A 72089-nucleotide genomic window follows, 5' to 3' on the forward strand; every position below is an offset into this window, starting at 1 on the left:
ATCTCTAAGCAGAGGGGTGTCTGGGGGTTCCTTTCTGATAGAGTATGTAGGGTAATTTATAGAGCCAGCCTCCAGGTTGAGAATCTTTACTAAAGGGAATGTCTTCACCCCCTCTCACTATTCCCTCATCTATGGTTTTCTTAGCAGGCTAGATTCTAGCAACACAATAACAAAACCCAACTTTTAAATGCATGAAGCAGTGTTCTAGAAAGTTATGTGGAGCTATTTCAAGAAGTGTGGTAGAAATGACATTTATGTGACTGGTTCCCTACATAATCTCACAAAACGCCCACTCCTCTTCTCACATCTAACTGGAATGTTCCCTGTTTGGCAAAGGCTGCCCTCCAGTCCCTGGGCCTGTTGTGTGCTTCAATCCTAAGATGACCAGTGATGACAGATGTCCAAACACGGAGTCAGTCACTTGCTGCCTGGCTTAGCCACCCACCACCCACCTCTCACCTCCAACCGCTATCCCCAAATACCCACTCGGCATCTGTATTCCTGCCTGGGAAGTGTATTTGGAGTCATGTCATTTTTGGTGAGTGTGATGAGGGCGATCTGGACACCTGTTCCCTTCACACCTGTGGTCTGTTGCATCTGAGGAATGAGCCCCTGGGGACCTAGAGGAGTACAACTCCCTCCTTTCCACAGGAGGTCCATCATGCCTCAGTCACTAGGCCTGGGGTCCCTTGAGCTCCTCTCTGATATAATACTAATAGCCACGGTCATTTATGTTTGCAGTCTCTTTTCTAGGGACTCGGAATTTATTAATTTACATAACCCTCCTAAACGCTCTGCATAGGCACCATTATCCTTCACAATGTGCAGATGGTAGAGCTGAGCCTGGCAGACATGTTCAGGGTCACACGGGTTGGGAAGTGACTGGGCTAGTTTGTAAACCTAGGTCCGTCTGTCATTCCTACCTCTGCCACATACACTCAACGCTCTTAAGAGAGATGACTGTTGGTTCTGATGTGTGTGACTTGGAAGTTTCTGGTCTGAGGCGCTGGTCAGCACCCCAGTTAGTGTCCTGGCGAGTCCCTTGCCCCTGCCCTCCTGTATCAGTCACTCCCAGTCCTCAGCCCTGAAGGGGTGCATGGGATGGAACCCGCCTGGCAGCCAAGCCCACAGTGAGCTGTGGCGTCTGGTACGGTCTCATGCTTCCTCTTCCACAGCCTTTGTGCTCCTCTGTGAACATCCATAAGGCAGACCCTGAATGGCATTTGTCTTCTTTTCCTCAGATGCTAATTCAAAGGAACGGATTGAAGTGCGAACAGGTCTGCAGCATCAGTGGGAAACCTCTTCTGAGGGACAGGCACGAATGGAGCCAGTTGGGAAAGTTGGGGTGGGGGTTGGGGGCTGCTTATAGAGACCTGGCTGAGCCCATAGCTGCTGCCTGAGAAAAGATTGAAGAACATTCTGGGTTTTCCTTGAGAGATGGGGACGGAAGCTAAGGAAGCCATGCCAGGGCCATAGTCCTCCCAGAGTCCTGAGAGCTGTGCAGCAATGCTGACAGGGCCACCATGTGCTTCTTCTGGCCCAGGGTCACAGGCCCTGATGCCACTGTTATTCACACTTATTGAAATTCACTTCTGGAATCCGGTGCCTGTGGTGTGACACCTTGCACAGCCTTGGTGCAGTGGGAAGGGGCTTGGACCTGCCTAGGCTCAGTGTGCTGAGGTCTGCTGACTCCCCATGGGAGACTTCGATTTGGGGGATGTGGGGATGTGGGGTGGCTTGGGAAAGAGGGCTGGGGGGTGGGAGGAGGAAGGAGTGAGGGTCGGTGGAAAGCATGTGGAGTGAGTAGAACATTTCTTAACAAAGAAAAAAAAGAAATTCACTTGTCTTTGCAGGGAAACAACGACTGAGATACAAAGAGTAACACCTTTAAAGCTCTGAGGGAGAAAATGGGGGAGGAACAAAAGACAGCTAGGGAGAGAGAGAGAAAAGAGCTAAGAGGAGAAAGGGGCGGGGTGGGGATGAGACGAAATCAGATGAGATGAAATGAGCGGGAGCAATGACATGGAGAGAGAGGAGGGATCATGTCTGGAAAAGAAACCTCAAGAGGCTCCATGGCCAGGACGTTCTAACCAAAGAGCACGGGCTGCTGGTTGGGACTGCATCTCCATAGAGTCTTCAGGCTCTCTTCTTTGCTTCCTGTAAAATGGGCCAGAGCAAGCATATCTCTAAACTGAGCCCCAGGGGGATCTAGGGATGATCTCAACGGAATGTTCCTTCCCCCAGAATGTCATAAATCTTGTCAGAGTTGTTTTGCCAAATGTAAGAGAGCCTTTGGACTGAGCTAGAGAAAGAGTGGTTTGCAGGAGGCTGTGGAAGGCAGGGTAGCTGCACACAGCTTGCAGCTAAGGGTTGACTGGAGGAGGGCTAACTGGCTCTGTCAGTGGGCTGTGTGAGATGGGGCGTCTCCTCAGCAGGGGCGGCACTTTGAAAGAAAGTGCAGTGTGAACAGCTGTGAGCAAATGCCTGGGCCTCTCAAAATTCCCGAGGACCCCAACGAACTTCTGTTTACATTGAAAAATCCATTACTATTGATCACACCGGAAAATCAAACCGAGAATGTTTTAAGACACAAGAACACAGCGCATGAGCCCCAAGGAAGCGACATCACGGGAGAGGAACAGCGAAAGCAATAGAGCTTAAGGACGACGCTGGAAGAGTTTAAGTTTAGGTCTCTCACATACCCACACGCTCCTGGACCACAGTTTGAGCACATGTGTCCCGGAGGCAGAGTGTTGCATAGGATGGAAATCCTGCTCTAACTCCTCAAGACCTCAGATGAGATGGGGGCCCCACGCAATCACAGCCACAGCTGGCCGCTGTCTTGAGCTATTGGCTTTGGCAGCTCAAACCACCCAGAGTGGTTCACCTGGCCAGAGGAACCAAGAACAGAGGGCCCCGGGGAAGATATAATGGTTAGGAATATTTAGAAACCTCAAGGAGGGTCCATGCGAACTGGGAAATTAGACTCATCTAATTGTTTCCAGATGAGAAATAGAACAGTCTCCAAAGCCCTGGAACCACGGCAGTATCACCTATATTCTCCCTATGACGTCAGTGCCAAACCCAGCCCCACCAGCCCCGCCCTTTTCCCCAGTATGGGGAAAAAAATAAGCAGCCCAGCAATCAACACAAAATGTCAATTTTTTTTTAAAACCTAAGAAATAGCTGTAATTTGCAAGGAGCCAGAATGCAATTAGCATACACTTGTCAGAAGGGTCAGGCTCTGAGAGAGACACCCCCCCCACCCCGCCTCCCCCCATTGCATCGTCTTAGGAGTGGGCTCATTCCCCTCGTCTGGTGCGCTTTCTGCCCTGCTGATGGCCGAAGTGAACGGAGAAGGACGTCTGAGGAGTGTGGGAGCAGCACAGCGGGGCCTTGAGGGTCCTCATGGAGGAGAGAGGGGAGCCGAGCGCTTGCCTGGGACCTTTTTACTCGGAACAAGGTGGAATGAGGGTCCCAGCCTAGGGTTCTCCAGTCCCTGGACACGGCCGCGGTTCTGTAACCTTGTTTCCTGGGTCACAAGTGCTTCAGGGCAGCAGGCAAGAAAACTGGGGCAGATGGGAAATAATAACTGCGCTGACTTGGTATAGAGAGGAGGCCCTCGGGGGACATTATGGCTTCCCAGGCAGGCCGACGAGAGTGGCCTTTAAATGGTGTCTGCGAGCACACGGTGCTCAGCGGCGTGACATTGGTCCACAATTGCCACTGCTTGCTGTGTCCTTACCCTGCCCTTCTCTGACCTTGAGGTTGCCCCTGGATTTTGCCCCCTGAACCTGTTCCTTTTGTGATGGCTGTTGTGAGAGGCTCAACCACCCCTGGGGGAACCCCTGGCTCCCTGTGTGGGAGGGAGTTCCTCCCAGACCCCTCATGGGAGCACACAGCCCAGCTGGATCCCCTTCTCTGAGTTTCATTAGAGGACACAAAACTGCTCCTTGAATGAATATCACCCGAAGCACAGTTTTCATTTGGCTCTCTCTCTCTCCGTTTAAAATTTATACAGTGCAGAGTATTTTCCCCTTGCCGGAGGATGAAATCTCTGTCTTGGGCAGGTCCCATAATTTTCTCCTGGCTTTTAGGTAATAAAAAAGAGCTCTGGTCACTTTAAACCACAAATACAGTCTCCATTCAGTAATTAAAATGTTCCCGTCCTAGATAATAACAATTCTGAACCTGTTTTACTCCCCGCTAAAGTGATCCTTTGCTGGGGGAGACAGGCTGGGTCTTTATTTGGCTTCTGACTCCAGCATCTCTCCCTTTGAAGCGGAACGGAGGACATGTGGGGTCTGTGACATTTTCAGAACTTGGGGAAGGAGATGTCTGGTTACTTTGGTCCAACCAGCCTCACTCAGGTCCCTGGGGCCTCCAGGGTCGCCTCAGCCTCAGCCACACAGCGGTAACTCACTGGGGTTCTTCTGCCCAGGCCTAGATGGTCCTTTGCAAAATGTGAATGACCACAGGAATGCACATGCTCCTGGCAGGAGAGAGCTGCCCTTCTGTTCTGTGACGGATTCAGGCAGCGGTGGGTGTCCCATCTCAGCTACACTTTGTCTTCTCAGGCTGACAGTCAAGCTTCTCTCTTGGGATTTCAATGAGGGGTGTGTGTGTGTGTGTGTGTGTGTGTGTGTGTTCAGTGTAAGGGTTCCTACAAATAAAAGGGTCCTATCATAGCTCTCTGAGAGTCCCATTAAGGGCTTTTGTACTTAGAGTGAAAGAAAGCATGCTGTCCACCAAACAGGCTTGCCTTCTAACCCAATTCTTGGTTAACTCCCTCTTGGCATGTTCTTCCCTTCCCTCCCCTCCTCTCCCATACCCCTTCTTCTTTCTGTGGGGTCTCACTCTGTAACCCAGCATAGCCTCTAGCTTAGGATCCTCCTGTGTCTTGAGTGTTGGAGTTACAGGCATATGCTCTCAGTCCAGATTCTCTTGTGTATTTTATTCTTGATTCGAGATGAGAGTCCTAAGAATTATGAGCTGGGCCCTTCACAGTGGTCTGCAAAACTACTTCTGCCTTAACGTCCCCCTCCCGACTCATCACATTCGCTGAGCCTGCTCCCTCTCCTGCATCTGTCTGTGCAGGAAGTTGCCCTGCTTCCATTAGTGGGGCTGGACCAATGCAGCTCTAACAGTGGGCTCTAGCTACTCAGCATGGTCTATTTCTCTAGGTCAGGGGACCAATTCTGCCTCAGGCCCCCAGTCAACTGAACAGGGAAGAGTGGAGAAACATGCCAGGCACTGACCTAGGGAGACACAGCCTATGTTCTGTGGGAATGACCAGAACGACCCTCTTGCATTTCCTTTATCCTGGGGTTGGAGGCTGGGCTGGGAACAGCTATCTCACTTGATAAAAACGGTGTGGAGCTGCTGGGAACCACCATGTCAGGCACTGGGGAGAAGCTGGGGCTATAGAAGGATCATCTTAGTCACTAGTCACTAGAAACCAGGTCCCTGCCATACCTTTCAAGTCACAGGACCACCTTTCCTGTGTTTGGGGTGGGGTGTTTGGGCCCTGTCTCCCCATAGATACTAGGTAACACTTGCTGGCTTATTATTGGTTTTTTTTTGGGGGGGGGGTTGTCATAACCAGGGTTAGGGATGGGGATAGCACTAACATCTGGCAAGTGGAAGCTGGAAGATGTTTTTTGAAATGGATGGAGCAGGTACACACTTAAAAATCACCAGGTCCTGATGCCAGTGGTGCTGAATTAGAAAGGCTTGTCTGGAATGTCAGAACTACTATCTGGACCTTTTCACGATGTGAGTCAGGGTTTTTCCCTCCCTCCCTCCCTCCCTCCCTCCCTCCCTCCCTCCCTCCCTCCCTCCCTCCCTCCTTCCCTTCCTCCCTTCCTCCCTCCTCTCTCTCTTCCTTATCTCTCCTTCTGTGATCAGTTTAGACATACTGTTTTGTGACTTATAATTGAAAGACTATTAGCTGATAGTTCTTGAACTGAGGGCACCTTCCCAACCTGGAACCCCTGTGTCTGGGATCACACTTCTTGACAAGCAGACTCCTCCTGCCCCCATCCAGGCACATTTTAGGAATAATGTTCTTTCCTCCTTGAATCTTCACATAGAATCTGATCTCCTTAAGTCTTCAAGATAATAATATATAACTTTCCTTTACAATTTTTATTGTGAACCATTGTAGATCCACAATGTGAGTGACAGGTCAGGCCCCTCCACACCCTCCATCTGGCTTAAAAATATGTCCCTTCCCCATGGTGCTTCCCTCTCCTTTCCCACGAGAAACTCGTATGCTAAATGTGTTTGTACCTTCTTATGCATACTTTATGTTCATCTCCTCTTGATATTCCTAAACAATATGTGATGTTGCATTGAATCCTTTATACACACACACAGATGATACAATATTGTCTGTATTCTCTTGTGACTTATTTTCTTTGTTATGATTCTCAAATCCTCCAGACTACTTTAGGTAGCTCTGGGTTAACTCAGATTTATGTGTTTTTTTGATGCATGGATTTCTATACTCATTCCCATGGTGACACACAGTCTAAGATGTCAATCAAAAAGGATGCTACTCAGAAGATGAAGGGGCCTGTGTCCTAGAGCACACAAAACAAGAGCTTCCAGTACATTCTCCTGGAGTGCAATGGCTAAATTGTAGAGTGTGGGTACCATCTACTCTACTACCCATTGACCAAAAGGTCACTAGTATTTTACTCATGCTATCTGTGTCATGTAGACATGTTGGGGAGCACAAACATTGCTCTCGGTTTTCATCTCTCTTAATTACCCCCAAGGTTTAGAATCTACACAAAGATTATGTGAATAGTGTGATGGAACACACCATCGACCTCCCCAAATGTCTGCCTGCAAGCCCTGCAACCTGTGACGATGTTAACTTCATGGAAGGGATTAAATGGAGAGTCCTGAGATGCAGATTAGTCTGCATTATCCAGGCACATCAATGTCAGTGCAAGTGCTGTTATACTTGGGAGGCAGGGAGGTAAGAGTCAGGAAAGGCTCTGTGACAGCCGACGCCGAGGCTGGAATGAGGTAAGAGGTAATGCAACAAATTACAAAGCCACTGGATTCTCAGGAGCCTCTGGAAGAACACAGCCCTGCCAGCTCATTTTAGCTTTCTCATCACCAGAAGAGCAAGACAATAAGTTCGTGCTGTTTTGAGCCACTGACTTTGCCAGAACCAATTTTAACAAGATTTGGAAATGGTTATAGTAAGCAAGGCCACCTTGGGACAAAATGGAGAGGGCGGGTCTTCCCTCTGGTGGCCCCACACACCCACACTCAGGATGGACTGTCTTTGTTCATTTAGAATGCTAAGAAACACCATGAACTGGACAGCCGATCAACGGAAATTTGCTCCCTGGGGTTCTGGAGGCTAGAAGTCCATGATCAGGGTCGGCAGACTTGGTGGCTTGGAGAGGGTTTCTCATAGTTGGCACCACATTTCCACAGGGCACAGACAGCTTCCTGAGCTTCCATTGAGAAGGACACTAATTCCACCAGCATCTTCTTCATAGGACCCCTCTTCTGCCTGTCCAAGCCATCATCTCCCAAAGACACATCCTATCACCAGTTTGACGGGGAGGATCGTTACAAATGAAAACCTTCTCACTCCCAGGCTTCCTTCCCTGTCGACCTTCAGTTTGCTCTGGGGTTCCTATCAAAGGGAAACCCCCCTGGTACAGGTTTTAATTTGAGAAAGTCTAGAAGATTCTTTGGGGACTCTAAAAAAGAAAATCACTGTTTTCGTATTTCAGGCCCTGCCCAGGGTCCTCTTCCAAAGCATCTCATTTAGGTTTCATAAGAATTATATCAACAATCACCACTTGTTATTAGGAACTCATGATGGGTTCTAGGCTCTTTTAAAAAGAATCCACTTAACTAAACTGTGAGGTGTGGTTGTGTCCTTTGTCTTCATGAGAAGACTGAAGGAAGTTGAACACCTTACCCAAGTCCCCAAAGCTGGTGTCATGGATAGAGGATTTGTAACCCAGACCCAGGCCACCCCATCGATGCCACATTCTCACTGTGAATCCTGCCTGCCTGATCCTAGGGGCGCCCGAATCCACGTTTGTCGGCCAGATTTGCAGGAAAGGGAATGTGCGCCTGCAGTTACTAAAGCATGTTCCTAGGCCACTAGCAGACCTACACAGCAGGACTACATACCACGAGGAACTGTTCCCTAGTCCCAGGGCCCCCGTAAATATTCCTCTTCCATTTGCTGAGGTGATCTTCTGGCTTACAACATCTCCCTACTGGAGCAACTATCAAGGGGTTGTCTGTAGAGAAATTGAAATGGGTTGCAAGCAGGGTGGGGGGAGGAAAGGGGGAGAGGGAGGAGGACAAGGAGGGGTGAAGGAGGAAGAGAGGTGGGGGAAGTGCATATGTGTGGAGTTTGGCTATCGAATGCCCTTACGGTTTGATGGCTGGTTCACCAAAGACGTCAGACTCGTAATCTTTGATCCACTGATGAGCTCAGAGTTAGGAGAGAGGGTATGAACCAGTGAGGGAGCTTCAGCGGCCATTACCCTGGTCAGAAAAACACTTAATTTCTCCTTAAAACATGATTAAACAGCAGTCTGTTTGCCTAGTTGCAGGTAGGTGTGATCATAGGACGAATTCCCGTGTGGTGGAATGTGACAGAAGTAAGGTATACAAAAGCCAGTGTCAGGTCTAGCAAAAAGGCAGGTCACCTTTCCTGGATGTGACTCTGTTTTTCCCTGTATGGAATCTGGAACTGACTCCATGGAGCGGAGCTGCCCACCAGCCTAGACCGTTTGGATGATTACCCAAGTGGAAAGTGGCTTTGCTTAAGCCACTGCATCTTTGGGTGTTTTATTTTGTGTGGTGTGTGTGTGTGTGTGTGTGTGTGTGTGTGTGTGTGTGCGCGCGCGCGCGCGCGCGCGCGCGTGCGTGCGTGCGTGTGTGCGTGCGTGGGAGCTGGAGTTACAGATGTTGTGAACCACCCACTGTGGGTGCTGGTTCAGCCCCTGTGCAAGGTCAGTACCTGCTAAATCACCTCTTCAGCCCCTGTTCACCTTGTTTTGATTTGTTTGCTTGTTTTAGACTTCTGAGGCTTGCCACTGGCTTTAGATTTCTGAGCTCACTGTTCAGGTTAGGCTGTTCGGCCAGCAAACTCCAAGGATCCCTGATGCTGGGATTCTAAGCACTTGGCATTACCCTTGTATTTTTTTTTTAAATGTGGATTCTTGGGGTTGGACTTGGATTCTCATGTGCGCGTGGCAAGCACTTAACTAACTGATCTTTCTCCGTAGCCTGGAATCGCAGTTTTAATTAGGGTTCACTTCTGTAGCTATTTTAGAGGCTGAGAATAATTGACATTTAAAGCGCACGTCAACAGTGTGGATAAACTGTGTGGCGGGAATCTTCTTCCAGCTTGGAAAGGTTGCTGGTGCCCTGTCCCACTCCCAGGAAGAACCAGAACTTTTTATATGAAAAAAAAAAAAAAGCCTTAACATACACTCATCTCTCCCCATCACACTTTTTCTTCCTATCTCTTGGATATAATCAGTTTGACTCAAAATTTGGTGTATATAAAGCAAGTCAGCGTAAACACCAGTAGCCAGCAGTTCAGTTGCCAGGGAGGGAGTGGACTCTGAGTGCTGGAAGCTCCTGGGCTCCCAACCCATCTGGCTTGCTTCAGGTGCAGGCCTGCCTGGGATAGTGAGCCGGATTCCGTGATTTAATGAGATTGCTGTGGGCAAGGGCAGGCAGACCCTAGAGTGGCAGAGGAATCAGTTGCTTCCATGGGTAATTATTCTGTTTCCCACTCTTGCCAACAACTACCCCAACTATATATTGATTTATACCCCAAAAAGCTCCTTACTCTGACAGAATGCTCTAATACATGTTTTATTACAAGTCCTTGCGGTGTGCATATTTTCCACTATCCATCATGTAAATAGCAGTTTTGCAAACTCAGATTATTTATTAAATATTCATTGTGGATATTTGGCAAAGGGAAAAAAAAGTCACCCATTTTCCCATCACCCTATCTCCACCATTACTTTTATCTAGGTATAATCCCCATTGCTTTAATTGAATGACTGGTCTTCCTTATTTGAAACTATGTCAAATATACTGGTTGATGTCTGGCCTTTCATTTCAATTTTTATTACTGAACTCTTTCTATGTAGCTACCTATATATAATTATAATTTTAAGACATTCATAAAAAGTCTATTGAATCCACACATTACAGTTTACTCCATAGCCGCTGCAGCCTATAATGTGCAGGATAATACCCACTTCTCAGAGTTATTTGCTATGACTATGCTGATAGATGGAACCCAGCCTAGTGTCTGACATAGTGCGGGCTTGGCGGATGGGAGGTGGCTTGGATCCAGACTTACTGGCTCAGAATTCCAGCTTCCTCTCTACCACGCTGTACTTGGGAGAACTTACCTCCTCTTTGCCAATTCCCTCAGGTATAAAGTGGGGGTAGCAGCCATTCCTAATGCATAGACTTGCTGTGAGAACCAAGTAAATGCTACGTGAGTCACTGTTACTGGTCTTATTTTTTATTCCTGTCCAATACATTTGGTCTTTGTCAAAGTCTGACGATCGATTCTTTCAAGTAACTGAATTTTGTGTGTTATTGCTTTATCTAAAACTCCCGCAATAACAGCAAACAACTAAAAAATTGTCTGGTGATGATTTAAAAGGTGCTGTAGTTTACAATTACCCAAAAGCAGGCAGTTGGGGTTTTCTGCACAAGAGGCATTCATTTCTATATGAAAGTGGACGCTTCTGTTCCTTTCTTTAATACCCTTAACGTCATGGCTTTAGATGGCATCAAATGCTTTGTGTCATCCACTAAATGGTTGTGCTGCTTTGTGCTTAACAATTCATGTGATATGCATTTGCTCCTAATTAGATTTACTAGGTTCGATTTTCATATCTTATCATTGCATTATGCTCTTCTTTTGTTTGTTATCATGTTCTCTGTAGTCTCTGTACATATGTTCAATGGTGGGTACCATGATCAGGGTTTTTCAGAGACACAGAACTAATGGAATATAGATGATAGATGATGACAGATGATACATGGATGGATAGGTAGGTAGATAGATAAATAGATCGACGGAGGGATAGATGGGTACAGTAGAATATTTGGTGTGAGAATTTACTCACATGCTTATAAACATCAAGAAGTCCAATAGGCTAGAAATCTGGAAACTGGAAGTCCAGGAAAGCCAGGTGTTCAATCCCATATATGAATCCAAAGGTCTATGAATCAGCAGTGTTTATATCTAAAGGAGGAGATGATGGATGTCCCAGGGAAATTTCTCTTTCTGAAACTGTTATTTTTTTATTTTTATTTTTTTTAAATCAGAGTCTTACTATATTGCACAGGCTGGTATTTAACTCCCAACGCCCCAGCCTCATCCTCTCAAATAAGACAGATTACAACTGTGTGTCTCTTTGCCTGGTCTTCCTCCATTTAGTCTCTATTTGGGCACTGGATTTATAATACCCAACACATTAGTGAGATCGGATATTCCTTAATACACTGAAAAAATGCCAGAAAACCCTTACAGACATCCTATCAACAATGCCTCACTAGCTACCAGAGCATCCCTGAGTCCAGGTAAGTTGCCATACAAAATGAGTTAGCCATCTCTATGGGAGACGTCAGATGAGAGTCATCTGGCACAGAGGCTATACTGGTTAGTTTTTTTGTCAACTTGACCCAAACTATAGGCACCTGAGGAGAGAGAACCTCAACTGAGGCATTGCCTCCATCAGATTGGCCTGTGGGGCATTTTCAAAAATTGTTAATTGATGAAGGATTCAGCCCACTGTGGGTAGTGCCATTCCTAGGCAAGTGGGCCTGGGCTATATCAGAAAGCCAGCTGAGCAAGCCAGAGAGAGAAGAGCTGGTATAAATCCTCCACTGTTCCTGCCTCTGTTCTTACTTGAACTCCTGTCCTGACTTCCTCGGTGACAGACTTTGATTAGGGCATGTATGACAAATCAATCCTTTCTTCCTTGTGTGGGTTTTCCATCATTGTGTTTATCACAGCAACAGAAAGAAAATCCACCTAGTCAGCAAACAGACAAGTGCCAAGTAGTAAAGCAATGCTACTCCTACTCATTTCTATACAAAGTTAGTTAAGATGGGGCTGGGGAGATGGCTCAGTGGTTAAGATCCCTGGATTCTCCTCCAGAGGACCTGGGTTCAATTCCCAGCACCCACATTCCAATATCCTCTTCTGATTTCCATGTGCACTAGTCATGCACATGGCGCACAGATATACATGCAGGCCAAACACCCCCCACACACACACATAAAATAAATAGTTCAATGCATTTAGTGTGCTTTGGATGCCTTTTCCTTAATATTTGAAAATTAACCTTAGCATTTCTATATAGGGTAATGTTAAATATTTCACCTGAGTTGAACGTAAAAGAATTTCTTGCTTGTGAGTGTTACCAGGCACATTTAGGCAGATCTTATTACCTCAGATATCTATGTTTTGTTCCTGGCCATACTGCACGGCTTTGCCAAGAATCTTTTCTGGGATTCATTTGCTGTTCTATCTGTCAGGAAATTGGCTGTTATTTGTGTTTACATTCAATGTGTGTATAAATACGTAAAAAAGGCAACATTAATACCCGTTAAGACCTTTTTGAACAGCATGTGTTATGCCAAGTGTGACTGGTCGGGATGTTTCCTCATACCACACTACCTTTATGTGGCAGAAAGCAGTTATACCGACTCCTGGTGTAAGGCTGATGTCACTCACTGCCATTGTGTTTTAATACTTTCTGCTTGCATTCAAGTCCGGTGTTGGCGTAGGCTTTGCTTTGTAGGGGTGTCTCTATCAGATGGCAGGCTTTGCAACACATGTATTTCATAGACTACTGTGGACACACCGGGATTCTTTGCTCTGGAAGAGTTTGCGGACCACAAGGTAATTTACATGAGGAATAGTTAGCAACATTGCAAACATTGGAAATAAACTCCAAGTCTACACGTCTCTCCATTTTTAAAATTACATCAAATGTAATGCCAGGGTTAATTTTTTTTTTTCGAGACAGGGTTTCTCTGTGTAGTTTTGGTGCCTTTTCTGGATCTCACTCTGTAGACCAGGCTTGCCTTGAACTCATAGAGATCTGCCTGGCTCTGCCTCCTGAGTGCTAGCATTAATGGTGTGCGACACCACCACCCGGCTAATTTTTTTTTTTTTTTAATTTTGAAAGAGAGCAAGGAGGGGTATATGAGATAGTTCTGAAGGAGGAAAGGGAAGGGAGAAATGATGTAATTATATTATAATCTCAAAATAAAAAAAGTGGTAAAAATGGTTATTTGACAGTTTCACACCTGTGTGAATGAAGTGAAGTCATTCTAAACCCCTGTTGTCCTCTCCCATGCCCCCTCAGCCTTCTCCAGCTGGAACCGTCTTCCCATCAGTTCCCTTTCCTACTTTCATGTTTTTGTGTATGTGAGACCCACTGACCTTAATCAGGGCCCCTTTGCATGAGCATGGGGTGAGGGGGCTGTTTATGGGCCACTACCCAGAGGGGCACACCACTGAAGAGAGTGACATCCCTTCCCCTAACCACCGTGACTGTTGATGGCCACTGACAGTTCTTCAGGGAGGGCTGGGCCTCGGGAGCCGTTCTCTGTCTCGCGATGAAGTGTTGACCCAGGACTCGGTGCGGGACAGTCTTGTTCAGGTACGCACAGCTGGAGTGAGTTCATAGGTGCAGCAGCTCTGTCAGATCCAGGAGGCACCTTTGTGCAGCACCCCTCCCTAGCCTCCAGTTCTTACATTCTTTTCACCCCCTTCATGGTCCCTGAGCCTGGGAGGGGGTCACCTAGATGACCCACTTAGGGCTGAACATTTCACCATCCCTTCAAAAAAAAATAGGGAAACCCTGACTTTAAATCCAACCACAGCATCCATGTTCCCCACTTTTATTGAGCCTTCAAATGATCTCACAATTTAGCATAATATATCTCTACCACTTGAAAATTGCTTAATGCTGGTCATTATATTTGAGTTTGAGGGTCTTAATTTTGCCAGTTTGATCCTAGTGTTGATTAGTTTAATTGATTTAGGTTTCTTTTATAGTTCAGATCTTGAATCTTTCCGAAAGTCTCATATATCAAAGGCTTGGTTCCAGGTGGTGCTGCTGGGCAGTGATGGAAACTTTGAGGTAAGAGACTTGTATATGGGCCATCAGACCATTTGAGGCATGCTCCTGACTCAGCCCCTTCTTCCTCTCCTTTGCTTCCCGGCTGTTAGGTGAATAATTTCTCTCTGTCCTGTGTTTCCACCATGAGGTGTTATCTTAACACAGGCACAAAGTAACAAAGCCAATCAGAGGCCAAACAAACCATTTCTCTGTAGAAGTTGATCACTTCCAGCAATTTCCTATGGTGATGGGAAGGGAACAAAAATCACTTACTTACTGTGTCCTTTACTTACCTCCTCCCGTTCCCTTTGGGTTTCTCTTGTCATTATCCCTGCCAATCTCCTTTTGCCCATGTGAGCTGACTCTCCTCTGCTTCACCACAGGGTCTGGCTGAAGGAAGCACAGGTCTTTGGGAGGTAGGATGGATCTTAAGTTGTGGACTAGCAGTGTAATTAAAAGATCCCAGCTCTGCAATTGTTATCTGTGGGGAGCCGCACTGCTAGTTTAGATGTATATGGATCAATTTAATGGTTGCCAGCAAAATCCCATACAAACTACAATTAGGGGAGAAAAGGAAGCCCACGTGAGCTGAGGGAACACAAGAAAGAAAACTGAGGCCATGCAGAGAGACATGGAAACGGGGATCACGAAGGCCAGGAAGATGAAGAAAGAGAATACAGCTTCCCTTGGTTTCTGCACCTCCCATGAAACCTCGCTGTACTTTCATCCATTTCTCTCCAAATGAAAGGCTGTTTTTGTATGATTTCCATTTTATCCTTCATCTAGAGCTTCTGACTCATGCCATCAAACATGCCTTACAATATTTTCTTACATTTTTAAAGCTTAATGCTTATTTGACTTGAGTTTTTAAATAATAGAATTTAAAATAATTAAAAGAGTCTGAATTGATGTGAATTAATTATTTCTCCCAGTGATCATGAAGAAAGATCCAGATCCCCCAGTTCTCTGCTAATATTTGCTTTACCCATTTTCTATTTTACTTGGCAGTGAGAGCACCAGCACATGGCTTATTCTTAATTATTGTCTTAAATTCCTCCCAAATAGGTAAGGTATCAGATTCTCACCTCCCTGAGTTACAAACCCAAGTTAGGTAAAAATGAAATCTATAAATCTGCAAATATACAGGTACATCGTGGGGGAAAGATTGGAATAATATATACTAAAATGTTATGAGCTTTTATTCATGATTTTCTCCTTGTTCATGGTTTTCTGCAAACAACAAGAGTATATTACTTTATAATCAAATAAATGCAATTATGTGACATTAAAAAACGAACAATTAATTTCCTCCAAGTCTGACTTTGCTGAGAGACAGAGGTTCCTAAATAGATAGTAGTTTTGTTTCCATCGATTTCCACATTTGCTATTATTTGGTCCAAGAGCAATTTTGCGGAGCACTTTTTCATTTTATGAGCCCTGAGGATGCTTTATCTTTTCAGCGCATATGACTAATAGAGAACTATTTTCCTGATCACCTGACTTGGGGGGGGGGTGAGGGGAGACTGGGTCATGATATCTGTCACTGCTTGCCCTACACCCGATCTCTTAGCTGGTTCTGACCTGAATTCCAGGCCCAGGTCACAGCTAAGTGTCTGGCACAGGTGCATTTATTACGCATTGTTTTCTGCCTAGCGCTGTGCAGACTCCGAGGGTGAGACACAGAAGCTGACAAGAGGCTGAACCTTTCCGTATTAGTCTCCTTTTCCATCACTGTGAATAAATACCTAACACACATCACATAAAGGAGAAACTATTTGTGTTGCTCATGATTTCAGAGGTCAGGCCGTCATGGCAGGAAGGGCGGAGCAGAGCAGAGATGCTCATATTACGGTGGCCTGGAGGCAGAGAGAGGGAAGAAACTGGGAACCTGACATAGCCTTCAAAGGCACGGCCCCAGGAACCTGCTTCCTCTACCTATGCTTCACTTCCCCAGGTTGGCACTAATAACACGGCCGGCACATCACTGAAAACAAGGACTGTAGAGAGCACTCCACATGCAAACCATAGCACCCTGTTTTCATGGAGCTGATGTGCTCATGGAGAGATGTGCAAACCAACCATAGCATAGCATATAGAAAAACAAACTACCCAGGGGGAAATGTTTAAGTGGGAGCACAATAAATACTAAATTTTGGGGAAGGATTCTTTTTTTAAAGTGGCCGTATTTGCGTTGATATCTGAGAATACAGGCACAATCAGCCCAGGCAGTAGAGATGTTGGTGTGAAGACCGTCATATGAGATGGGTGTCTGAAAACGACAAAGGGGGATGATCTGAGCAGGCAATGGGAAGCTCAGGAAGAGATGAGCCTGAAGAAGTGGGAAGATAACAGTTCATGAAGGGTCAGGGTGTGGGGAGGAGATATGAATGTCGGTTTTGATTTGACAAGAAAGTAACCATATCTGTTGCCTTTCTCATCTACGATAAAATGCCTGGCATAGGCAACCTAAAGGAGAAAGGATCTGTTCAGCTTATGGTTTTGGAGGTGTCAGCTCATCCTGGTGTGGAAGGATAGCTGAGAAATTCACATCATGGCAGCCAGGAAGAAGAGAAAGAGAATATCAGAAGGGGTGAATACAAAACACAGTTCCAAGGAAATGTCTCCAACTACACTCACATCTAGCCTGTACTGCCTCCCAGTAATGCCATCAGACTGTGAATCCATAAAGGGACTAGTCCATTCATTAGATCGGAGCCTTTGTGATCTAATATCTGGCAGTATCATCCTACACACATCCAGAGGTGTGATTCATTAATCACTTAGGCATCTCTCAATCCAATCAAGCTGACAATCCAGATTAACTGTCACACCACTGGAGCATTTTTAATCAGGGAAGTGACATGATAATTTTATGTGTTAAAGAGATAACTCCAGAACCTCTGTTCTGGGATGATAGAATACACATCTTTTCCATCTCAGTCCTCTTGCTAAATAAAATGCTATCCTGGGTGTTATTTATAAAACAAATATAAGGAGACTTGGGAATGGAGAGAGATGAATAAAGGTCGGCTGTGGACCTCAGAACCCGAGCATAACCTAGCTGAGTAAGCCATACTGTTTTTATATATTTAAAATCTTTTGCCTCGTGTATCCCAGACTCAGAGCCAAAGAAATAAGCAACTAAAAATCAAGTACCAACCCCCAAATGTTCTAAAATCAAATAAAAGTTTTCTCTACTTAGACAAAAGACTGGGAAAGGGGCAGGCTAACAGAACAGGAAGCTTTTAGATTGTAACCACTGACTGTAGCCAAACGTCATAGTAAAAGCTATGGTCTGCCCCAGCCCTGGCAGCAAAGATTTCTACCTTTAAATAGCTAAAATGGATTAGATGAGCCAATCCTCCCCATGGAGGGACATCCAAGTTGGAAGCTGGAATTTTTATTTTTTCCAGGCAGGAACAAGCCTCTGGTCTCCCAAGGCATCAGTGGGTGTGATTTGTAAAGCCTGGATTCTTACCTCCACCTGGGAGTAACCATATACCTTTCTCATTCCCCATGGAAGTGGTGGCAGAGGCAGCCTGCTGAAAGTAAGGAGGCTCCCACCTTCTGTGCCGGGTCAGGGGAAGTCACTAAGTAGCAAAGTGCTCCTAACCCTCCTAACCAGGAAGGTGCTGATGAAGGTTAGTGAGGAACCAGGACTCCCCTCCTTCCTAGCAGGAAGGAGGCACACTGTCCCCAAGATGGTCAATAAGTCTTAGCTTGGAACCCTGGTTTTTACTGCCACCAGGACTAATGAGGTGGCCTCAAACACTTTGCTAGACCAGTGTCAAAGGATGACACAAACAGAGATGTAATAAACAAATAACTAACTAAATAAATAAATAAATGCATGTGATATTATAGCTAGAATAACTAAAAAGACTTGACAAGAGATGCACCCAGAAACATAAACAAATTGAAATAGAAGTCTAAGCAATGTTCAAATAACCAATAGAAAAGCAGGAAAAAATAAAAAACAAAAATGAAATAGCCCCAAACACAACTTTTAAAATGTCAGACCCAAGTCCTAGCAGATAGAAGTTATACTAAATATAAATGGTCTAAACGCACCAATTAAAAGAGAGAATAACAGAATGAATTGAAAGTATAACTCAACCGTCTGTGACAAATTCACTTTAAATATTACAATATAAGCTGGTTGAAGGGAAAAAATCATACAAAAAGATATACCATGTGCACATTAATCAAAGTGAAGCAGAATGATGTGAATATCAGATACAGTAGATCCATGGTAAAGAAAAATTACCAGTGACGAGAATGGGTGTTGTATAATGATAAAAGAGTCATTTCATTAGGAAGACATAATATGTATATATATGTTCAAAACAAGAGAACTAAGACAAATATTTGAAATAAAATGTAACTGAAAGGAGAAACAGACAAATCCATAGTTATTGCCAGACATTAAACATTCTTCTCAATAACAGGTAGAACCTTTAGATAGAAAAACCAGCAGTAGCACAGAGTAATACACACTCCTATCAAACATTGGGTTCCACTCTATGCGTGCAGGACATTCTACCCCAAAGCAGAATACATTTGATGCCTACGAATGCTGTCAAGATAGACCATATCCTGGGTCATAAAACAAATTAATTTAAAAGGACCCAAATTCATATAATGTTTTCTGATGACAGTGGAATCAAACTATCAATAATTAACAGAAAGAAAGATTCCAAGCCTTGGAAACTAAACAGATTCGCATGGGTCAAAGAGGAAGGATCAAAGAAAAGTTGAAACTAAATTTGTGAGTCACAAATGAAGGCCCGCCTGAGGAGAAACCTGACAGTGTTGGATGCACACAGTAAGAGAGGAGAAGACCCCCAAACAGAAACCCATCTTTTATGCTAATCTAGAAAAAAAAGAGCAAAATGATCCCAGAGCAAGGAGAAGGAAGAAATAATGAAGAGTAGAAATTGATGGAATTGAAAGGAGAGAAAGAATATAGAAAAACAGCGGGAAACAATAAACATGTTTATTTAAAAATATCAATAAAGTTGACATATTGATAGCAAGGCTAACAAAGAAAAAAGTCAAGATTTAGATTATTAATATTGAGGAGGAAAGAGAGCTACCACTACTGACCCTTCAGACACCAAAGGACTCAAGCATAGATACCACACTACATCAGCAGTCACAAGGATTTGACAAATTAGATGGAATGGACCAATTCCCTGAAAAACACTAGTTACTACAACTCACCTGAAATGAAACAGGTCATTTAACAAAGCCTAGAGCCAGTAGAAGTTTGATTTATTTCAAGAAAAAATACGTTAATATTTTTAACTCTCCAAAAAGAAATCTTTAGGTTAAGGTGTTTTTGATGGAGAATGCTAGCAAACACTTGGAAAAAAGCATCAATTACATTTAATCTCTCCCAGAGAAATAGAAAATGGAAGAAAGATACAGAAAGACAGACAGAGACAGACAGACACAGAGAGAGAACTTCACAATGTATCTTATCAAGCCTGCAGTACCCCTGTATAAAAACAAGATAAAGACAATGTGAAAAATAATAGACAATGGCCCTCTTGAAGAGAAACACAAAAATTTACTGAAGTATTAGCAAATAGAATTTCCTAGTCGGTACACACCTTTAATCCCAGCACTCAGGAGGCAGAGGCAGGTGGATCTCTGTGAGTTTGAGGCCAGCCTGGTCTACAAAGAGAGTTCCAGGACAGCCAGAGCTGTTACACAGAGAAATCCTGTCTCCCTCCCCCCAAAAAGAATTCATGTATATCATAGTTTTATAATTTTCCTCTTGTATATCCTGTACTATTTTGATAGTTGCAGTCTTCATTTTGTGGGATACTAATGTATTGTGTTCTATTTTTTAACTTTGAGTTAATATACAAAGTGACAGGTTTCCATATGATGTTTTCTTTTTTTTTCTTTTCTTTTCTTTTCTTTCTTTTTTTTTTTTTTTTTGGTTTTTCGAGACAGGGTTTCTCTGTGTAGCTTTGTGCCTTTCCTGAAACTCACTTGGTAGCCCAGGCTGGCCTTGAACTCACAGAGATCCGCCTGGCTCTGCCTTCCGAGTGCTGGGATTAAAGGCGTGTGCCACCACCTCCCGGCCTCCATATGATGTTTTCATACATGTTTTTTGTTCCCCATCTCCCTGCCCCTCTTCCTGATTTGTATCCATCTGCTCCCAATATTCTCATTTACAGTTTCATGTCACATATGGTCTAACATCTTCCTGACCCCTTTTCCTTAAAATCCCATTTTTTCTCATTATGTCCTTTCTATTTTCATGACCTATAAACACACAGAGACACACACACAGACACACAGACACACACAGACACACAGACACATGCACACACGCATGCTACACTCTACACATGAGAGAAAACGTATTAATTTTCTTTCTGAGCCAGTATTACCCCCCTTATACAGTATTTCTCAGTTCCACTCATTTTCCTGCAAATTTAATGTTTCTTTGTGGCTAATGTAACCCATTGTGTAGATGTATCACATTTGTGGTATCTGTTCATCAGCTGATGGACATCTAGGTTGCCTCCATTTCCTAGCTATTAGGAATAAAGCAGCAATGATTGTGGCTATGAGAGTATCTCTGTAGTAGGATACAGAGTCCTTTGTGCAAACGCCCAGGAGTGGTAGAGTTAGGTCATATGGTAGCTCCATTTTTAGTTTTTAAAGAAATCTCTATATTTGTTTCCATACCACATATTAAATGTCAGATTACAATTCTTTATTGTGTTAATTTTGTATCCTGAATCCTTGTTGCTATCGACTACTAATTGAAAGAGCTGTTTTCTTATCTTTAGAATTTGTTTTATTTTATGTGTGTGAGTATTTTGCTTGCATGCATGTCTGTGTGCCGTGTGCATGCCTGGTGCCAGTGGAGGTCAGTAGAGGGTGTTGAATCCCCTGCAATGGAGCTACAGAGGATTATGAACTGCCACATGGGTGTTGGGGATTGCATCAGAGTCCTCTACAAGAGCAGCCTGTACTCTTAACCATCAAGTCGTCTCTCCAGCCCCCCCCCCGTATTTTCTTTTAATCTTTTCTTCTCATCTCTCTTCTCTCCTCCTCTTCTTTTCTTCTTTTCATTTTTCCTTTCTCCTCTCCCATTATCTCTTTCTTCTCAATTCCTTTGGATTTTTTTAAATGTCATTAAAAACATTAAACAATCATGCCATCTGCAATCAATAGCCATTTTATTTCTTCCTTCCCAGTCTTGGTATAATTTATTTCCTTTCATTGTCTTACCCCGTTAGCTAGGATTTTCAATGTGGTGTTGAAGAGAGGTCATGAGAGGTGAGAGCCCTGCCTTCTTGAGGACTCCTAGTGATGAGGAAAAATGTCCACCATTGGGTTTTTTTTCAGATGGTCTTTACCGTCTGAAGGAAATTTCTCTTTATTTCTAATGTGCTGAGTTCTGGTGACAAATGTCGGATTTTGTCGAGTACCTTTCTGCATTTAATGATTTGATTGAATGATTTTTTTCATCCTTAATCCACTAATGTGAAGGATTACATACATGCTTTTTGAATGCAGAGCCAGCCACAGGTGGAATAAATGTGAGGCGGTAGTGTTGTGTACTTCTTTTGATACACTGTTAAGATTTTATTTGCTAATATTTGATAAAGTTTTTTGAAAACTCTATGTTCATAAGATACTGTTTGTTCTATGGGTTTTCTTATCTTAATCTGGAGATAATATGAATACAATTATGTTCCCAGGATGTATCCTCTCTGCTGTGTTTGCTGGAAGAGCCCATATGGCATTGGTAGTGTTTCTTACTTAACAGTCAAGAGAACTTGCCAGTGAAGCCATCTGGGCCCAGTGCTTTTTTTGTCTATTTGTCTATTTCTTTGTTTTTGAAACAGGATGTCATGTAGCCCAGGTTTGTATCAAACTCTCTGTATGGTGGAAGCTAGTCTTGAACTTCCAACCCTTCTCTGCCTCCCCGCACCAAGTGGTGGAATAACTAGGCATGCACCAACAAGCCTGGCTTCGTGCTTTTTATTTTTAAGGTTATTAATTACCTATTCCACTTCTTTGATAGATTTGGAGTTATTATCTATTTCCTCTTATGAAAGTTTAGGTAGATTGAATCTTTCAAAGAATTAGTCCGTTTCATATAAATCTGTTACATCATGTGGGTGTACACTTGTTCATGGAAGTCCTTGGTCATCATTTTAATATTCATTATGTTAGTAAAGAGGGCTCTTCTTTCATTCTTGGTGATTTCATTATTTTCTTTCTTAATTAGCCCATGGGAAGTTCATTAGTTTTATTGTTGTATTTAATAAACTAGATTATGTATTTGATTTTGTTCCTGCTGTTTTCTATTTTTAGCTCCATTGATTTATCTTTTAATTGTTATTGCTTATTTTCTTCTCCTTGTTTTAAGTTCCTGTTTTTTCTTTCCCTGATTTCCTCAGAGGGAAACTGCAAGTTCAGATTACTTATTTCACGTAGTCCTTACTTTCCAATACATGCCTGCAATGAGATAAATTTTCTTTGAAGCATGTTTTTACTGCATCCTATGAAATTTGATAAGCTCTTTTTTCAGTTTAATTCAGTATGGGCTATCTTAACACATATCTCCTGAGATTTCTTCTCTGACCCAGGCACTATTTAGAATTGTATGACTTAGCCTCCAAATGTGTTGGGATTTTCCAGCTTTCTCGTTGGTATTGGTTCTTAGTTTAACTCCGCTGTGATCAAAGCATAATGATTTCTAGTCTTCTAAATTTGTTGAGCTATGTTTAATAGCACAGCATATTGTCCATTTTGCTGCCTGCTCCCTGTTAGCTTGAGACAAAACCGTAATTGGTCCATGACATCTCTCCAGCACTAAAAATCTAGGGACAGCTGAGTCCCTTATGTCATCTATGTTCTTCTTTCCCAGTGCTTTAAGTCATTTTGGATTACATTACCTAGTCTGATGTAAACACTGCCTAATCACTTCTTATACCCTATTATTTAGGGAATTCTGACAAGGAAAAAATCTACCCATGTGCAGAACCAACACATTTTTTTTCCATATGAAATGTACAGGTACAGAGAGCCAACTGTAGACATTACACTATCGTTGGAAGAAGAATTCTGTACTTTTTAAAAAATATTTTCTTTATTAAGAAATTTTTTGTTCATTTTACATACCAACCACAGATGCCCCTCTCTTTCCTCCTCCTGCTCCCCTCCCAGCCTTTCCTTCCAACCCACCCCCCTATTCCCTCCTCCGAAAATGTAAGGCTTCCCACAGGGAGTCATCAAAGTCTGGTACATTCAGTTGAGGCAGGTCCAAGCCCCTCCCCCTTCATCAAGGCTGTTCAAGGTGTCCCGCCATAGGTAACAGGATCCAAAAAGCCAGCTCATGCACCAGGGATAACTCCTGATCCTATGCTAGGGGCCCCTTAAGCAGACAAAGCTGCACAACTGTCTTGCTTATGCAGAGGGCCTAGTCCAGTCCCATGGAGGCTCCATAGCAGTCGGTCTGAAGTTCATCAGTTCCTATGAGCTTGGTTTGCTTGTCTGTGTAGGTTTCCCCATCATGATCTTGATGCCCCTTGCTCATAGAATCCTTCCCTCTCTCTCTGACTGAACTCCTGGAGCTCAGCCTACTGCATGGCTGTGGATCTCTGCGTCTGCTTCCACCAGTTACTGGATGAAGGCTCTACGATGACAGTTAGGGTAGTCACCAATCTGATTACTGGGGTAAACCAGCTCAGGCACCATCTTCACTATTGTAAGTAGTTTAAGCTGGAGTCATCCTTGTGGATACCTGGGAACTTCCCTAGCACCAGGTTTCTCCCTATCCCCATGATGCCTCCCTCTATCAAGATATCTCTTTCATTGCCCTCCCACTCTGTCCCTGTTCCAGCCTGGAAACAACCTAGATGTCCCTCAACCAAAGAATGGATAAAGAAAATGTGGTACATATATACAATGGACTACTACTCAGCAATAAAAAAAAACAAGGATGTCATGAAATATATAGGCAAATGGATGGAACTAGAAAATATCATCCTGAGTGAGGTAACCCAGACTCAGAAAGGCAAACATGGTATGTACTCACTCATAAGTGGATACGAGATGTAAAGCAAAAGATAATCAGACTACAACCCACAGCTCCAGAGAAGCTAGATGAGATCTCCTGAGTAAAGTGGAGGATGAGGTGGGCAATGGAGGGTAGGGGATGGGGGATGAGAACATAAGGGAACAGTATTCTGTAATTGTTAATGGGAATGAACATATTGATGATTCTGTCAAGTCCACTATTTTTCATATATTTGTTTAATTTTTATGTGTATGAGTGTTTTGTTTGTATGTATGTATGTGTACCATGTGTGTGCAGTGCCTGAAGAGACCAGAAGATGTCATCAGATCCTCTGGAACCGAATTACTGATGATTGCAAGCCACCATATATGTGGGTGGTGGGAACTGAACTTGGGTCTTCTGTAAGAGCAACAAAATTCTCTTAATCACTGAGTTATCTCTTCAGGCCTGGGTTCCACTATTTTTGTTGAATTTTTCCATGGAATGCTAGCTGGGTTGTTTCTCATATTTGGAATGCTCTATTTTTAATATCTCTCTCTCTGTCTCTCTCTGTGTCTCTGTCTCTGTCTCTGTCTCTCTCTCTGTCTCTCTCTGTCTCTGTCTCTGTCTCTGTCTCTGTCTCTCTCTCTCTCTCTCTCTCTCACACACACACACACACACACACACACACACACACACACACACACACACATCATTCTTTCTCTTTGAAGATGGACCTCTATCATTAAGTAATGCTGTTGAGCATCGTTTTCCTCCAAAGCCCTTTGTCTTTGTGAAGGTGACTATCCTTGGACATTTTTGATTGTGTTAGTGTGGTACATCTTTTCCGAATCCTCTTCTATTGTCTCTGGCTTCTTTGTGGTTTTTCTTTGTTTTTGATGTTTTGTGGTTTGAATCTGATGTACTTTGGTGACCGCCATCCCTTTTTGGTGTTTGTCTGGCTTGCTGTTCTCTGAGCTTCCTGGATCTGTGGTATGTCATTCTGTGGATCTGTCAATGGCTATCATTAATAATTAATGTTTAAAAATTCTCCATCCATATTTCAGCTGTTTATTCTGTTGTTTCTAGTTTCCTTCTCTTTCTCATACCCTGGTGCTTAAATAACTGAGACTTTCACAGTCTTTTGGCTATTTTATTCAGTTTATTTCATTCTTATTTTCTGTTTGCACGTTGGTTTTAGAGTTTTTTAACTAGTCTCAGTTCAAGCTCATTGCTTATTTTCAGGGATGTCTAGAGGTGCAGAGGGTTTTAGCGTATGACTTGAGGCTTTTAGATTTTATTAGGAGTATGATGGAAAGCTGTGGAGGGCTGGAGACACACGAGAGATAAATGTGGATGGGGAGCAAAGAAATAGAAGAAGAGAGAGACCAGACAGAGGCTCTTGTAGTCATTCAGGCTAGAGGTGGCAGCAGTCTGCACCAAGCTCACAGCCACCGGCATGGTGGGTGGGTGAAATGTAGTTTGGTTTGAAGAGTTGAGTCAGGTAAACAAAATATGAAGGAAGATACATTTTTAAATACTTCCAATCTTTTTTAGTTAGGATGAAACTCCAGTTACCAGTTGTGTATCTGTCTTGGCTTTTACTTATATAGTCATGCCTTGCTTCACAGTACAGAGATTCTGGGAAATGCATTATGAGGTGGTTCTGTCATTGTATAAACAGCAAAGAGTGTGCTAACACAAACGTACATGGCTGTGATGTCAATAGTCAATATAATCTTATAGGACCCCTATTGCAGATGCATTCTCTGCTTGTTGACCAGAATGTCATGAGATGAAAATTATAGGTAATATTTTATGGACCAATTTGCTTTATCACTTATTACATGTAGTTTTTACTTAAAAATAAGTTTCATTCTAGGCTATAGATTTAATAGATACATAATATTTGATCAACCCATCCTCTATTGTGGAACATTTATAGTATATTTTACTTTTATTGTTTCATAACTCCATAAGGGGTTGCATCTTCTTTTTTGTTTTTATTTTCTGTGTATGAGTGTTTTGCCTGCATATATTTCTATGCACCTCTTGCATGCCTAGTGCCCACAGAGGCCAAAAGAGGGCATCAAATCTCCTGAGTCTGTAGCTGCAGATGACTGTGAACCACCATGTGGGTGCTGGAAATCAAACCTGGATCCTTCCGAAGGGCAGCCAGGACTCTTTACTGCCGAGCTGTTGCCTGGCCCCAGTAATACTTATTCTTTAAGTGCACATATTCTTACTTATTTTTTCAGATCACTTTCCCAGATTCACAGGACTGATTTATAGAATATTGGAGCTTTTAATATGCATTTATTAATCCCTCTCCAAATGATCCTTCCAGGAGCAATTATAAAACCCTGTCCACAGTGCCCCTATTACATTTTATCTCCTCGCCACAGAGTATTATCTTTGTGTTTAATCTTTGCCAGGTTGATAGGCAAACAATGTTATCTCGCTGTTTTAATTCACCGTTCTCTGATTATAAGTGAGGTTGAACATTTCCTTGACACCATCGATCGAGTCTTCCTGAGTCATTACTCAGGCCACAGTTCACCTGCAGAGGCATCAAGGATCTGCTGGGGAGGGAGGGGGGCGTTTCTCTTGCAAGTGACAAACAGCCTAACTCATGTAATTGAAAAGCATGGGAGTAGGAAAGCCACATTTGGTCTATTTGGATTCAAAGGATGCTTTTAGGATTCCATTCCTCATTGCTGTCCTTGGTTTCACTGCCCATCAAACTGTGTGCTTTGGTTTCTGGTGCCTTATGGTAACCCGAGGGGAACGCTGCTTGAGAGTTGCCCAGTGGCAAGACCCAGTGGAAAACCACTAGACCCAGCCCAGTATTCATACCACAAGCATCAAGGGATGCCCTTGATGATCCAGAGGCTCAGCTGCCAGGCCTGAGATAGCCGCAGTGTTCTGGCCCTTACTGGGATGGGATAAGAGAAGTCAGGGGACTGGGGCAGTTTCACCTGAAAGAGAAGATGTTGGGCATTCACCTGAACACTGGGACATTATTAATGTAGTGGGTCAAAAGCACAAACCTTCTACATAGGAAGCAAATAGGCTTTGCCTCTCCCCATCCCTCCCAGGGTCACTTGAAGCATCAGTGGGTGTTTTGTTTTTTTTTTTCTAATATGTGTGGTGGTCCTTGGCTGCCATAGGCAGAGAGTGGCTATCCAGCCTCATCTTCATTGTGATGCTATGCAGCACGCAGTGATTATACATAATGGATGAGAAACAGACATGCCCTGGAGAGAGAGGGAGGAGGAGGGCATCTAGGTTTTCTAGAGCCAGCATCACCCATCACTGTGTTCTCAGACATGGGCTGGGGAGATGGCTCGATTTCTAAAGCACTTGTCTTGCAGGAGGACCTGATTTTGGTACCTAGAACCCAGATAAAAAGTGTAAAAAGGGCTGAAGAGATGGCTCCGTGGATAAAGCACTGGCTGTCCAAGCCTGAAACCCAAGTTCACATCCCTTAAATCCACATGGAGCACATATCTGTGGTCCTAGCACTTCTGTGGGGAGATAGAAGGTGAAGCTATGAAAATTCTCAGTTCATTGGTCAGCTAGCCTGGGGTACATGGTGGTGAGATCCTGTCTCAAGCAAATTGGGAGGTTAGGAACAACCATGAAGATTTCTTCTGAACACACACACACATATACACACAGCTTGTAAACCCCAGTGCAAAACGCTTGCTTGTCATCCCAATGAGGGAAAGATGGGAGACAGAGACAGGTGGATCTCTGGAACCCACTGGCCGGCTAGCTCGGCCTGTTTGGAAAGTTATTGGCCAGTGGGAGACCTTGTTTACGCAAATGTTTGAATTTGTTCCTGAGGAATGACATCAAGGTTGTCCTCTGACCTCCACACGCACGTACACATATACACGTGGGGGTGGGGGTGGGGGTGGGGGTGGGGGTGGGGGTGGGGTTGCAGATAAAGTGACCATAACTCAGTGTAGAAATAAAGGAGAAACTAAATGTAAATTAAAGACTTGGGGAAATAAAACCAGGCAAATGCAGGCAGGGCATTTGGTGTGCAGCTGAAGCCCTGCAGCTGAGCCTCCCTCTGAGCCGGTTTTCCATAGGTAGCGAGGATGATGATAAATCCGTGCCCTCCCTGCCCCCCCTTTTCAACATACACTCTCCAAACCTTTTCTCACAGAGCTCTGTGCAAATGACGACGTGTAAATTATAGGCAATTAATTGCATCATTTATATTCCCTGCAGATCCAAGCCAGATTGGGTCTCAGCCGCTTGAAAGTAAACAGCATGGCCACATTCTCTCCCTATGGCGGATGCCACTTCTTTCAATTATTTAAGCATGTTTGGCCTGGATGCTGGGGCCCAGCTGCCCAGTCAGGGACTTCTGCAGGCTTGTGCCTTAGGTCGCCAGGAGCAGCAGGAAGGGATGAGGGGAAGCAGCCGGCCAGTCCCAGCTGTGTTTGGTCTGGTTCCAACTGGGAAAGACTCGTTAGTAAACAACCTTGCTAATAGTTACCATGTGTAATTTCTCCTGGAATATTGGCAGGGGAAGGCCCTGCAGAAGAAAAATGAGCCTGGAGAGATTTCTCACTGACAGGAGGTGCAGTCATGCTTAGGGCCAGGCCAGGCTACCTGATCAGATGCTGCTCTGCTCATCCCCTCTCCCAGATTCCCATCAATATCCCACTAACATGACTGTGAGGGAAACCAATTTGGGTAACGGGAAGAGGGGACCTGAGAGGAACTCTTTCCTATTGAGGAATCAGCTTAGTCTATTTTCAATTGCTATAAGATGTGCCTGCGGTGGTTTGAAAGAAAATGGCTCCCAAAGGGAGTGGTGTTATTAGGAGGTGTGGCCTTGTTGGAGGAGGTGTGTCACTGTGGGGGTGGGCTCGGAGGTCTCCTATGCTCATGATACCACCCAGTGTGTTAAGTTCACTCCCTGTTGCCTTTGGATCAAGATGTAAGGACTCTCAGCTCCAGCACCATGTCTGGCTGCATCCTGCCTTGCTTCTCACCATGAAGATAATAGACTGAACCTCTGAACTGTATGTATGTGAGCCAGCCCCAATTAAATGTTTTCCTTTATAAGAGTTGCCATGGTCATGGTGTCTCTTCCCAGCAATAGAAAGCCTCACTAAGACAGTACCCAAGCCTGGAAAGGTTATAAAGAAAAGATGTTTATCTTGGCTCATGGGTTTGGGGGTTGGGAGGTTTAAGAGAAAGGGACCACGGACATCCACTCATCTTCTGGTGAGGACCACACACCGCTCCACACGTAAGGGAAGTGGGTGTGTGGAAGGAGTATTGTGCCCTAGACAGTGGCCAAGGGAGGCTGAGCCACTTTGTAACCACCCACTGCCACAGTGGCCAAGCTAGTCCCACATGGAATACAGTCTCATAAGAGTGACATTCAGCCGCTGGGTCATTACAGCCCCAACTCCCCCTTAAAGGCCACACTACTTCTCAACACCATTACCTCAGGGAGCCTCGGAGTTTCCATGTGGGCTTTGATGGGGGACAAACCAAACCACATGGAGACCACAGAATTTATTAACGATGACCTTTCTGGGAGGTGACAATTGAGTCATAACTTGAGTGATCCATAAGAGTTAGGTTGTGTGTGTGTGTGTGTGTGTGTGTGTGTGTGTGTGTGTGTTTGGTGTGTGTGCTATTTTTTCTTTGTGTCTTTCACATCATGCTTCCAGATCCCACTCATCTTCTACCCCACCCCCAAATAAAATTTAATAGAAAAAGGGGGGGGATGGAAGAAGGGGAAAAATCTCATCCTGGAAGCCACAGTGTAACACAGTGAGTCACGCAGTAAACCCCTTTATCCACACATTTTTTACATGCAGACGTTCATCAAAAAGAATCATTGGTTTTATTTGAGGCCCTGATCGCTCCTGCATCACAGACACTAGATCCTCACTGAGACTCTTCCTGGACATCCTGTTGCTGTCCTGTGTTGTGGAGATCCTGCAGCCCTGAGTCCACAGGACTGACCTGCTCATTACCACCACCACCACCCTGTGCTCCACCAGATCACAGATGGGGTGGATGTTGGTGTGGGCCAACACATAACCCTGGTTCTGGGCCTGGATAATTGTAGGGTTGGTCAGCCCGCCAGTTCTTCCCTGTCTTTGTTACCAGGGTAGCTCTCCAGCATTGCCATAGCTAGATCTCTCTGACTTTCACCTCCTCAGGGTCAGTTCTCCCACACCTTCAGGGCTATCACGACTGTGTTGCCTAGGCAAGGTGTAGGGGCCAGCCTCTCGAGTGCTGCAGCTGATGAGGGACAGGGACAGCTCTCTCACTTGCCTCAGGCATTGATGGGCAGGGGAGGGGCGTCTGTCCCCTGCCCATGCCCTAACAAGATAGATAAGTAGTGGGGACAGCTCTCCCATGCCCACAACATTGGGGCTGGCTCACCCACCCCTCCACCAACAGGGTCAGCTCTACTGTGCTGCCCAGGTAAGGTGCAGGGCCTGCTCTCCCAAGTGTTGTTGCAGCTGGTGGGGGGCAGGGACAGCTCTCCTGCTGAGAGTGAGTTTTGTAAAATGCCAGGGGAAGAACATTCAGAGAGAGTGGGGAGGGAGAGGAAGAGGGGAGAAAGAGAAAAAGAGAGAGGAAGGGAAGAAGGGAGGTTAGGGATGTTGGAAGCGAAGAAAGGTCCATGAGGCTGAATTACTGTGAATCTGACAAGGATATGGATAGACATCTTTATACATCTCGTCTTCCCACTTGCTCATGGCTTCAGTCACGCCTCCACCGGCCCTCCAGCCCCTCCCGTTAGCCCTGTCCCTTCTCTTGCCCGGACTCTAGGATTTCTCCCTGCCAGCTCCTCATTCCAAACATTCCAAACTCATAGACTTCTGGGAGTCCAAGATATTATGTGGATTTTTTTGAAAGTTTGGCTCTTGGCGAAGAGCCAGTGCTATTTCCATCTTGTGTGGAAAATATAGAATTACCGTGAATTATATTGAAAAATTAGATTCATTCACTGCTGTGATAATTTATCTCCCAATCTGTCTCTGAGAGTTAGCAGCTGGTGAGAAAATAAAATGTAATTTAGGCAAAAAAAAAATCACTTTTAATCTATGTCTGGCAGGGAGAAAGGCTATTAAGTGAGCTTACTCTTTGCCAATCAGGTGGTTTTCTTTAGCACATTCTTAAATGAAATGTTGTGATAGGGACTAATGGGTGGTTGCTGTCCTTGGATGGGCACTGAAAACGGCTGGTGAGGAGTCAGGCTGTGCTTGCCAGTCCAAACTTCCACCCCAGGGCTCCTTTCTTGAAGTCCCATTGCACTAACTCCTGCAAAGATGTCCTATAAAGCCCTGGGAGGTTCATGAGAACTTCAGCCTGGATGTAGAGGAACCAGACACTCATTTTTCACCTCATCCACTACAAAGTCTACAAAGTGTTCCTCTCCTGCTGGAAATGATGGCTATTTCTCTCCCACGAGTGTGTGTGCGCTCAGGTGCCCTGGAGCTGTCCTGACATCATTGTATGACTCAGAACACTGAGCTAATCTGTTCTGCTAGAGTCTGGTCCAAGGCTCCCTGTCGGTGTGAGTCAGCCCCTTGAGTCAGCAGGTCTCATCCAGCTGCTCAGGAACAGCAGCAGTTAGGTGCCGACCAGTGCCCCACCTCTGTGTGTCCCACAGTGTAAAGCCAGGCTTGGCACCCTCTGTACAAGAAGTCCTGTCCCTCCTGAATCAGACAGCATTAGCTTCTAGAGGAATGAATTCCCTGGTGGGAAGGCTGGAGGGATTGATGGGGGACACACTTGCTACTTTCAATTCTTCCAAGCTCAGAATCCTGCATCCTTGGGGGAACTGAGCCACGGTCAAGGGAGAATGTCCTAGACTGGAATCGGGAGCTGAAAGATACCATAGGGTGTCAACACACTTCCTGCACAGGACGACGTATGAGGTCATTTATGTGCAAAGGAGATGCGTCTCTTACAGCTTCTTCGGGAAGCTGGGAAGTCCAAGATCAAGTCTAGTGAACAGAGACTTGATTGCAGAATCAGTGGCATGACAGAGGAATGTGTAACAAAGCCATTCTCCTGCCACCCGACCCACTCTCTTGATGGCAGCAAGAATCCATGTACCAGTTCTTCACAGTAGGCAAAGCCAGTGGAAATGAAGAGAGATTTCTCCATGATGGAGGAAAACCGACTGGTCTAGAGGAAAAGGAGGCTGACTATGGGCGAAAGACCAATTGCATCTCTTCACTCATTTGAACAATCTTTACTGAGCACTTCCCAGTGGAGACACAGCAGACAGAGAGAATAGGAGAGACAAGACCCTATTTTCATGAAGATTACATTCCAGTTCCGGAAGACAGATATTTCTGAGTAAGGAACAGCATGAGACGCAGCGGACAGTGTGTGGACAGCCAGGTTCTGTCCACAGGTGGTTAGGGAAGCCTTTCAGGGGAGGCGAGCTCTGAGCTAAAGCTGAATGACAAGAAGCCACCTGATGAGGAGGACAATGGGGGTGAATCGTGTAGAGTTGGGGTGTCTGAAAGTGAAGAAGAAAGTAAGAAGCGTTAAGGTGAGGACGGACGGACTGTGAGCACTGCAAGGCCGGAAGTGAAACCATCAGCTCACGGGAAGGCTCAGGGAAAGCAAGAACCATTGCTCCTGTGTCCGAGACACATCCTGCAGGTCACCGCTCTCCAGAGTCCCCGGAAACATCCCCTGAGCTTCCTCTAAACCACTGTGTCTCCAGACCTAGTGTGTTTGCTATACAGTCATCCCTCTGCTTTTTGCACAAACTTAAACCACGTGAGCAAGGTCCATCCTAACAGTCTAATCTCAGGCAGAACTGATCAAAAATTTCTATACTGAGGAAACCGGACTTCTCCTGGGAGCATGAAGGGGCAGAAAATAGCAACATGTGGGGAAAGACCTGGAGGTCGAAAACAAGGGGCCCATGGCAGACATTAGAGGGCATGTTGTCCCGAACCATGAAGTTGTTTAAAGGACAGAGGATAATTTTAGGTCATTGTAGATGTCCTCTTAACTGGATCTGAAGTGTCACTGCATCTATGAATCCAAAGCAGAAGCCCGCTCAGGAAAGCATGGAGGGAGGGCAGCCCAGGATAGATGAGACCAGGAGACGAGGCAGGCACTGTGGGAGCTTGGGATTCATGCTGCTCCACACATGGACCCACTGTGATCTCCCAAACGTCTCAGAGCCCATTGGTACCCCGTAGATAGGGAACTGAAAATAGTATCTCTTCAGAAAGCATCAACAAGATAGCAATGTGTGAACAGGGCTCAGCACAGTGTCAGCAAGATGCATCCAGGAAGCACAGTGCTGTGCTCTTCCCCCAGAGCTCAGAAACATGGAACCCGGCCTCTGACTTGTTTTAGCTACTGCTGTGATAAACACCATGACCAAAAGCAACGTGGGGAGTCTTATAACATGTAGTCCATCACAGGGGAAGTCAGGGCAGGAATAGGGTGGGGGGACGGGGGGGGGGGGGGGAGGAGGAACTGAAAGAGAGGCCATGGAGGATCAGTGCTTACCGACTCCCCCACGGCTTGCCTTCCATCTTCTTTTTTGAGGAGTCTCTTACTTTTCTCTGGGACTTGATAATCCAGCTGCACTGTCTGCCAGTGAGCTCCAAGCTTGGTGTCCCACTGTCTCTGCCTCTCCGGTGCTGTGACTACAAGTGTCTGCCACCAGGTCCAGCATTTTATGTAGCTTCTGGGGATTAAGCTCGGGTCCACAGCCAGCTCTCTATTGACTGAGCCATCTCCCCTAGTTTACATGGAGAAATCCAACACACACACACATACACACACAAACAAAAACAAACAAACAAACACAAAAAAAAAACCAAACCATCAAACAACAATGAACACCCAGATTACAAACTGAAAACATGTTAGTGAAAATTATGAACTCCAAAGACAAGGAGGAAAGATTGGCCAACTCTAACAATAAATGAAAGAAGTTTCTCTTCCTTTGTGATACAAAGAAAGAAATTGGCTTCCTTTGTAATACAAAGGAAGGAAATCAGACCAACTTTAGATCCCCCCACAATGTATCAGACGAGAAGAAACAACAATAAAAAGAATGATGGAGAGTTCTAGTTGGTATTCTAGATCAGTGTCCCCGGCAGGCAGCAGAAATGGACTGCGGCTAAACCAGACAACAACAATAACAACAAACAACGACTGAGGCTGGAGGCCAGCACCCAAGAAAAGAACTGCATACAGAATCCTGGAGTGCGGAGGCCGTACTCCAGAGAGCAGTAGGATCAGCCATGAGATGGAGCTAAAGAGAAATGGTGGAATTTCCTAAGATCTGATGACTTTCTTTTTCAAAATGCTTTGAATAAATTATTCTGACCTAGATTCAACATCTTATATTTCTTCTTGTTTGAAAACTGAGAAATGGGTGTAATGAGGAGAGAAGCAATGCTTACCAAAGAGGTGGGTGTGTTGCCACAGAAACATCCCCCAGCACTTGGGAGGTGCAGGAGAGGGGTCAGAAGTCCAAGGTCACCTTCAGTTACACAGTTACACTGTGGCTCTGAGGGTAGCCTGGGATGCAGGAGACCCTGCTTCAAAAAACATCAAACAACAAAGAAGACAGAACAGTTTAGTTGATTTCTCTTCTGAATAAGGATTGATGAAAGCTTCTTTTCTAACATGTGTTAGGAAGAGTGTGATCCTAAAAAAAAAAGCAACTTCCTAACACAAAACATGGCATAAACTTCAAATTTTTCAGGTAAAAATAAAAGAAGATTCACTTCCATAGAGCCAAGATAATAAAAACAGAATCAATACAGGTAAGCATAAAACCAAAAATAGAACACAAATAAAACTACCTACTTTCAGTAGGATACAAGAGAGTGACTTCGGATGAGAGTGTCCTACCTAGCTTTAACTGTCACCTCGACACAGTCTAGAGTCTCCTGAGAAAGGAGTCTCATTAGAGGACTTGCCTAGATCAGACTGGTCTGTGGGTATATCTGTGGGGGATTGTCTAGACTGTTCATTGATATAGGAGGGTTTAGCCCACTGTGGGTGGTACCATTCCCTAGGCAGATGGTCTTGGATTGTGTAAGAAAGCTATCTGAGCCCGAGCCTGTAAGTGGCCCAGCAAGCAGCATGCCTCCCTAGTTCCTGGCTCAAGTTCTTGCTTGAATTCCTGCCTTGACTTCCTTGGATGAAGACTGTGACCAGCAAGTTTAAACTGGATGGATCCTTTCCTCCAGCTCTTGGTCACAGTGCTCCATCACAGTAACAGAAAGAATCTAGAACAGTAAGCTCAGCTCCCTTTTTAAAATTAAAAGACTCCCACTTATGTGACGAACTGAAATCCATCCAAGTTCATATCACAAGAAAGTTAAAACTCTGAAGCATAAAAGAAAGTGAATTAATGTGGAAATACACCGTGTTCCTTATGGGAAGTCTCAACACTTTAAAGATTCAATTTATTTCTAATTAATTCATAAATAAAATATAATTCTAGTAAAAATTCAAATTGAATCTTTAAAACCTCAGCAAAGTGAATTTTAAGTTATAATGGAAAAGATAAACATGGGGAAAAAATCAAAATCAAAACTGAAACAGGAGAATAAAGGGGGGTATACTCTTTTTGATATTAAAAGTATTTTAAACATGTATTAATTTTAAAAGCACATTCTAGTAAAAGTGAAGTTATTACTTAGCTCCACTAGGAATGCCCAGAATAAGCCTGTATGAAAAGATGGTAGTTTTTGACATTGGGCAAAGACTGGAACATTATCGTGCTAAAGTAACTTGCTAATTATTATAAATTAATAAGTTTGACTGCTACATCATAGCTCATACATAAATGAAGAGAGGAGGTATTAAAATGTTAAACTATAAGCCATAAAACAACAGAAATCAAATACAAATAAAATGAAACTCAAGTCTTGTTCCATCTCTAGGTGAAAAACAGTGACGCCAAAAAGAGTAAGAAATATAAAACTGCGGGGTGGTGGTGTTGGCGGTACACCTTTAATTCCAGCACTTGGGAGGCAGAGCCAGGCGGATCTCTGTGAGTTCGAGGCCAGCCTGGTCTACAGAGTGAGATCCAGGACAGGCACCAAAAAAAACAAAAACAAAAACAAAAAAAACAAAAAAAGAAGAAGAAGAAGAAGAAGAAGAAGAAGAAGAAGAAGAAGAAGAAGAAGAAGAAAAGAAATATAAAACCATAATAAAAAATGTAAGATTAGACTATAAATGTGACAGGCCCCCAGACCTTACCATGAGTAATGCCATGTTAGAGGCACCATTCTGATCTTAAAACACAGCATGTAGGTCTCAGAATCTTCCAAACTGGAAACAAAGAGCTAAGTGCATAACCTTGTTCCTTGGCTTCTGCAGTTCTACCTCTTGCTAGCTGAAATGTGACAACCAGGTTGTGGTTTTTGTGCACAAAAGACAAAGAGCTGTAAGGCTCAGGACTGCATGATTTTTGCAAGTTTCCCATGCAACCACTGGCCAGTAATAAAGACTTTCCTCTCAGATTTCAGTGTGTCCATGTGTTTGTCTCTGGTCAGCTTCCCTCATAACATATAAACATTAGAAGTGAAGAAATTCCTTTGCTGAAAGGGTCATAATCAACATTGAAGGATAATAAACAAAATTGGAGACTGCTACACAGACACACACCCAAATACACACACACATATATACATGCAAACACACACGTATACACACTTCTATATACGTGCACATACCATACACAAAAACACACATAAATAAACACACAGCTAATGTTCAGACCATAGAGAATTTAGTGTAAAATTATCAAAAAATCAATGGGGAAAACCAGACAAAATGCAGAAACAGATGAATTGTAAAGAAAATAACCAATCGATACATTTAAAGCATTCAGCTACAACTGGACATAGCTCAGTTGCAAGCATGAAGATCCGAATTCCATCACCAGAACACATGTAAAAATCCAGGTGTGAGGGCACAGGCCTGGAATCCCAACCCGAGGGAGACAAGAGAGGTGGATCCCTGCTTGCTGGCCGGCCAGCTTAGCCTAGTCAACACGTTTAAGGCCAGTGAGAGGCCTTGTCTTAAAACAAAATGGATGTCACCTCAGAAACAAGACTCAAGATTGACCTCTAGCCTCCAATGCATGTGTGTTTGCACCTGCAAACACACCATCATATGCACACAGAGACTAAAAATTGACTGCATTTTCAAAGATATTAAAATACTAACAAAAGTCTCTCAGGCAGAAAAAACTCTAAAACATACATTATTACTAGGAGAGGGTCCCAAACACAAGTACTTCCACATCAAAACACTTAAATATGCTCAAAATTGCTAAGAAGTATGCCATCCCTAAGAATGCATTCTGGGAATCCCACTAATATTTCACCACCAGGTTTTACTAAGTATTCAAAATCAATGATAATGAGCCAGTCTTGTGTTGACAGCCAGGCACCATGCCAAGCCATTCACACGGGTTCTCTTGTTTTACCCTAAAACACCCATGTGAGATAACTCCCATTATCATCGCCACTTTACAGACAAGGAGACAGAGGCTTAAGACAACTCCATGGCCCATCAAAGGTGACTCAAAACACCACAGGACAAAGGTAAGATGAACGCCATGCATGTGTGCCATGGATATCAGTCTGTATAAATAAAACACTGATTGGCCAGTAGCCAGGCAGGAAGTATAGGTGGAACTAGTAGAGAGGAGAGAGGAAAAAGAGAGGAAGGCAGAGGAGAGGAGACACCAGCTGCCGTTCAGGGAGCATCATGTAGAGGCAACAGGTAAAGTCATGGAACACGTGGCAACATATAGATTAACAGAAATGGGCTGAGCACAAGAGTAAGAGCTAGGCAATGGTAGGCCTGAGCTAATGACCGAGCAGTTTAAATAATAGTCGGTGTGTTTATTTTATAAGTGGGCTCCGGGACTGGCAGGGCTTGGCAGAGCTGGAGAGAACTTCTCTAGCTACAAATATGTATTTCTCAAAGAGTATGGAGAGACATTCCTCTCTGTTTATTTGTAAATGTGAGTGTGATCGGAGTGACATGATGGTGACCACAGAGTAGGGGAAATTTGGTGTGTATATATCTCTCTGGGATAAATGGGATGTGGAGTAAAGAAGCGGGGAGGGAGAAGAGGAAACAGGAAGGGAGAGGTCATGCTCTCAATGATGGTTTTCTCTGGCCGGGAGATCTAGCTCAACAGTAAAGCCTCAAGTACTTTCCAAAACACAAAACATTGATGTTTTAAGTTACAGAATGATGCTAACCTTAATTTCCTTCTCTTTACATCATTTGTCTTCATATTTTCTTTGATGAATACACACCTTTTGAATCAAATGGAATTTTATTTAAAAGGGGGACATAATTGATGTCATTTTCAATGGTATTCTTTTTAATAGAGAAACAGGATTGTTCTTGGACCGTAGCCCAGCGCTGATGGTGGATCCAAGGTTGCTGGGGTCACAGAAGTTCTCCAAGCTTCCTCATCCTAGAATAAAAACAGGACCGACTTACTTAGTGTGGAATAATTCTGCTCTTGGGTCCAGAGAGACTCTAACTTAAAACACATTCTATGACTCACTGAGCCCACCCTCTGGCAAACACTTTGTTCTGAGGCTGAAGCCCCTCTGTGTTCCCAGTGAAATAAACACATCTTGATGCTTAGGCTTGAATGTTGATGTCTGAGGGCCTCCTTAGCTCCATGCTGGCCGGAATGAAGTCAACCAATCCCAGAGCTTGTTTGGCTGATGTCATCCTAATAGTGAAAAAGCTCCTGACTCCCTGTCTGAATCTTTTTTTTTTTTTTTTTTTTTTTTTTGCTTAGCATCATGCCTGGTGCAGAGTAGGCACTAAGTAAGAGATTTATTTTATTAAATAATAACACATTAATAGGGCACAGAAGTTTGGCAAGCTTCACATAATGAAAGTATCAAACTTTTTATAAAGATTATTTTATTATTCATTTATTCACCCATTCATTTTTTAAAAATATTTTTATTTTATAATTAACTTAATTTCACATATCAGCCATGGATTCCCCTGTTCTCCCTCCTCCCAGCCCTCCCCCCCAATCCAGCCCCCATTCCCACCTCCTCCAAGGCAAGGTCTCCCGTGGGGAGTCAGCCCAACCTGGTAGACTTAGCTGAGGCAGGTCCAGTCCCCTCCTCCCTACACCAAGGCTGAGCAAAGTGTCCCAGAATAGGCCCCAGGCTCCAAAAAGCCAGCCCATGCACCAAGGACAGGTCCTGGCTCCACTGCCTGGGGGCCTCCCAAACAGTTCAAGCTAATCAACTGTCTCACTTATCCAGAGGGTCTGGTCCAGTTCCATGGGGGCTCTTCAGCCATTGATTCACAGTTCATGCATTTCCACTAGTTTGGCTATTTGTCCCTGTGCTTTTTCCAATCATGGTCTCAATATCTCTGGCTCATACAACCCCTCCTCTCTCTTGCCGATTGGACTCCCATAGCTCCACCTGGGGCTTGGCCATGGATCTCTGCCTCTGCTTCCATCAGACACTGGATGAGAGTTCTATTATGACAGGCAGGGTGTTCGGCCATCCAATCACTAGAGCAGGTCAGCTCAGGCACTCTCTTGATCATTACCAGTAGTCTACAGTGGAGGTATCTTTGTGGATTTCTGGGGACCTCTCTAGCTCTGCTTCTTCCTATTCCCCTGGGGTCTTCATTCATCATGGTATCTCCTTCCCTGTTCTCTCACTCTGCTCATGATCCAGGTGGGACCTCCTGCTCCCCTAAGCTCTCTTTCCCCTGACCCTTGCCCTCCATTACCCCACCCCCACCCCCAGTTTGCTCATGTAGATCTCATCCATTTCTCTGTCGTTGGGCGATCCCTGTGTCTTTCTGAGACTGAGAAGCTTTTGTAGGTCAATGGACACAGTCAAAAAGACAAAATGTCAGCCTACAGAATGGGTAAAGATCTTCACCACCCTCACATCTGACAGAGGGCTGATATCCAGAACATATAAAGAACTCAAGAAATTAGACATTAAAATACCCAACAGTCCAATTAAAAAATGGGCTATAAAGCTAAACAGAGAATTCTCAACAGAAGAAGCTCAAATGGCTGAAAAATATTTTATGAATTGCTCAACATCCTTAGTCATCAGGGAAATGCAAATCAAAATGACTCTGAGATACCATCTTATACCCATTAGAAAGGCTAAGATTAAAAACACTGAAGACAGCCTATGTTGGAGAGGATGTGGAGCAGGGGAACACTCCTCCACTGTTTGTGGGAATGCAAACTTGTACAGCCACTTTGGAAATCAATATGGCACTTTCTTAGAAAATTGGGAATCAACCTCCCTCAAGACCCAGCTATACCACTCTTGGGCATATACCCAAAGAATGCTTAATCATACCACAAGGACACATGCTCAACTATGTTCATAGCAGCATTATTTGTAATAGCCAGAACCTGGAAACAACCTAGATGCCCTTCAACTGAAGAATGGATAAATAAAATGTGGTACATATACACAATGGTGTACTACTCAGCAGAGAAAAAACAATGACATCATGAGGTTTGCAGGCAAACAGATAGAACTAGAAAAAATCATCCTGAGTGAGGTAACCCAGACTCAGAAAGACAAACATGGTATGTACTCACTCATAAGAGGATACTAGATGTAAAGCAAAGGATAACTAGACTGCAACTCACAACTCCAGGATGGCTATCTAGTAAAGAGGTCCCTGTCTGATTCTTTGCAGCAAGGTGGGATGGGCTAGAGAGGGAGACTTAAGCATAGAGCAGGGTGTCAGGGTATTGGTCAAACTGCCTGGTGTGGGGAATGGAATCACAACACTGACCACTGCTCCCAAGGCCAAGGCCACAGGCTGAGGGAATCCTTCCTGAAGGGTGAGGGACTCTTTGGAAGTTTCTGGGTCAGCCCATCTTTCCCATGAATATGGCAAAGGAGTTCAGAAGAGTACCTTGGGGGCAGTGTGTGGAGCATATTTCTCTCTGACCTTTCTACTACCTCATCCATCCTTTTTGATGTGTGTTTGGTGCATGTAGCACCATGGAGAGAGTTTAGAGGTCAGAGGACAGCTTTGTGTTGCTGGGATATTCACAGCTTTGTGGTGCTGGGATATTCACAGCTTTGTGAGGCAGGCTTTCTCCTTCTACATTTGCTTGGGTTCTGGATCCAACTCATGTCCTTAGGCAAATGCTACATTTGCTGAGCCATCTTGTCAGCTCTCAACAGTTTTTTCAGTTAAAAAAAAAATAATCCAGTGAAAGTCAAACATGGTGGTTCATATCAGTAATCTCAGCACTTGGGAGGTTGAAACAAGAGGATTGCTGTGAGCTCCAGGTTAGTTTGAACTACACAATGAATCCCATGGCATCCTTGGTTCAGAATAACACCTTGTTTCCAAAAAGCCAAAGAAAGAGGAAGAGGGAGCAAGGGTCCGAGGAAGGGAAGAGAAGAAGAGGAAGAATGGAAGAAGAGGAAGGGGAAGTAGAGAAGGAAAGGGAGAGAAGGGGAGGAGGAGGAGGAGGAGAAGGGATAGAGGAAGAGAGAGTAGAGGAGGAGATGGAGAGAAGAGGAGGGAATAGAGGAAGATGGAAGAGGAAGAGGAGAATTCTTCATTGAAGAGTCAAAACATGTCAGTCTTGAGAATGGACAAAGCAGGTAAGGTCCCACTAGAAGGGAACTTTATACCCTGATGCATTAAAACAGTCAGCAAACATAAATATATAAACTAACAATCAATAAGCAAATTGAAAGGTTCTCAGTCCTCAGTAGAAGCCAGCTGAGGAGATGGGAATGACAAGGACCAAGTTCCACACCAGGTGACAGTAGAGCTGAAATGTAAGTGAGGTGAAGAAGTCACTGCCCTAATGGCACATGACTCCCTATTTCCCTTCTCCTGGTTACAGCTGTCCACAAAGGCCACCTCCTGAGGAAGTCTTCCCTGGAGTTCTCAGCCATGGTTACTAACTCAGAGCAGATCCCTGATGGTCACACAGAATACTGGATGATGTGTGTGTACACCAGGAAATCCAAAGGTGTATCTCACTTTCCCCTAGACTGCAAGGCCCAAGGGTGCATCCTGTGATCAGTCATGGTTCTTCCCAGAGCTTGGCCCAGACTCCCACTGCTACCCATTGAATGGCTTGATCACCTGAATCTCCCAAAGAAGGCTTGTCTCCTGAATATCTAAAACCAACTTTATTCCTTTTATTCTCTCCTAAGCCTCTGATGGTCCCTGGTTCAGGGACGTCTTAGCATTTGCTGTTTTTAGTGTCATCATGTGTGGTTTTCTAGACACAAAAGCCAAGAGGATGACGATCGGAAGCTGGAGCCTAACCAGGTCATCTGTCAAGGACTTCTCCAGACTAAAATTCCCACCCTAGCCTCATGCTCTAGACTGCATTTGCTTAGAGGTACCTTTTCCATTTGCATAAGGATGCTCTCCCCTGCTGTATCTCCCAGCTCTGTTCACAGTGTGAATATCCCAGCATACCCTTGTGCTATAAGATGCTCTCTGCTTGCTGTGGCTCCTGTCTCTGCTCACAGTGTGAATATCCCAGCACATCCTTGTATTCTAAGTCAGCCAGTGTTCTCTCCCATTACCTGTTCCTTCTGCATACTTCATAGTAGTACCTTTCCTTCTTGTGGCCAAGAACCCCAAAGGCAGTGACTTAAAGAAGGAAGGACTTTCATTGGCTTACAGTTTGAGGTCATACAGTTCACCAGAGTGGCAGACGGCTCCATGGTGCCAAGGGTATGGAAACTGAGGTTCTTCACACCACGTCTTATTGGAATAGGAAGCGGAGGGGTGGGCAGACCTGTGACACCTCAGGGCCCTCCCTCAATGACACACTTTCTCCAGTAAAAGTATACTTCCTAAGGGTTCCACAGTCTTGCCAACTGAGGACCAAGTCTTTAAACACATGAGCCTGTAGGGAACATGTCACATGGAAACCACAGCATCCTTTGAGATTGCTCTGAAATCCATTGCTTTTTCCAGGAAGCACCTCTTTTACCTCACACCTACCTTATTCTGAAGCTGCAAGAGAGTCCATCTTCACCATCACTTCTCCTTGCTGGGACAGCCCAGGAGTACTACTGCCTTCTGTAAATGAATCTTGCTATTCTAACTAGACTGTATGTTTATACAACCTGTGTCAGGTTTCAGTATCTTGGACTGGGTGACACGTTGATCATAGAAGCCTCAATCTTGCCACATGTCTATAGGGCTCGGATTCTACTTGTGAGAATGTTTTTTGGTGTGGCTTCTGACAGCTCTCTGCCTCAGAAGGCTCTGCATGCTCCTGGATGAACTGTGGCAGATGCTCCAGGAAGCGAGTCCCTGGAGGAGGAGCCATTAATAAACTCCACAGGATTTTTTATTTATGTTCAGAAAATCACGGGGGGCCAGGGCTGTACCTACACTGAAACTCTGGAGGAAAGAGGACTCTGGGGTGAGGGACCAAGAAATGGGTCTCCATGAGTCACTAGAGTGATGAGTCACTGTCCCTTGGGTCTTCCAGTTTGCTTTTGCAGCCCTTGGAAGAAACAGAGCTACGAGCCAAACGAGTCTGGGCCATTTCTGAGCTCTCTACCTCTCTCTCTAATTAAATAAGAGCGAGGCCCAGAAATGAGAATGGGTGGGTGGAAGGCTGCAAATCAGTGACAGATCAGTGATAGATGGCAGCTGGATAAATAACAGTAAAGGATGGATGGGTGGACAGATGCAAGATAGACAGACAATGCTCACACATGTGTTTGCCGCTATACAAAGTAGCTCTTCAGAGTTACTTAGGAACCAGTGACGGAGGCTGCCCTAAGGGAAAAGAGTGTGTGAGGCAGCTGAGTGGAGAGAATCTTTTTCCACACCTGCTTTGGATACGTCTTTTAATGTGGGTGACAGTTGCATGGCTTGATGTGTGTGTGGGTCCCCTGGCAGTGAGACTAGAACTTACCCCAGGTACATGAACTGGCTTTTTCGAGCCCATTCCCTATGGTGCGATGCCTTACTCAGCCATAATGCAGAGGAGAGGGACTTGTTCCTGCCCCAACTTGGTATGCCAGCCTGTGTTGACTACCCAAGGGAGGCCTTACCCCCTATGAGGAGGGGTTGGGGTGGGGTGGGGTGCTGTGGGGTGCTGTGGGATGTTCTGTATGCTCTGAATGTGTTGTTCTGATTGGTTGATATATAAACTGCTGATTGGCTAGTAGCCAGGCAGGAAGTATAGGCGGGGTGAACAGACAGACAAGGAGAATTCTGGGAAGTGGAAGGCTGAGTGAGTAGATGCCAGCCCGCCATCCAGGGAGCAGTATGTAACGGAACATAGGTAAGGCCACAGAACACGTGACAACATATAGATTAACAGAAATGGGCTGAGTTTAAATGTAAGAGCTAGTCAGTGGTAGGCCTGAGCTAATGGCCAAGCAGTTTTAGTTAATATAAGCTTCTGAGTGATCATTTTATAAGTGGCTGTGGGGTCCGTGGGGCTGGGCAGGACAAGAGAAAATTTCAGCTACAATGGGGGGGGAAGACAGGGAGGAGCAGGAGAAGGGGAGGGAAAGGGAACAAGGGTTGGTATGTAAAATGAAAAAAATATTTTAATAAAAAATATATTTAAAAAAGAACCATACAGTAATGTATTGGCATCATGGTATAGAAAACAAAACAAAACAAAACAAAACAAAAGGAAAACTATATAAAGTATCATCTTCAAGTGAAAATATGGTGAGATACAAGGGTTCATCCATAATATCATGCAAACAAACACTTATGTTATGATTTCTACTGCATGCCAGTTGCTTCTATCTGTGGCCCTTTCTGTTCTTGTCATCCTAAAAAGGTCCTATAATCATTTCTAGTGTATAGGCAGGGAAAGGGAAGTGGAATTAAATGGAGTAGTTTGCCCAAGGTCAGTACAATGATAAAATAAACGTTTTAATGGAGGCATGCTGTCCTCAAAAGCCATGCTCCTGACCACTAGGCTATACTTCTCTTCTGTCTCTAATCCTGCATTTATTCTGGGAGACTTTGGTCTGCCCTTTGGCCCTTGTCGAATCCATACAATTTCTGACCTAAACAGTGTCATCTTACTCCCTTGCCAATGGAACAATCATCATTCCAGGCATATAGCTCAACCCACATGTAGACACATGAATGAATGAATTGATCAATCAACCAAGTAATGGAGTGATTTCATCCATTCACACAAATAATTCTAACAGCCAAGATTTGCTAGGTGAGGGTGGCAGTGGAGTACATTTTGTGTGGAATGCTGAGGTTGGAGGGAGCCCGGAAAACCATGAGATGAGGAGAAGGCCAGGATGACCAGAGCCCTGTGTGTTGAAAGAGATGACCAGAGACTTGGCTGGAGAAGCAGGCTGGGCTCAGATCCTGCAAGCCTTCACAGAGGATTTGGAAATATGTTTGATTGCTGATGGAAGCCGCAGAAGGTTTTTCACAGCATGGAGACTGTCCTTACCAGGCTAGCTGATGGCTGGGCTCTGCATCACATGAAGGTAGCTTCTGGTTCTGAGACTCTGTGAGATCCTGTTCTTGCAGTGAGCAGCAGGAAGGGGTGGGTCAGTGCTTGCAAAAGGTTCAGATTCTCTCATTGCTACCTCATGCAGAGGCTCTGGGCCTCTCTCTGATCTTCCTTGCCTATCAGCCAGGACCAAGGATTTTGCTCCAGCTGGGACTGTGGCCATCAGTTGGCCTTTCAGCCTGTGGCCTCAGGCCCAGGGATTCTGAGTCATGGAGGCAGCATCAGGAAAGGCATACAGCCCGGGTGGCATTTGTAGCTCACACAGATGTATTAACACCCCCACAGTCTCCTGAGCAAATAAGGCCAGGCCAAACTTTGTTTGAGGCCATGAAGGCAAAGAAAATTGGAGCACAAGGCATGTTGGGATAAGAGATGGAACTAATGAAGCCCATTGAGAACTACAACACCTATTATCATTGAACATTATGCTGGCCTCAACTCTGGACCTAGACTCAAGCTCTGCCTAAGGTTACCCAACCAGAGTCCAACTAACATCTTCTCAATGTCCACGTGGGACTCACAGAGATTTGATACTTGCAGGGCTTTGAAGGATGAATAGAACTTTTAGGAAATAATGCGCAAAGGAAGAACATTCCAGAAGCAAAGGTAAAAACAGAAGAACATGGTGATTAAACCCAAGAACTTAAGAGCCAGAGTGCTAAGCCTAGAAGAAGACTCTTCCACTTTCTAGCTTTGTGACCCTGGACACATTAGTTAGCATCTCTGAGCTCCAGGTTCTTATCTGAAAGCAAAACAATCATAATGTCCCTAACAGGGCTGGAATGAGTGCTTTAGAACGTCATATACCAAAGTCTAGCCCACGGTGAAGACTATAGAGGTGTGAGCTGTTATTGTCTTGGCTGCTATCATTGTCTTTGGGCAGTTTATATTATGGGCCCAAGTGAAGATGCAGGCACTTAAGAGGACACACACACACACACACACACACACACACACACACCAAAACAAAACAAAAAACACCAGCACCAGAAATGGAAACTATGGGGTCAGTGAGATTAAAACGCCCCTCTTCTCGGGGGAATTCTCATCAGCAGAAGACCAGAGTCACAACTAAGGGGCATAGACATGTGGCCATATCCTGGAACCATGGAAAGGAAGCTCTTTCTGAGTCAGAGTCACAGCTTTGGTCCCTGCTCTGGCCATTGATCAAGTCTTGAGGGAGAAAGTACAGAGGGTCCTAATGGGGCAAGCAGTGGGGTGAGGTGTGAAGGGACTCCAGAGGGAGGTGAAAAGGTTAAAACCCATTTAAAGGGAGAGTTGGCTTCTGAAGGACATCAGGAAACACAAGGGAAGGATGGATTTGGGGTCACATTGGGGCAGGTTGATAACTGGGCATCACTTGTTAGAATGCCCACAAGGCTAGGGGGGTCTGTAGTGTGGTGCTACAGCCCCATGGGAGGCACTGGTAAACCACAGTCTGGATACCAGGGCCCTGACTGAGTGGTCTGCACATCAATATGAGTGGCCTATCATTACAAACAGAATGCTGGGTAAAGACAGAAGCCAATTTCCTTTTTTGTTTGCTCATACTCTTTCTTCTAATCCCTGCTTTCCCATTTCTTCTGAGTTATTCCTTTATAACATGTCCCTCTGGTCACGTTTAACACCTCAAACTTGTCTAGTTGGCACACCCAGGGGCAGTACACTATGAAAGCTTCAGGCTCATTGAAAAAGAAAGTCTCCCTACCACCACCACCACACATCAATACCTGAGGCAGGTGGGAGAGCTGACCCTGTGGTCCTAAGAGCAGAAGAGTTGTCCCTGACCTCCATCAGCTGCAACATTGTGGAGAGCAGGCCCTGCACCTCAGCAGGGTAACACAATAGACCTAACCCTGCTAGCATAGGTGTGGGTGAACCAGTCCAGAAGTTACAAGCATGGGAGAATTGTCCCCATTTCTCCTCTGTCCCATGGAAGCATGGGCAGAGGAAAGACACCTCTCACCACCAACACCTGAGGCAGGTAGGAGAGCTGGCCTTGAAGCTATAAGAATGGGAGAGCAGGCCCTGCACCTTGTCTGGGCAACACAATAGACCTAACTCTGTTGATGGAGGTGTGGGTGAGCCAGGCCCGAAGTAGTGAGCAAGGGAGAGCTGTCCCCATTACTCATCTGTCTTGAGGTGGCATGGGTAGGGGAGAGTTGACCTCCTGCCCATCAATGCCTGAGGCCCTCTGGTCATAAGAGCAGGACTTGGGAGAGCAGGCCCTGCACCTAGACTGGACAGCACATTAGAGTGAACCCTGTTGGCACAGGTGTGGGTAAGCCAGCCTTGAAGTTGTGAGCATGGGAGAGCTGACCCCATTACTCATCTGTCTTGTGGTGGTATGGGCGATGGGGGAAGGAAATGCCCTTCCCTCTCCCATCCATCAAGACCTGAGGCAGGTTGGAGAACTGGCTCCAAGGTCACAAGAGCAGGAGAACTCTCCCTACCCCCAACCAGCTGCAACACCCAGGAGAGCAGGCCCTGCACCTTACCTGGGCAACACAATAGAGCCAACCCTGTTGATGAAGTTGTGGGTGATCCAGCCTCAAAGTAGTGAGCATGGGAGACCTAGCCCCACCCCTCATCTGCCCTATAGTGGCATGGACTGAGGAGAGATGCCCTCCCCGCCCTCATCAAAGCCTGAGGCAGGTGGGAGAGCTGGCTTTATGGTCATAAGAGCGAGAGAGCTGTCCCTGACCCCCACCAGCTGCAACACTTGGAAGAACTTCGCCTGGTCAACACAATGGAGCCAACTCTGTTGGCAAAGGTGTGGGTGAGTTAGCCCCAAAGTTGTAAACATGGGAGAGCTGTCCTCACTACTCGTCTGTCATGTGGTGGTGTGGGAGGGGGAGAGATGCCCCCTCTTGCCCCTTACCATTCACCCCTTACCAGCTGCAATAGATGAAAGACTGACTTTCCCCTTACCAGATTCAGCACTCAGCAAAGCAGGCCCTGCTCCTCACCTAGGCAGTACAGCAGAGCTGGCCCAATGGTCAGAGATGAGGGTGACCCAGTCCCAAAACTGTGAGCAAGGGAGAGCTGTCCCCATTACTCATCTGACATGTGGCAGCATGAGCGGAGGAGAGATGCAACCCTCCATCAACACCTGAGACAGATGGAGGAGGTGGCCCTGTGGTCATAAGAGCAGGAGGGATGTCTCTGCCACTCAACAGCTGCAGCACTTGAGAGAGTGGTGTTGCTGGAGGGCTTCTCTCCAGGTTCCCCAAGCCCCGCAGTCCCACAATCCACTTATAAAATAATCACTCAGACGCTTATATCACTTATAAACTAACTGTATGGCCATGGCAGGCTTCTTGCTAACTGTTCTTTTATCTTAAATTAACCCATTTTTATAAATCTATACCTTGCCATGTGGCTGGTGGCTTACCGGCGTCTTTACATGCTGCTTCTCCTGGTGGTGGCTGCAGTGTCTCTCCCCCCTTCTTCCTGTTTCCCCAATTCTCCTCTCTCTTTGTCCCACCCATACTTCCTGCCTGGTCACTGGCCATCAGTGTTTTATTTATGTAGAGTGATATCCACAGCACTTCCCCTTTTCTTCTTTTTTTTTTTAAAAGGAAGGTTTTAACTTTAACATGGTAAAATTACATATAACAAAACAATTATCGAGCAAGAATTACAGTTACAATACTAAAGAAGATGTCCTATCTATCTTATATTTGTGAATTTAAGGTTTTATATCTAACTTATCTTTTATCATAACTGAGGAAATTACAGCTATCTAGTTTTCAACCACATCAAAGACCTGAGAAGGAACATAATGGTACCTGAGAAATGGTAGATGGATGCAAGCAACTTTCGGGAATCTTGCAAGAGTAGACCAAGACAGCTGGCAGCCTGGACAGTCACCTAATGTTTCTCAGTATTGTTGGTGCATTCAATTTGGCTACAGGCCTAGAGTATCTGACAGACCATTTTCAGAAGCAAGAATTCTGAGAGACCATCTTACCCTGTCTTGGCAGAGTACAGTGGTCACTTTCCTTGTGTCCCACTTGTCCAGAAAGGACAGCATTGCATTTGTACTGTCAGCCGTCAAGGCAAGGGCAGTTCTTTGCCCAGTAGGCCATTTTGTGCCAAAAAGACAAACTTCCAAATGGAAATATCTTAGAAGCCCAACATTCTCTCGGGATCAATTGGTGCAGCCAGGAGCAATTGTGTCTCACGTCAACAGAATTTTAAGTTATTTAAATGCCATATTCTCTAGGTCTATGAAGTGTTTGAAGATTACCTATCTATCTGAAATATATCTATGTATACCTAGAAGACTTAACTAACATGGCTACAAATATGATTATCATAGATGACTAATTATTAATCTATTTTTAATTATCCATTATAATTTTAAATGAGTTACATAAACAATACCTCAAACAAGAAAAGAAATATATATATATATATATATATATATATATATATATATATATATATACAATATAACAAAATTAACTTCGTTTGTATCAATAAACTAAAATTTATACCAATGTAAAACATTTTAAACATAAACTAAAATCTATACCAATGTAAAACATTTTAAACAAGTTGTTCTTTAAAAGTAGGTTCATTAATCTACCCTTTTATCTTATCATCTCTATATCCTCCTATATATCTATATCATATGCCCTTTTCTTTTTTAGAAAGAGATCACATTCATAATCAACCTGTTTTAAATAAAAATATTGGTTTTTCTCTGTCCCACACCAGAGGGCTCTTCTGATTTAGGACATAAGAATCTCTTAACCATTTTTTTAAAGCAATATGTCTGGGTTTAGAGGGGAAGTGAGCCAATTCCACCTCTAAAGCCAGCTTGGTATATTTGGGAATTTGGGCTTAGCATCTCTTACTACTTCCTGCTGGAGGGGGGTGCTGTATCTTATGGGGATGCAAAGAAAATTTTAGGCCTATGGGGTAGTCCTTGAGGCTGTATTGTGGGAGCCAGTTGCCTTGAAATGGTTCTGGATGTTGGATCATCTGGGCCATGGTGTCATTGGAGACCTTTCAGGGGGTCTTGGCTGGTGAAACCTGATGTATCTTAATCTGGAACAAATCCACAGCCTCTGGCTTTCTGTGGAAACAAAAGCAGAACCTCTTTTCCAAAGCAACATATCCTTAAATCCAAATTTTGAAGTCAAGGTACCTTTAAAATATACATTTTGGCACAACTCAACAGCTTTTGTAATCAAATGTTTTTCTTCAGTTACGAATATCAAAGACAACATGATCCAGATTCTCTGTGTGGTAGCCATCTTTACATGGCTTATTTTTTATATTACCTTGAGCCTATTGGTTTAAACTGCACCATTCTAAGACTGAAACGGCACTGTGGCTGCTGGCTCTGCCCACTTCAGCTTCCCAACATGGCAGTGGTATGTTTTTTGCCAGCTCTGGGAGTCATCAAGTCTCAGAAATAGTGGGTCTAAGCTTTTATCAAAGCAGCGTGTAGCCCAGAAACCTCTTTTTTTTTTAAAATACTAGTAAAGACTAAATCTACCACACAGCTTAATGTGCTGCTGGCAGACGCCTCATTTCCGCCATACTGCTGGTCAAACGCACACGCCAGGAAACCGCCAGTGTTCAAACCTGCGTTTTGCGGCATCTAGCTGCCTATATGAGACAAGAAGCAGGAACCTGGTTTGGGCTCTGTTTAGAATTGGTTATTAAATATTCTCAGGTTTAAGGTGGAAACTCGAGCCCTTGGGTGCCATTTGTTGCTGGAGGGCTTCTTTCCAGGTTCCCCAAGCCCCGCAGTCCCACAATCCACTTATAAAATAATCACTCAGACGCTTATATCACTTATAAACTGTAAGGCCGTGGCAGGCTTCTTGCTAACTGTTCTTTTATCTTAAATTAACCCATTTTTATAAATCTATACCTTGCCACGTGGCTGGTGGCTTACCGGCGTCTTTACATGCTGCTTCTCCTGGCAGTGGCTGCAGTGTCTCTCCCCCCTTCTTCCTGTTTCCCCAATTCTCCTCTCTCTTTGTCCCGCCTATACTTCCTGCCTGGTCACTGGCCATCAGTGTTTTATTTATATAGAGTGATATCCACAGCAGAATGGCCCCAGTACTTTGCCTGGGCAACACAATAGACCTCGCCCTGATGGCATAGGTGTGGGAAAGCTGACCCTTAGGGCATGAAAGTAGGAGAACTGCCCCCCCCCCCCCCCGCCCAACCCTCACTCATTGCTGCAAGAGCTAAGTTAGCCGGGGCAATGCTGGAGAGCTCACCCTGGTGGTGAAGACAGGGGAGAGCTTGGGGTCTTTAACCAACCCTGCAGCTGCCCAGGCCCAGAACCAGGGTTGTGACTTGGCCCACCCTGATATCCACCCCATCTATGATCTGCTGGAGCACGTGAAGGGACCTGACCCACAGACCCAGAGCTGCAGGATCTCCACAACACTGGGCAGCAACAGGATATCCAAGAGGAGTCCCAGTGAGGGCCCAGCATCGAGTGTAACAGAAACCAGAGGCCTCAAACCAGACCAATGACTTTTTGCAATGAACACTTGCAAGTAAAGATGCAGAGACAAAGAGGTTTGCTGCGCTACTCGCTGTGTGACACTGAAGCTTCCGTGACGATGTTTATAATTTTTCCCTTAAATTTTGTTTTCTTTGGGGGTGTGTGTGCAGGGATGGAGGGTGGATGCAAAGGGACGGGGAAATGAATGGGATCAAGATACATGATGTAAAAGACATAGAATAAATTTAAAAATTCATGGAATTAATAAAATATTTTAAAGAAAGAAAAAGGAAGTCTCTTACTTCCCAGCCCACCCACTTCAGTGGGCAGGACAGGATGGTGCCTATGTCTTCTGTTTCTCCTTTTGCCTTGATATTTCCCCTCCCTCCAACTCTTCTAGCTGCCCTTGACTCTTTGGGATAAAATAGGAAGAGGGAGGGAGTAATTACATGGTGGGCCCAGTGGGTATGAATGATCTTGGATTGAGAGATATCCAATGCCAACTCAAAGGTTCTTGGGAAATTCCTTCTGAAGACTGTGCCAGGAGCAGCTTTCTCTAGAGTCCACTTGACTCATGGGAAGTGCTTTCCACTGCACCTCCCTTAGTTGCCAGAACTGTAGTAGTCCCTACAGCAGTGAGGTCGCTCTTTTTCTATTTGACATATCTACCAAGCCTTGGTTTCCTGTTGTGGGTGAGGATCTGGTACTAGAGCCTTGTACCCCTGACTTCCAAGACCCAGAGGTCAAGCTCTTCAGAGGTTCCTCCAAGCCTCCCCCACTTGAGTTAAGATGACTACCATCCATGGTGTGTTAGTGGACATGGATGCCTTGACATTCTTTCCAACAATTCTCCAGCTCTCACACTCTAACATTTCAAACTTGTGGTGAACAACAAGCTAAAACTCTTAAAGCTGGTTTGGGTCACCCTTTCCTGTGTGCCACCTCTCTGGATTGAGAACTCCTAAAAACAGGGATTGTATCTGGACTGCACTTCAGATCCTGGAAGTGCACTGGGCATTGACTTTGTGAACAGTTTCAGTGGACAAAAAATGGCCACCAAACTGTCTACATCTTAATGCCCCAAATTGGTGGAAATGTTAAGTTACATTGCAAAGGAGAGTTAAATGTACAGGTGAAATTAAGAATGTTCAACTTTTTTTTTTTTTTTTTTTTTTTTTTTTTTGGTTTTTCGAGACAGGGTTTCTCTGTGTAGCTTTGCGCCTTTCCTGGGACTCACTTGGTAGCCCAGGCTGGCCTCGAACTCACAGAGATCCGCCTGCCTCTGCCTCCCGAGTGCTGGGATTAAAGGCGTGCGCCACCACCACCCGGCAAGAATGTTCAACTTTTAAGAGGAGGACATTGTCATGGATTTTGTGAGTAGGCCCAATACTGTCACTGGGGGCCTTGGAAGTGGGTGAGAGAAGCAAATCAGTGTCAAAGAGATTTGAAAATGTGGCACTTCCAGCTCTGAAAAAGGGAATTGACCACAAGCCAAGGGCTGAAGTCTCTTAGAGGCAAGGATGTATAGACTTTCCTCTAGAACCTTCCAGAAAGAGCACAATGCTGTGAACCCCTTGATTCTAGATCATTGAGACTCAGGACTTCTATACAATAATATAATGAATATAGTGTGTGTGCGCACACATGGTGGATGTGTGTGGGTATGGTTGGGTGTGGTGTACATGTATAAGTGGATGTGTGTGTGTGTGTGTGTGTGTGTGTGTGTGTGTGTGTGAGTGTGCATGTGTGTGTGTATGTGTGTGGTAGATGTACATGAGTGTGGATGGATGTGGTGTATATGTGAGTGTAGAAGAGTGTGGAGTATGCAAGCTCTGTGAAGGGGCCTGAAGTTGATGTCAGGTATCTTCCTTAATCATTCTCCACATTAGTTTTTGAAGCAGAATCTCTCACTGAACCTGGAACTTCCTGATTCCTCAAGGCTGACCACCAAGCCTTAGGGATCTGCTGGCCTCTGCTTCTTTGATACAGGGATTATTGGCACCTGCTGCTGTGCCCAGTTTTTTTTTTTTTTTTTTTGATATGGATACTATGGCTCTGACTGTAGATGTAACCAACTGTCTTATTAAATAAGAAACACGGAACCAATGTAAAAGAGAAAGTCAAGAGGTCAGAGCTCAGAGCTAAAATCTTACCCTTCCTCCTGCGGTGCTCCTAACTCTCTGAAAGAGACCTACTTCCTGTGTGTATGTCTTTACATAGTCTTTCTGTTCTGCCTTCTCATTGGTTGTAAACCCAAACACGTGACTGCCTCATCACTGCCTGTATGTACAGCCCTCCAGGTCTTAAAGGCGTGTGTCTCCAATGCTGGCTGTATCCCTGAACACACAGAGATCTACCTAGCTTTTCTACCAAGTGCTGGGATTAAAGGCGTGCGCCACCACCGCCATGCTCTTGCTATGGCTCTAATAGCTCTGACCCCTGGGCAACTTTATTTATTAACATACAATCAAAATCACATTTCAGTACAAATAGAATACCACCACATCTGACCCAGGTCCCCACGCTTGCACAGCAAATACTTTACCCTCTGAGTGCCCCCTGCACTCCCAGCCGTAGGTGTTATTTGAAGCTACTAGATTTGTGGCGACTAGTAGAGTAACCATCAAAAACTAATAGTTGATGTTCAGACAGTGTTGGTTGAACCATGAAGCTACCTTGGGTCAGAAAGTTACTTATGGAGTGTGGGATCCAAGTAGAGGCATGACCACAACTTGGAAGGCTGTGCCCTGATTCTGGGAAGTGCTGAAGACCCTTCTGCCCACTACAGTGATGGGACACTCCAGTCAGCCACACAGGGGAAAGTACTGGCTTAATAGTGTCAATTCCTGGTCTCCAAATGCCATTTCTTGACTTTCTTGTAGTCCAACCTCTCCTGCAATTTTGTAGTGATTCAAAGTTGTCAAAATAATAAGAGCACCTGATAATTGTTTTTGTTCTTACAAGTGTGTGTGTGTGTGTGTGTGTGTGTGTGTGTGTGTGTGTGTAAAGTTAGCTTTCACCCAATCCTTCCTTTCTGATCTTTAAACAACTGCTATTGTTATGGTGTATTTTCACAATATTTTCTGCACATGCAATAACACATATTTTCAGATTTATTTGTGCATACACACACACACACACAAATTGTTTGGTGTAAAATGAATTACACTGTAACTATTGTTCTACTTGCTTTGTTCAAGTAACAATATAATTTGAACATCTTCTGTTAGCACCTGTAAGTAGGTTTGATTCTTTTAACTGTTGCATAGTAGTTTATCAGGTGCTGTAATGATACGTGGAGAGCTTAGTGTACAATCTAGCAGGGTTTGAGAGTGAATCTCTTTATCTCAAGACAGCACATTCCCAGGCATTTTAGGACTTCCAAAGACCCTGAACACTCGTTTTGAAGACACTACCCTGTATCACATCAAACACATTTAAATATCCCACATCTCACATCAAATATACATTTTTACTATAAAAATTGAAAGGATTTTTTTATGATTTTGCTTTTGAAATGATATGGCTCTAGGTAACTTATTTAATTCATGATTGACTACAGTAATCATCACACAGGCTTGGGAATTCTCTCAAAGGGAGACGATTGAACCAGCAAATAGTGTTTAAGTGTGCTGACGTTTTTTATGACTACTAAATTTAGCAGCCAATGGATGTGATAGAATGCTGTACCTTGTAGACAGTTGAGTAAACAACATAATTTCCCTTTTTATTTTATTGCCTTATTTTATGTGCTTAAAAATCATGTTTTATTTTCCTTCCTCCTTCCCTCCCTTCTTCCCTCCCTCCTTCCATTCTTTCTTCCCTCCCTCCTTCCCCTCTTTCATTTCCTTTCTTCTTTCCCTTCATCTCTGCATTTCTCACAGGGTCTCTTGTAGTCCAGACTGCCCTCAAAGTTACTAGGTAGCTAAGGAGGACCTTGAACTTTTGGTCTTCCTGTATTTACTTACTTCAAGTGCTGAGATTACAGGAAGTGCCACCATGCCTTGCTTTTTGTTTTTGTTTTGTAACAGGTCTCATGTAGCTCAGACTGGTCTCGCACACCTGATTCTCTTACCTCTACCTCTCAAATGCTGGATCACAGGTGTGTACCACCACACCTGGTTTGATGTGGTACTTGGTGATTAAGCCCAGGGATTTGTACATGCTATACAATCACCCTACCAACCGAGCCACATCCCCAGCCCCAGCATTTATCTTTTCACAGACTTCCTGTTTGTCTTAGTGCCTGTGATGTTTCTCCTCCCTGGAGATGAGTGTCACGGGTTGGATGTTCTGTCCATACATCCCCTGGTCAGATGCCTAGGTTAACCCTGGAGGTGAGTGGGAGGGAGAGTCAGTGTGTATCTAGTGCTGGTGTAGGCAGGCTGCTCAGCAGAGTTCCCAGGATGGGTATTTCCCAAGGTGATCTAAGGAACAAGAGCAGAATGTGGCACTGGAATAGATCTTGACGGAGCTGGAGTCACAGCTAAGAGACACTGCTCAGGGATGGTCTTTTATTCCAGGAATGAGCGAGGTCAGGTCCCGGCTGCTCCCAACTCCTTACCCACACACTCAGAGCATCTCTCAGGGGCCCTGCTTTGTCTGTGCTTCTGCAGAGGGTCTCCTTGCTTACCTCCCAAGGGTGTCCAAGCCTGTAGGTCTCTCCAGCTCCACCCTTCTGCTCAGTGGACTGTGAAATGGAGCTGGCAGAGATGCTGGCTCAGAGCTGATGAACGGGCGAATGAAGGTCTCCATCAGGAGGGAAATTTCCCCCATCTGCACTACTACATGTGGAAATGTCACTCTGATCAGAGCAGTAAGTGCTCAGGAGGGAAGGGGAACATAATGACAGAGACAATTTGGCATCCCATTTAATTTCCTCACCAAAAAAATTAACATTTTTGAAAAGATTAACTTGCTCTGTGGCAATTCCTCTCCAATGTAAGCACTCGCTGGATGATGGGCTATTCCAAATGGTGGTGATCATGAAGATGAGGCTTCTGCGGCATGGGGTGCAGTTATTGCTCTGAGCAAAATCACTGGGGAGGGGAGTGTTTCAGGTCCCACAAGCAGCTATTATCTTTGAGGAGTCCCCATGGATCAGAACCCAGTCTCTGTAGCTCAGTAACAGACCGTCAGGAATGTGAGAAGATACACGGTTGGAGGGATTGGGGTTAGAAGAGAGCCAAGGATCCTGTCCTGCCAAGAAATTCAGCAGTAAGACTAGACAGAGGTGCATAAACTCGGACTCTTGTCTTCCAGCCCAGGTAAGGATGAAGTTCATGGTTCAGGCACCCACAGCATTTCTTCAGTCCTAACATTCTGTGGACCATTGTGCCCTTTATTGTTTTTTTCATGGTAGATCTCCATGTCCATCCTCTTCTTTCACCCTCTGCCACAGCGAATGACTTCTGCTACTAGCCACAGTGAACGTGTCAGCTCTTGCTGAGCATGATAGTACTTGAGTGGCTTTGGGGGCTGTGCCATGAGGTCAGGGATCATGGTGATAGTGTGATGGTCAATCTTATTGTCACTGCAATAGTTTGATGTTTATATTGTTGACTCCAGACAAGGCTGACACTGCCTGATACCAAGTCTTTCCAGACAGTTTCCTTCTCTGTGTAGGGGAGAATGTTATGCCCTCCCTCTAGTTTTGTCTCTATTCTTTTCTGTGCTATTCTGTGCTGTTTCATCCCATCCCATCCAATCCTTCCCATCTCACATCATTCCATCCCATCCCATTCCATTTCTATTCTATTATATTCTATTAGTAGAAAGATCCCTAACTTTTATAAATGGCCAATTGGCAGAGAGACAGTCTTCTTAGCCTCTCTTGCAGCTATAAGCATCTGGGAAAGTTAATTACCCATGAGATTGGTGCAGGAACATGATATAAGACTTCAGAGAGATCTCTTTAAAACAACAAAGGTGCAACATCCTTCCTCTTCTCTTTCCCTTTTTCCTCACTTCATCCAGAATGCAGCATATGTGATGGTTGGAGCCTCAGCAGCCATTATCAACCCTGAGACAATGGAATGGAAAGCATGTGGTGAGGATGAAAGAGTCTTGTTCTCCTAAAGATGTCATGGAACAGCCATCACAGCTTTTTTCTTTTTCTTTATTGAGACAGGGTCTCATTTTACTGTAGGATGACATGGAACTAGCTGAATTCAAGCTTAAGATTATCCTACCTGTGTCTCGAGATTAGAGGTGTGAACCATTATGAGTGACCACCCTAGCTTATAAAGCTACATTCATTCATTTTTGGTCTTTTTTTAAAATTTTATTTTATTTTACAATACTATTCAGTTCTACATAACAGCCACAGATTCCCTTGTTCTCTCCCTTCCTGCCCCCTCCCCTTCCCCCCAGCCCACCCTCCATTCCCACCTCCTCCAGATCAAGGTCTCCCCCGAGGACTGAGATCGACCTGATAGACTCATGATCACATTTTGGGTCTTTACATCACAGGCAGTTGAATATTCTGCTGACATATGCCTATTGCTGAATTTCTTGCCTCTAAAGCATCTAGATGTGATATGCTGCCAGCTGTCTGAAGTCACACTCATTCTCCATGGAAGTCTTTGTAGCCTACATTTGTGCCTGTCCCCTAGGCAGGAGTTCTTGGGGACTGAGTAATGAGTCACAGAGGAGGCTTTCTGCTAGACACTTCCCTGCATCATTCTTCTCCTGGGATGACTCACTTGTCTATCGGGTCCTTGACCTCCCATCCAAACAGATCTTTGTGGCCTAGCCCCAGCAATCATTTGATCATTCTTCAGTTCTACCCATGATGACACTGTCATTTCTACTGTACCCTTTCACCTGTAAAATGCACATGGTGCCTGCCTAATTCCTGGTCATTGTTCAAGGGATGCCTTGATCCAGAGACTGAGAGAAGGTCAGACTGCTTATAGAAATGCTGGTCCTTTCTTCAATTGGAATTTAAAGAACAGAGCACTTGTTTTTTTTTGTTGTTTGTTTGTTTGTTTAAAGATTTATTTATTTATTATGTATACAGTGTTCTGCTTGCATGTGTCCCTTCAGGCCAGAAGAGGATGCCAGATCTCATTACAGATGGTTGTGAGCCACCATGTGGTTGCTGGGAATTGAACTCAGGACCTCTGGAAGAGCAGTCAGTGCTCTTAACCTCTGAGCCATCTCTCCAGCCCAGAACAGAGCACTTGTAACGGTGTAAGGTGATCTCTGTTTTTGTAGCTGTGCTCCAAGTTTGGAGATGTTCCTTCATCATAACTGTGATATTAGTGTGGCAGTTAATCTGGTCAACTTGACAGGGTCTAGTGTTCTGGGATATTTGTAGACTGTGTAAAGATATATTGCTATGATTGGTGTTATAAAGAGCTGAATGGCCAATAGCTAGAGAGGAGGTATAGGCAGGACTTCCAGGGACAGAGAGGACTCTGGGAAGAAGAAAGGCAGAGATGCCAGAAGACACAGAGCAAGCAGAATGTGCAAGAGGAGAGGTAGCAGTCAAGAGCCATGTGGCAGAACATAGATTAATATAAATGGGTTGATTTAAGTTATAAAAGCTAGTTAGAAACAAGCCTAAGCTATAGGCTGAACTTTCGTAATTCATAAGAAGTCTCTCTGTCATTATTTGAGAGCTGGCAGTGCAGAGAAAGACTTGTTACATGTGGTATCCAACATGGAGGCACACATTTCCACATAGTACCCGAGAAAGCTTTTTTAAAAAAGTTACAAACACATAAACAGGAAGCCAGATGTAGCTTTCTAGTCCTACAATCTTCCAGGCAGGCCACAGCATACAGGCTTGAGCCAGTCAGCACCATGTGTAGAACCGTACATCAGGTTTAACATTTGGCTCATGTGTTCAAAAAATGCAATAGGCGCTTAGTAAAGCTAGGTCCAGACTGAGAAAACATCTGAGCAGGTTATAGTATGCTTTAAAAGGTGTTTGAGTGCTAAAGAAAGAAAAGAAAATGGGTATAGACAGTTGTAGAAAAATAACTTAAAAATAATAAAGTCTTTAAGGAAAGAATACAGTAACATAAAAAAAAATGAGCCACATAAGAATGATAAATGTTGTGGGAATGGGGAGTGGGCTGGGGGGAAGAGGAGGGGCCAGGAGGGAGGAGAACAAGGGAATCCATGCCTGATATGTACAACTGAATGGTATTGTAAAATAAAATAAAAGGAAAAAATGATAAATATTACAACACAGGGAGTTTGGATCTTACACGGTGCTTGTTAATCTTAAATTTTTGAATGCTAATGAACAGAGAACAACAGCTGCTAAAAGACATTAGATTATAAAATGGACTGCTGAATTAAGCCAGTCTATATACTTTAGGGACGTCTTGGCTTCAGAATGGGAATTCAGAATAAAAAATGTGTTGAGTTGGGGGAGAGGTTGTGCTTTTGTTTCCACAAGCTGTAGATTCCTTCAAAATTAATAGAGACAAGATTTGATTCGGGGAGACCTCCTGAAAATTTTGGCTACAGACATAAAGAAACAAACCAAGAAAATCTGCAAGTCAGGTGATGAATATGCTGATCCCTCTACTATGGGAACAGCTTTGAGACTGGATGAGACATGATAAATCTTGTTGGCTACAGAGTCCTCATGACTTATTATTACATGCCATTCTTTCATATGGCATGGATAGAGATTTGGTTATACAGTCAAAATGGACTTATAAAATTGACAGATGCCTTTTACCTGCTCAAACATAAAACAGAAAATCATCTCTAGCTGGCTTGTGCACACTGCACATTCCATACTTGCATTAGTTGGATATATGTTATCTTTAAAAGTATATGTATTTTCAGAAAAAAAGGACCAGACACCAATGAAAACAAGTAACCCAGGTGATCCAGCCTCTCAAAATGCCTCTGTTGTGGTTTCCTCAAAATTCTGCATCCCGTACAACTTCAAAGTTACTAGCTAGGATGGTCCAGCCTCACAGACTACTCTAGGCAGGACTTTAGATAAACTCTGCACTTTCCTATCACATAGAGACTGGGAAGCAAATGATACAGCTAGCTTTCCCAGGACTTGACCATTATCCCAATTTTCTCAGGAACCCCTAAAGATGCTGTTGCCCCCAGACAATAGAAAGCAATCTAGAAAACATAATGCCCACATTCCTAAGAGGTGGGGTGGGTGTTTTTTGGTCATTCAGTGGATTATGGTGGTTTGTTATTGTTTAAGGGGTTGGTTGCAAGTTGTTGTTGGTCATGGTCAGGGAGAAAGCTGAGAAAATGAGATTAGATTTCAGGAATCTCTTTCTGAAGGGAAGGGGGAATATAGAAATGATAGGATTAAAAACAACTATTAATTTCAAATATTTTACATTGTTATGGATTTTGTATATTGATACAAATTTAAGAGTATTTTTGTTATACTGTATATATGTTTCTACTCTTGTTTAAGGTATTATACATATGTAGCTCTATTGCAGACCATGAAAGACCAGTTCCCACAATCTGCTCCAGGGTTCTGAATAGAAGACCTCAGGGAAGCTAGGGATTAGAAAAAAATTCTTTTCTATCTGAAAGCTAGACTTTTTCTATCTGAGGGGTGAATAATAAGGAAACACACATGATTTCTGATGATAACTTTCTCTTTTACTTCATCTTAAGAATGGTCTCTGACTCTGTCTTCACACCGCTACATTCTATACATACAGTTACATATCTTTCCTCTACATACATACATTTTCACATGGCTATATATCTATCTTCTACATACATTTCTCCTCTACATCTCTTTTCTATACAGCTTCGTCTTCCTTGCCTCTACACAGTTACGAATCTCCACACAGCCACAGCTAAACATCTCCTTTACAGAGCTCTCTCTCCATACAGCACTTTACACAGTTCCTAGGCACAGCTCCTCTACATAGCAGCAGCTCTTTCACACAGCCCTCTCTCTCTCTCTCTCTTTCTCTCTCTCTCTCTATCTCTCTCTCTCTCTCTCTCTCTCACACACACACACACATACACACACACACTTATACCTCTTTCTTTACATTGTTCACTCACTCTTTCATCCTCTCACTCCCTCACACTTCTCTTCTTCTTCATATCTCACTCAGCATACACACACACACACACACACACACACACACACACACACACACACTTCACTCACATTCTGCAGCAGCTCTCACATAACTCTACACAACTGTCTCTCTCCATACTGACACTGCTGCTATCCACAGCCAAACTCGGTTCTGGGCCCTACGCACTCTCAAAACACAAGATGTACATGGTTTCTCTTAGGCTAGTAATGTCACGTTGATCCATGCACGGAGCTTTAGTTTTTGAGGGATCCCAAACAGTAAACAATTGGCTGAACCTTGAGTCATCAGGGTACATGCAGAAAGAGAACTACTGCAAGGACTATGTCTCAATGTAAACAGCCTGGCCTTGATTTAGCAATAAACAACACCTGGGAATTAGTCTTTGTGTATTTTCTGTAGGGGCAGTTTAGTCTGTTTAGAATTTGTTCTGAAGTCCAAAATTAGCTGTCTTTGAGACTGAGAATACTGTTACTTTCCTGTGTCAGTAAAGAAGAATATTCTGGTCTTATTTCTGTTCATCAGAATTATACAGCTTAAACAGAAATCCACAGCTAAATGTGTGCCCAAAGATGTAATATATTCTTGAGATAAACACACAATCAGTGGGAAAACACCCATAGCTGTTTTTAGGAGAGAAATACAGTAGCACATGAGAAGAATTGGAGACAGGAGTAACAGGTCAATAACAGTCAGTAATTCCACAGCTTTGCCAAGTGGGGCTCCCCACCAGGGAGTTATATGTCTGGTGAGTCGACTTGTCAAACACTAGTCATCACCTGCTGTATACTCCCATGGCCCTTGACACAGCTCATTTAAAAATGTGATGTATAGTTAAGAAATGGAGGTTAGTAGTCATCCATAAAAATCAAACTTGTAGTCATGTTAGGTATGCTTTCAAGGTTAAATAGAGATATAGTTAGATAGATAGATGGTCTTCAAACACTTCAGAAACCTACAGGATATGGCATTTAAGATGTTTTAATAACATAAGGCTTTTGAAGACGGGGAGGCATGTCTGCACCTGGCAGCACCAACTTACTTCAGAAAGGATGATGGGCATTGAAGACCCTCCATAAGGAGTTTGCTTTTAATATGGCAAAGCTAGCCATCTGGGCAAGAAACTGCCCTTGCCTTAACTGCTGACAGTATGCTCTCTAAAGTGGATGAGCAGGACACAAAAGAAAGAGACTGCTGAACTTTGCCAAGATAAATAGGACAGTCCTTCTAAATTCCTGCTTCACAGAAAAGTCTGTCAGATATTATAGGCCTATAGGCCAAAAATGGATGCCCCAACATTGCATAGGAACCTTGGTTGACTGTCGAGGCAGTCAGCTGTCTCTGTCATTTCTATCGTTTGGAATTTGCTTGCTCTGCACTTCCTGTTTACTCATGTAATAATATATCTGGGGTCTCTGATGGGGTTAAAGATGAGATAGTTTTCATTACAGTTCTCATTGTTACAAAATTCAAAAAAGAAACTCACAAAAGAGGTATAAAATATATAAGGTGAAGACACATAAAAGCTTAAGTTGTTAATCTATGTAAAAATGATTTGAGGTCTAAAAAGATAGTTTGGGTTGGTGATACAAGTTAGGATAAAAAGTAACTTAGGTAAACAACTTTGGACTCAACAATATAGGATAATGGAGTATTTTCTCTGAATTGACCAAGTGCAAATGGACAGGACAATATGAATGTAATTCTTACCTGATAATTGTTCTTATTGTATATAGTTTTGATATGTTAGAGCTAAAATGTTTTCTTTTTATTTAGACAAAAAGTGGGATATTTGTAGACTGTGTGAAGATGTATTGCTGTGATTGGTGTTATAAAGAGCTGAATGGTCAATAACGAGGGAGGAGGTATAGGCGGAAATTCAGGAAACAGACAGGACTCTGGAAAGAAGAAAACCAGAGACATCAGGAGACATGGAGCAAGCAAGATGCACAAGAGGAGATGTAGCAGCCATGAGCCATGTGGCAGAACATAGATTAATATAAATGGGTGAATTTAAGTTATAAAGGCTAGTTAGGAACAAGCCTAAACTATAGGCCAAGCTTTCATAATTAATAAGCAGTCATATCATTATTTGGGAGCTAGTGGGACAGAGAAAGACTTGTAAGAATCTAGAATTATCCAGGAGGAGAACCTCTGGACATGTCTGTAAGAGAGTTTCTAGACTGGGTTCATCAGGGTGGGAAGTTCCATCCTGAATGTGGGTAGCATGATTTCGTGGGCCAGAGTCCCAGACTGAATCAAAAGGAAAAGTAAGTTGAGCACCGGTCTCCATTGCTCTCAGCTCCCCGACTGTGATGCAATCACGCACGCAGCCTCACACTTCTACCTCCGCGTCTTGTCCGCCTCGGTGGACTGTGCCCTTGAGTTGTGAGCCAAAACAAACCCTTCCTTCCTCACACCACGTTGTCAAGGATTTTATCGTAGCAAAGAAGAAAATAACTATCACTGTTAGCTACTTGTCCAACTTGCAATTTCTCCATTCTGTGACTTTATTAGCAGTAGTAGTAAGGAGTGAGGTTAAAGGCTCAAGATGAGATACCTTAAGAGGCGGCACACAGTGCTTGTTGTCCTTCAGGAGCATCCAACTTACACCTTGAGAAGATTCTAGACTCCAGAATGATACACAAAGAGCAGAGTTTGTCCAACCAACCTATTGAGATGCAGCCTGAATCAGGAGCACCCCAACATACCTACAGATCTACAGGCTTGGAAAGAAATGGCCACTGTTTTAAGTTGCTACATCTTGGGAGCAGTTTTATTATTGATGTTGTTGTTATTGTTTTAGTCAAAGTATATTCAAGACATTAAGAAGGCTCTCTCGGGGTTGGGGAGGTAGCTCAGTAGACAAAATGCTTGCAAGAAATCATGAGGACATATATTCAATCCTCAGCACCCACACAAGAAAATCTTGGCACTAAGCACATGGCTGCATCATGGAGGTGGAGTTGGGGCTTCTCTAGTGTTTGTTGGTCAGCCAGTCTACCTGAATTGACCAGTTCTTTGGTCAGTAAGAAACCATATCTCAAAATTTAAGGTGGAGAATGATTGACAATGACCCCCAATGTTAATGTCTAGCCTCCACACTCATATACATGCATGTGCACCCACTCACATACATAGATACACACACACACACAGAGAGAAAGAGAGAGAGAGAGAGAGAGAGAGAGAGAGAGAGAGAGAGAGAGAGAGAGAGAGAGAGAGAGAGAGTTTGTAAGGGCAGGGAGGCTTTCTTACATCTTTAAAGCCTTTAAAGTACCTCTAGGTCCTGGTGTGGCTAGCCACTCTTCAAAATCCAGAGTTTGAGTTCAGCTGTAGCCGTGAACAGATGGAGGCCTGTGCCCCCACCACCAACCCGGCATCTGCTGACTTTCAATTCATTCTTTTTCCTAAATGAGAACCCAGATAGGTCCCTAGACCGTCTGGAGCCTCTTCTACCTGATTTGCCCCTCAGCCTAAGACTTGCCTAACCCTAGAACTATGCTCTCCCATCATCATGTGCCTCTAGCATGTGGCCTGGAACACCTTAGCTCAGCATACCAGTGCCACACCAGCACTGTTCTTCTCCACAAGCATGTGATGGAAGTGTCCATTGCTTTTTAAAGAGATTTATGTTATTTTATGTGTGTGTGAATGCTTTGCTTGCATCTCTTTCTTTGCACCGCATACATGCTTAATTGCCCTCAGAGGCCTGAAGAAGAATGGATCCTCTAGAACTACATGTGGGTAATGAGAGCCAGACCTAGGTCGTCTGCAAGAGCAACTGCTCAGCCTCAGCAACTGCTCAGCCATCTCTTGGGCCCTGAAAGTGTCCACTTCTTAATCCAAATCCCTTCCCGAACTGACCCACAAGCCCTAGCTCTCTTGGGTTCCCAGAAGACACCGCATTTTCCATCTCCACGACATTGCACATCCTTTTCCATGGCTTGGATGTCCTCCTCTTCCATGGTGTGTGACTGACTCAGAGTGACAGTGATATGGTCGATGGAAAGACACTAACAGCCACAAGGAAAGAAAACAAAGTTTCCTATAGAGTCAAGCAGCAGGCCCAGCAGAAGCGGGGAGTGGATTAGTACAGAGTCCAAGTGCAGTAACAAGAGACCCACCATTCCGCTGCATCCTGCAAAACACAGCCCAAAACTTCCCTCCTCCAGCTTTGGGCTTGTAACCTACCGCGCAATCATGTTGTTTGTTCAAGAGTCATTTGCAGAGTCAGGAAGGACAGATAACTTGCCATATGAGGTTTTAAAATCTCGCCAAATCTCACCTGTCACAAAGCTGGTGCTCAGTGCCTACACAATGAGCAACTGGGCAACTGGAATTGGGCATGGGACAGCAAGCCTGATTGACAGGAGCCACCTGGATGATGGGTGCCTGCATGGAAGGACTCAGAGTTGTGCATCTAAGATGCTTCCCTCACTCAGGATCTGCCTCCATAAAGTATCCAGAGCAATGGTCCAGACCACAGAAGCAGCCATGCTGCTCTTATTCCAATCTGAAACTTTTCATGTGACCTACAAAGAAGGTATGCTGCATAGAGCAAATGAAAATACATCCAGGTAGTGGCGGTGCACACACCTTTAATCCCAGTACTTGGGAGGCAGAGGCAGGTGGAGCTCTGTGAGTTCCAGGCCAGCCTGGTCTACAAAGTGAGTTCCAGGACAGCCAGGGCCACACAGAGAAACCCTGTCTTGAAAACCCAAAAACAAAGAAAGAAAGAAAGAAAGAAAGAAAGAAAGAAAGAAAGAAAGAAAGAAAGGAAGGAAGGAAGGAAGGAAGGAAGGAAGGAAGGAAGGAAGGAAGGAAGGAAGGAAGGAAGAAAGAAAGAAAGAAAGAAAGAAAGAAAGAAAGAAAGAAAGAAAGAAAGAAAGAAAGAAAATACAGCACAATGGGCCTGAACTCAGGCCTCAGAGGTAGAGGGCTTGTCTAGCATGCACAAAGCCCTGGGTTTGATCCTCAACATTGCATAAACCAGGTGTGGTGGCTCAAGTTTGTAATCCTAGCACTCAGAAGGTAGGTGCAAGAAGATTAGAAGTTCAAGGTCATCATCTTCTATATATTGAGTTCTAGGCCAGCTTGGAATTCATGAGACCCTGCCTCAAAAAATAATAGCGGGTCTGGAGATAGGTCAGCAGCTAAGAGAATGGTTGCTCTTCCAGTAATTCCAGGTTCAATTCCCAGCACTTGCAAGGTGGCTAACAACCATGTGTAACTACAGTTCTAAGAAATCCAGTGCTTTCTTCTGGCCTCTGAGGGCCTCAGGCAGACACAGACATACATGCAGGCAAGACACTCACACACATAAAGTAAATAAATAAATAAATATAACATGCCCACTTGAATCTGAATTTTTAGATAATCATCAAGTATTTCCTTTTGGTATAAGCATATTTTCATGCAGTGTTTAGAATATACTTAGAGTGAAAACAAACTTGTTATTTATTTGAAAATCAAATTCATTCTGATTTTTTAAATTGTGTATTAAACATTAGTAATGTTTTATTGATATATATTAATGGCATTATTCAGCCATACAGAATGAAAGCATTACCATTTGCAGGAACTGGAGATCACCTTATTAAACAAAATAAGCCAGGCTCAGAAAGACAAATATCATCATGTCTCTCTAGCATGCAGAGTCTAGATTTCAACAAGGCTATGAAGGTGCTTTGAATTTTATCTGGCAATCCTTTTTCCAAAGCCCTTCACCTCTGACCCTGCTGCACTCTGCAGTCTCCAATGTCTCCTTAGCCTCAGACTCCTTAAACCCCATCAGTCCTCCGCTGCCTTCCTCTAGACTTCCCAGCCCGGGGCTCCTGTGGGGATTAAATGAGCTACAGCATGCAAAGTGCTTTGAACAGTCAATCCTACTTCTAAGGAACTGATATGGCTCATGGCAAGAGGCAATGAGGTTTTGCTGTTATTGCTCTTGCCCACACTGTTGGCCACACCCACTCTACCCATACTGCTCTGTTTCGTCAGGTCAGTCTCATCCATTCCTTTGGTTTGAGTATTATTTAGTTGTCTGACCTGAGTGTTCCTCAAGGGTCCATTGGAACTGGTAATTGTAACTGGGGAGAGGGGATACAACTGAGAAGTGATAGAGCTTTAGGGAGGTGGAAGGGTCTTAGGTCACTTGGGATGTGAGGAATTTCAAGTGCCGCCCATTGAATTCTCATGAAATGATTGTCATAATAGTACAAATCCTGACCCTGCCAGTTCTGTCTTCTCAGATTTGAGGTGCAATTATATCTTCTTTGGCTTCTTCCATGATCTTCCATCATCTGTTCTCTCCAGAGGCCAGACGGATGAGCCTCCCAAACTGTGAGCCAAATAAACATTTCTTTGCTTCAGTTTAGCCTGGCCCAGGTATTTTGTTACAGTGATAGAATGCTGACTAATACACCATCCTGCAGCAAGACCTCAGACAGTCTTTTCTCTGGAAAACCTTCTCCAGCTGAACCTTGGACAGGATTTAAGGTCACTGGTGTATTTTCTGTATTATGGCTCTGCTATGGTTTGGATTGGATATGGCTTTGTCCGTAACTCATGTTGATAATCAGTCTCTAAGACGGCAATGCTGGGAGGTTCTGGAATCTCTGAGAAGTGATGAGGTATGTAAGAGAAGTGTGTCTGTCTTCTGGGAGTGAGACTGGGTTGGTTAGCATGGCAACGGCCTGTTACAGAGCAATCCTGGCACTCCCCTGCAGTCTCTCATTCAAGCTTCCACCACTGATGCCACAGGTATCCTCCCCCAGAAGCCAAGAAGATGCTTGGACCATCCTCTGGGAGCATTAGAACCTTGAGCCAAAACAGGCCTCTTCCCTTTATGAATAACACAACCTCAGGTATTTTGTTATAGAAACAGAACGTATCAGTACAAGCTCTTTACACAAGCTCTTTACAAGCTCATGACTTCTTAGCAGTCTGTTCTCACAGAGGACAGCATTAGGAGAGTCAGGAATCTGCACTGTTCTAGGCTCTGACCTCAGAGTCTAGCACAAAGTCTGAGGCAGAAGGCAACGTTCACACCCAATGAAGAAACAGCACCCTGAAACACCCCTGGTCCTCAGGAGCAGGTTTCTTGGGTATTTGAACACTTTGTGATCAAGGTCCAGAGAGGTTCCTGGGGAGCCCAGCTGCAATTGCCCATTCTGCTTGGGGTACTCAGGCTGGTCCTGTAACAAGGAGGTAGCATGCCAGAGTGTTTATTTCAACCCTGCTTCTTCTAGCTCTACAAATCATGTGCCAGGCACTGGGCGAGGTCCTGCTCTGAATTCCAGAGTCCTCATTTAGCACGTGGGATTCCACAGACAGAGCTGAAGAGAACTGAGAGGTAGAAACATCTAGAAGGGGGTGCTGGGCTTATACAAGGACAGGAAGGAACTCAGCAAGTGAGTTTTCTTCCTTTCCTTCCTGGTGGGCTAATGAGGCCTCTTCCTACAGAGAAAGGAAAGGAAGTTTGGCGGTCTGTGACCAATATATCTGGTCAGTTTGCATAACGCAGTGTATTCTGGGTTCCTGGTCAGAATCAGGAAACCCCGCACTTTAAAGATGAGAAGGAAAAAGTGTTGAAGCCAGAGAGGACTCGTGTGGAGACTGGACAGAGAGAGAAAAAAAGGGGGGCACTGGAAGCAGTAGATCAATCATCAAGGTGAAAACTTAAAAGACGATTGATTTCCCACCTTGATGTCCGCCTTTCAAGGGCCTTGTTGGGCTCCTCCCGGGAAATCAACTTTGAGGCTCGTCTGCCACAGAAAGGCATTTCCACTGAGCTCTGTCTCCAATTGGCTCCCTACGTCTTGGCAGGTAGTAGTTGCTAGTGTCCTTGGAGATCAGCAGTTTGACCTTGGGATCACACCCCCCTCTTTCCCCTGTCAAGAGTGGTAGGCCTGGAGTGGCCACACCTAGATGCCACCCTGCTGCCCTGCTATGTGACCTTGGGTGAGCCCATCAGCCTGCCTCATGACAACTGCCAGGGGACATGAGGTAGCACCAGTGCAGGGCCTCAAAGATCAGAGATAAGTGGACAAGTCAGGGTTGGGCCAGATGTCAGGAGGAAGACGTGTTATTGGCACACTTGGTGTGAGAATAAGGGGAGCCACTCTTCTCCAGAAAGAATAAGCCAGTATAGAGACGTGGAACCAGTACTAGAAGGGAGGAAGTGGTGCAGGTGGACAGCTTCCCAGTGCCTGCTGGGAGCTGGAGAAGGGGAATGGTAGTGGTGGCAGGGTGTCTGGAATACTCAAGGTATAAATGGGAAATTCTATATGTAAAGGCCTAGGGTCAAAATTGGCCGCTTTAACTGAAACCCTCAGGGCGGCGTGAGGATGACGAGGGGTGATGGATGGAGAGCCATCAAGTCTCAGAGGACTTGACAAATAGACTGAGCTGAAAGAAAAATGTAAATCAAAGGCAGGTGAGGGGGCTTACTCAGTAAAGTGCTTGCTGTGAAAACATGAGGAATTCAGTTTGATCCCTAGAAGTTACAACTTACATAAAACAGCCGGGCATGGTGGGACTCACTTGGATGTCAGAACTGGGAAGGTACAGACAAGTGGGACCATGGGACTTGCTGTCCAGCCTATTTGCACTGGTTATTTCCAGGCCCACAAGAGACGCTATCTCAAACATCAAGGTAGACAGCATCTAAGAAACAATATCTAAGGTTGACTTCTGGCTTCCACATGTATGTGTGCACATATGCACAAACACTATTGCCAAAGATGTACAACACACACACACACACACACACACACACACACACACACACACACGCCGGGGAAGGACAAAAAAATTGAAATTTCTATCTCTTGACTGCCTCCCACTTCCATGCTGTGCTCATCCCTCTTTCTTAGCGCCATAGATCAGGTTGGTAGAACCTCCTAGACCTACCTCTGGTGAGCCCTCTCACGACCGAGGAGCTTCAATCAGAGACAGCCATCCCTGGGTCTGTGAAATACTAGTGTCATGATTCACACAAGATGCCCACCAACTTACGCATATATGTGGATCTCCCTTCCTCACTTTTCCAACCTACCACTGTTGGCACATGCTCCTATTTCAAGTGAATCCTTGAGTGCATATATGCCTTTGTAAAATAAGGATTGCTTTGGTCTTATAAATGTGCTCATGATTCTCATGTCTTCAATCCCCCTGTTGACTTCTGCCCACATTGCTGTGCACACATTTCATTTCACTGCTCTCTTTGTCTTCCAAGGACTTTGCTTGTCTCTGGATCCCTCTTCCACACATCATGAGGCATGTCTGTTCTTGTACGTGTCCCTCTGGGCTAGTGTAGGGTTTTCTTTGGAAGATTGCAGGGTCATAGGACATAGGCTTCTTTGGCTTGCTCTGCAGGGTGGTTACACCGGTCCATATGCCACCCGCCCAGTTCTACCATGGTCTAACCCTTCCAGACACAGCTTCTGATCCTTGCAGCCTACGTTTCCACAGCATGGTGTACATTCAAGGAAGCTGTGCATTTCTGGGAACTGCCCAATCCTCACACTCGCACACTAGAAAAGGGATGTTTGTGGCTCATGTTCACACAGCTTTGCCTGGCCCAAGTAGGCAAGCCTGAAACTTGGTAAATTAAGGCCCTTTCTCTTTACTCAAGGTCAAAATTTCTTCTCGTTTTACAGAAGTAGAGAAAAGAAGTCCACAAATTTTAAGCTACTGGAGACAAGAAGATGGAAAAGTCATGGCTGAAATCATCTTACTTTCCAATGGGAATCCCACCTGCGGAGTAAGGGAGAGCTGG

This window comes from Peromyscus maniculatus, chromosome 2, assembly GCF_049852395.1.
Source record: "Peromyscus maniculatus bairdii isolate BWxNUB_F1_BW_parent chromosome 2, HU_Pman_BW_mat_3.1, whole genome shotgun sequence".
NCBI lineage: Eukaryota > Metazoa > Chordata > Mammalia > Rodentia > Cricetidae > Peromyscus > Peromyscus maniculatus.